Source organism: Cricetulus griseus (assembly GCF_003668045.3).
Source record: "Cricetulus griseus strain 17A/GY chromosome 1 unlocalized genomic scaffold, alternate assembly CriGri-PICRH-1.0 chr1_0, whole genome shotgun sequence".
In the NCBI taxonomy this organism is placed as follows: Eukaryota; Metazoa; Chordata; class Mammalia; order Rodentia; family Cricetidae; genus Cricetulus; species Cricetulus griseus.
In genome coordinates, this window is record NW_023276806.1 from 261,286,598 (window position 1) to 261,357,259 (window position 70,662).

Here is a 70,662-nt window from a genome sequence, read left to right on the forward strand (position 1 = left end):
GGATCTCTGAGTTCAAAGCCAGCCTGGTCCATATAGTGTGTTCCAGGGCTACACAGAGAGACTCTTGTCTCAAACAATCCAAAAACAAACAACAAAAACAAACAAAAACCAACAAGTAAACAGATTGGTGGTAGTGGTCTCTCTGGCTGGGCCAGCTTAGGGCTCAGAAACAGAATAAGAACAATGGCAGTGTTGACTAGTTGTCAAGACCTAAAGATAGCAGCAGTGGTGGTGGCATTTGACTCTGCATCGAGGAGCCAGCCAGGGCTCCCGGAGGATTATCTGGGTTATAGGATCCAAGAAATGTCAACTTTTTAGCTGACTCTTTTTCAATTTGTTTATGATAACTGTGTATTCATTTTATAATAAGTAAGGGGGTTGTTATAAATCAACTTCATTGAAGCACTCAGGCCCTGGAAACCAGCCCTACCTACTCAGTGGGCTGACCCAATGGGAAGAGAAAGAGTTGGAAGGATGGGCCCAGCCCTGCAATCGACCCTTGAGGGCAAGGGTATCAGGGCTCTCTGCTGGGGGACTCCCAGGTTCCCTGTGTCCTCAGCACTCAGCACTTCACTGAAATTGTGACATGGTTCTTCCCCTGGCCCACTTCCTCTGAACCACCCTGGGTGCTACCAACGGGTTTCTCACAGGATAGGCAGGGACACACACCCTGGAACAGCTGCTAACCCCTGCTCCCCTGGAGTGTAGATGTGTGGGGTTGGCTCAGTCTCAGGAGCCAACTGTTGGTGGAGGACCCCAGGTTGCAGGAACATCCCAGTTATGGAGATAACCTGACCACAAGCAGCACAGAAGACACAGTCAGAAGCCAAGGTCACTAGGACAGAAGTAACACCTACCCAGACTTCCTCTCTGAGTCCACAGCGCTGGGCCCCTTCCTAATTACCCCGGGTCCACAGAATCCGCAGCATCAGTACACCAGCACAGCAAAATGACACCCAAACCCGCCCTTTCTCAGCTCTCCTCTGAGTGCCACACTTCAGGGAACTGCTGGGAAGTGGCTCTGCATTTTTTGCAAGTTGACCAAGGTGGTTGGTAGGACTTAGTCCTTGATGCTCAGCAAACCCTCCCTCCCCAGGAAGGTGTGAAGGAGAGGGGACCACTTCCCTGCCCCATTGCCTAGAGCAGCTGGCCAAGCACGCAGAGCCAGGCTTAGGACTCTGCCCTGCAAGTTCAGTCCTGGGCCTCAGAAGTGCTGAGCGTTTCTGTGCCAGCCCTGAGCTTGGGTACGTGCCCTTCACAAAGCAAACACCCTATCGGGCCACGAGCCTCTTTTCCTCCCAGCCCTGGGAATCTATGAGCTCTAGCTACAAGCTTCCAGCAGGCAATTCCTTCCTCTTGCTTTACTCTTAGTTCAGAAGCACCCTATCCTACCCCCACCTCCTCATTGTAGAAACAGGGAAACTGAGGCTTGGGAAGCTCAGGCTTTGACCAAGTTACCTGAGGCAAAAGCAGACTGGGTTGGGAGGCTCAAGGGGGCCCTTCTTGCTGAGACAAGCCGGACAGAGGTTGCAGAGGGCAGTGGGACTTACAGTCATGACAACTAGTATTTAACAAGCTGACCCACCAGACATTGTTGGAGAGTCCATTGTTGGCAAAGCTGACTCACCAGGTGTAATTAGGGACCCCACTTGGCAAATGGGGGCAAATGGCCATGGGATTATTGATTGTGAATGACTGGTTGTTTTCTGTCCATAATTTTCTCAGGTAACACAGCTATGCCTCCCTAATAAGAACAGCTGTGGAATTCTTTTCACAGGTCCTTTGGTGGTGTGTTTTATACTTGGGCACACACATAGCTATGGATGGTCAGAAGATGATTTTCTACTTAAATTGTGTAATATTGATTGACAGAAACAGTACTAGGATGTTTTACATACTCAGACTGACACAATTTTCTTAGTTACAAAGACAACTAACTTCAGACTTCAGAAAAAATTCAAAGCAGTGTGGTTGCCCCTGCAGACAATGTCTGGTTGCCCCTAGAGACAAATACACAAGGTCATTTCCCCAGGTGTTGTTTACTGACTGAAAGTCAGAGCTTGAACCAACTTTAGTCTGCACTTAATCCCAGTCTCAAGGTCAAGCTAACTGTTATTGTTAAGTCTTGATTTCCAATGTTATTTTCTGTCTGGGAACCCTCACCGACTTAGATTTTCGTTCATGGGTCATTGTGACACTTCCAGCCTGAGAGAAACTATGTGACTTAACTTAGGTTTTGAGTTTGGGTAGGGCCCTGTAAAAAAACCTGTAATTGTCCAGAGTTTGGCTATGAGTAGGAAAAGACAGCACAGAAGAAGCAGAAGACAGAGAAGGACCGTGAGAAGGCAGAGTGAGAGGTAGAAGACCAGAGACAGCAGACAGCAGCAGCGATGCTGAGGAAGAAAGATAGCAGAAAAGGCGGGGCAGAAAGAGAGAGGAGAGAGCAAAAAGAAGGATGTAGAACTAATTCGGGAGAAGCTATTGAACAGAGCATTGGGAGGAGGTACAGAGCTAATTAAGAAACTGAAAAAGAGCAGGGGAGATTTTTCAGAGAGGATTTTTCAAGATAAAGTTGCCACCAGAAAGTGTCTGTGTTTAATTTTTTTACCCCCAGATAAAAAAGGTGTAACTATTAGATAAGAACTTTTCCTAACCTAGCGCCACATTCGAGGATTTTTTTCAAATACCCTGGTGCTGTCTGGCAGACCCCAATAATCAGCTTTAAAAGGTGACTTGGATTCAGGCAGGGGGGCTGGGGATGGACCGGGGAGAGCTGATCTGGACCCAGGGTACTCCGCTGATTGCTGCTGGCCAGGCAGCTGTGTGTCCCAGGCCAGGCGCTATGGTGCAGTGTTTCCCCAGTAGCTGTACCAGTGGATGGGCCTGCAGGCGGTGGTTCACACGCAGCCCCAGCCTCCAGCTCGGGATAGCAGGGTGAACCTGGAGCTTGGTCGTGGTACCGAGCCTGAAGGGCGGGGTTGGCCAGAAACAACAGTGCAGTCCTTTATCTATTCCGAAATCCAGTTTGGCAGGAGCCAGGTCGGCGGGACACGAGCGCCCTCAAGTGACAGGAAAAGGAGTCCGAAGAATTAATTAGCGCCCTCTCTCTCGTAGGCTCGCGCACTCCCACGCCCGGGAACCGGCCCTTAGCAGCTCATCCTCCCCGGAGGACAGCCCAGGACGCCGTCTACCGTAGAAAGAAGCAAGGACGAGGGCGGAAGGCCACTCCCCTGGCTGCGCCTGGGCCAGCTTTCCTTCGGCCGCACCATCAGCCTGTGTTACAGGCGTCGTCCGGTGGGCCTCACCTCTGTCTCTAGCCCTGCTTTCCCTGAGCAGCACTGTGCTGCGTGCACAGGGGCCGCTGGGCACCGAGCCGACTGTGCAGGGAGGGAGACGGAGGTCGCCAAGCCACTCCCCGCCTGGTTCCCACTCACGTGGGCGAGTAAAGCGCAACCCCCAGGACCTGTTCCGAGGACGAAACGCAACACTGCACTGCACAGAGACCCGCATGAGTAAAACCTGGCCAGGGCCCCGGCGTCAACCTGTCTCCCTACTAGGGCCCGGGCTCGCCGCGCAGAAACACGCCCGTTTCTCGTCATTTGCACCCGAGGCCCCTGTCGTTTTAATCCCCCTGGTTTCTGCAAGACCAAGGGTCGGTCCCACAGCAGCCACGTTGGCGCACTCCCGACTTGCTCCACCGGATCGTAAGCACCGAGGCCGCGCACACCAGACGGGAGGTCCTTCCGGGGAGCGGCGGGACGCGGATCCGCGCCGGGCCGGCTTCTATTTCCGCCCCGCAGGGAGCACTTCCGGGAGGCGCTTCCGCTAGTGCGGCGGCGCTGCTCCTTGGCGGAATCGTCCTGTGAAGATGGGGAAAGTGAGGGCGCTGCGAGCACGTGTGCACCGGGCGGCCGTGAGGCCCGACGCGGAGGCTGCGCCCGGCCCCGCGCCCCGCGCCCCGGAGCCGGTCCTCCCGCTAGCGTCGGCGGGCGGAGCGGGGGCAAAGGTGAGGTGTGGGGCACCCGCCTGGCCGGGGTCTCCGCAGAGCAGGGCTGGTTGTTGTCCCACACACCGGGGGTGCCACCTCCACTGTGTGTGTCCCGGCCCCTCTAGTTAGGGTCCTGACCCGGTCCCTAACTAGAAGGCACCCGTTGTGCCTTCATCGGTTGCCCTCTTGGTTGAAGTGTGCGGCTCCCTTGCAGGAGGAGGAGGAGGAGGAGAGCATCCCACCACGCTGCGGAAATGCTAGCTCTTTAAAATCGCTCCGGGCTTCGAGCAAAGGAGAGGTTCCTCAAGTTAGGTGACCCGCAAAGAAGCGCTGTGCAACCAGGAATCTGCCTTTGGCCTCTGCTGTGGACAGTCTGTGTGAATGCAGGGAGATTGTGGTCTCTTGTGTTGGGTTCTTTGACTCTTGGCGCGATGTTGTCAGGGTTCGTCAGCGTTGCGCTATGTGTCCACATATTCTTTGCCTGGTGCTTCTCCTTCAGCTGCCTTGGCAATGTTTTCTGGTTTGCATAGGAGCAGCAGAGGGGGCATCTTTGGACCGAGGGGCCAGTGGCTTCCCAACAGTATTGTTAAAGCTTTTTTTGTCAAGCGTTTACTGTGTGCCGTGTGTCACACACCTGTAAAGCTGACAGTCTCATTTGTGATTGCGGCAGATGAGATTTTTTAAAAATCTTTTATTTTGTACCTGTGTTTTGAGTGCACGTATGCATATATCACATGTGTGTCTGGTGCTGTTAGAAGCTGGCGTGTGTGGATCTCCTGGAACTAGAGTTAGGGATGGTTGTGGGCCACCATGGGTGTGCTGGGAACCAAACATAGGCCCTCTGCAAGAGCAGCAAGTGCTCTTAGTCAACGAGCCACCCATTTCTCTAGCTCCTGGATGAGATTGATTGATTGCTTGCTTGCTTGCTTGCTTGCTTGCTTGCTTCCTTCCTTCCTTCCTTCCTTCCTTCCTTCCTTCCTTCCTTCCTTCCTTCTTTCTTTCCCTCCCTCCCTCCTCCCTCCCTCCCTCCCTCCCTCCCTCCCTCCTTCGATGCCTCCCTCCCTCTGCCTCCCAAGTGCTTCGGTTAAAGCCATGCATCACCATGCCCCGATAGATAAGATTTCTTAAGAGTTAATAAATCCTGGAGGATGCCCAGATACTTAGTGAAGTTGCTGGTGTTTGCCAAAACCTGGCTCTAGAGTCCTGGCTTTAACTCAGTTTTCTCCCATTGGTCTTTATGGCAGTACCACACAGCTTGGATTAGAGTGTTTTGAGTCAGTTTTAGCTCTAGAGATGTATGTCCTCAAGCACCTTCTTTTACAGGACTGTGTGACTCTTCCGATCTCCCGATGTGTCTTTTGCATTCCCTTATGGATTTTGGTATCAATGAGTCAATTTTTGCAAAAAAAAAAAAAAAAAAAGACATCTAGTGTGGATTTTTTTGGTTTTTTTGTTTGTTTGTTTGTTTGTTTGTTTTCAAGACAAGGTTTCTCTGTATTGGTTTGGAGTCTGTCCTGGAACTCATTCTATAGCTCAGGCTGGCCCCAAACTCACAGAGATCTGCTTGCCTCTGCCTTCTGAGTGCTGGGATTAAAGGCATGCACCACCAATACCTGACTTAGTGTGGATTTTTTTTTTAATATGTTTACTGTGTCTACATATGGACACATGTATGCCCAGGCATGTCTGTGGAGGACAGAGGACAACTCATGGGAATCAGTTCTCTCCTTTTATGTGGTTCCAGGGATTGAATTCGGTGGCCAGTATCTTTACCCACTGAGCCTTCTTGGTAGACATATGATGGAGTTTTTAGCTAATATTTAGAGCAGTTTAGGAGATGTAGCCGTCTTAAGAATATTGATTTTGGGGCTGGAGAGATGGCTCAGAGGTTAAGAGCACTGGCTGCTCTTCCAGAGGACCTGAATTCAATTCCCAGCAACCACATGGTGGCTCACAACCATCCATTATGAGATCTGGTGCCCTCTTCTGGTGTGCAGATATACATGGAAGCAGAATGTTGCATACATAATAAATAAATAAAATCTTTTTAAAAAAAGAATATTGATCTTTTAGTTAATGAGAACAAGATAACTTACCATTTATCCCTTTAAATATATGTTGCAGTTTTTATGATTAAATTCTTGTACTAATTTTGTTGTTTATTCTTAAATATTACATAATTTATTTTTGTTTTGTCTGGACACAGGAATGCCATGGGGTACACATGTAGAGAGGTCAGAGAACAATTTGTAGGACTTGAGTCTCTCCCACCACATGGGTTCTGGGATTCAGCTTTGCTCATCAACCTTGATGGAGATACCTTTCCCTACTGAGTCATTTTACTGGACCTTAAATATTGTATTTTTTTGTTTTGTTTTTTGAGTCAGAGTTTCTCTGTGTAGCCCAGGCTGTCCTAGAACTCACTCTGTAGACCAGGCTGGCCCCAGACTCAAGGGATCCGCCTGCTTTTGCCTCCCAAGTGCTTGGATTAAAGGTGTGCATTCACCATTGGCTGGTAGTATTTTATTATTTTTGATGCTGTTACCAATAGAATTTTTTTTCTCTGAATTTTGGAGGTAGCTTATTCATCACTAGTGTATAGAGGTACCATCTAATTTTTCATATAGACCATTTCTGAGTTTATTTTTTTGTTGCGGGGAAACAGGTTAGTATTGTAGCAATCATTATTGATACTGTTTGCTTGGATGTCTTGTTTTTTGTTGTTGTTGTTTTTAAATTTTTTTTGTTGTGTTTTTTTGTTTTTTGTTTTTTTTTTTGTTTTTTTTTTTGTTTTTTTTGAGACAGAGTTTCTCTGTGTAGCTTTGGAGCCTGTCCTGGCACTCGCTCTGTAGACCAGGCTGACCTTGAACTCACAGAGATCTGCCTGCCTCTGCCTCCCGAGTGCTGAGATTAAAGGTGTGTGCCACCACCGCCTAGCGTCTTTTTCATTTTTAATTAGTGCATTATTTTTCTGTACTAGGAGTTGAATCTAGGTAATTGTTCTACCACTGACCTGTGTCTACCATTGTTTGGTTGTTTTTTTGGGATTTTATTTATTTCATTTCATTGTTTTATGTATTTTATTTTATTTTGGAGACAGGGTATCACTATAGATCAGGACGACTTGTCACTTTCTGCCTAGGCTGTAGCCTACTGTGCCCAGCTTTTTATTTGTCCATACGGCTAAACTATTTGAGAATTCTTCCCATCCCTTTCTCCATCTTCCCATTGCTTATTTCCCCCATTTTCCTTTTAATTTGATAACTTGGCTCAAGCTTAAGCTGTTTGTTGACAGAGATTGTTCTTAAGCCCCTTTGGCCAGTCCTATCTTTGTCTTGCTGTGTGCTTGGTATCCCTATTTTGACCCTCAGAGGTGGTGGAGGACTTAGAAGATTAAGATTCCTTCTGCTCACTCCTGGGAGGATTTAGGCATACAGTTGCAAGCAGCAGTGATGCCCTCCCTCAGAGCTGCTCTTGGACCGGCATATGTTTGCGTGGAGGCCGTGCTCAGTCTCTGTTGCTGGTGGAGCTCTACTCTGCTTTTCTGATAGACACAGCTGGCCTGATGGTTCCCAGTCTGATCGGGGATAGGAAGGAAAAGCCTGGGTACAGGCCTGATCTGGGAACAGGGACACAGCTGCCCTCCCAGGGCCTCTCTGGTTGAGAAGTAGAGGATTTTTGCCTTGCCATCTTCTCTATTTTGACTCCGAAACTGAAGGTCAACTTGATGTCGTCCTCTCTTCTCTTGTTGGGACTGCAGGACTGGACATTGGTTCACAATGACATCTTTGCCAGGACACAGATAGACCCTAGTGCCTTGGTGCAGAGGCTGGAACTGGACCAGAAGAGTGTGGTGTCCCTAAAGAGAGGTGAGTCCCCTACCTTCGGAGAGGCAAGAGGGCAGCCTAACAATTGCCTGTGGGCTAGCCTGTGCTTTTAAAACAATGTTAGGCCAGATGTGGGTGTCGAACACCTTTAATCCCAGCACTTCAGAGGCAGAGGCAGAGGCAGAGGCAGGCGGATTTCTGTGCATTCGAGTCTGGGCTGGTCTACAGAGCAAGTTCCAGGATAGTTAGGGCTATGTAGAAAGACCCTGTCTCAAAATAAAACAAAAAGATGTTACTTTTATAGAAAAGAATTTAAAATAGACTAAGTAGAAAGAATAGTGTTGAGAAGTTCCATGTGCCAAATGCCTGCCCTTAGTGCTCATACACTGAGCACTTCTGAAGCAAGTACCAGACCGCTTGGCATTTCATTCATAAATTCATGAGCACATAATAGATAAAGTTACCTACAAAGTTGATGCTATGCCTGTATATTAACAAGAAGGCAGAAAACAGGTGGGCCTTGTGACTGCCAGGTAGTTAGCCCTGACCAGTATTGTGACCCTAGGTACTCTCTTTTCTTTTCTTTTCTTTTTTTTCCAAGACAGGGTTTTTCTGTACAGACCTGGCTGTTCTGGAACTCACTCTGTAGACCAGGCTAGCCTTGAACTCACAGAGATCCGCCTGCCTCTGCCTCCCAAATGGTGCTGGTATTAAAAGCGTGTGTCACCATGCCCAGCCCAAACACTGGCATTTTTTTTTTTTTTTACTCTTATCTGTTTATCTTATGCAGAATTTATTCCTGTGCCTTTGGCCTCCTTAACTGTGTATTTCCCATGTCTGCCCCATTGAGCGGGCATAGGGTCTGGAGTTTTAGTGTGAGGTGGAGATGGGTTTTGGGGGTTTTGGGAGGGCCCCTCAGGATCATGATAGCCCTGGCCAGAGAGTAGCCTTGGTTGTCTTTGCCCATGATTCTTGCCTCAGTGCATGTGTTTGGGGCACAGGATGTCACAGGAGGAGGTGCTCCTGAATACACACACCACTTGTTCAGTTCTACAGCCAACCTTGGTCCCGGAATACCAAGCGTGGTCTCTGAGATACCTCCAGGGACTCTTCTTTGCAGTTTCCATGGTGTATATACCACGTGTCTTCTAATCAGCCCCACCTTCTTGGGGGGCCCCTCTGACTGTCCGTGTCTCTAGCTGTCACATATCTGTCCTCAGTTAACTTTAGGCTAGACATGGGGGACTGTTAGACCTCACAGAGTCCTGGTGAAATAGGGTAGACTTGGCTCCTTCTCTGCCCAGGGGCACAACAGATAAGCAGCTTGTTGGGCACAGCAATGCCTTCAGAGCTGTTGGGGGCACCCCCCCCCCCAATCCCCATGTAAATCCCAGTCCTTCATCTCATTGCCACCTGGCTGAGGCGTTCAAAACCTAGGCCTCCCAGGTCTGCATCTCAGAACCCTCTCCACATGATTCTTTTGGTTGCCTGGTACCTTTTCTGCTGGCCACTTCTGTTCCCGACTGGCTTGCTACCTGAGCCAGGCAGGTTGAGAGGGCCCTGACTTGTGTCAGAGTGGGCATGGGTCACAGAGGAAGCTGAATCTATGACTCAGTCTCTTGTGTGTCCTGCACAGCTTGGTCCTGAAAACATGACCGGGGCAAGCAGGAACAAAGAAAGGACAGACACGCATACTGGAAAGCTGGAGTAGGGTGGCCTCTGGCGGGCTGTGGTTACTTTGATGGAGGGTACCCAGCAATCTGGGAACTCAGGGATGTCTTAGGGTTTCTATTGCTATGACAAAACACCATTTCCAAAACAACTTGACTTACATATCACAGTCCATTGAGGGAAGCTAGGCAGGAGCTCACAAGAGCAGGAACCTGGAAGCAGGAGCTGATGCAGAGGCCATGGAGGGTGCTGCTTACTGACTTGCTCCTCGTGACTTACTCAGCCTGCTTTCTTCTAGAACACAGGGCTACCAGCCCAGGGATGGTACCACCCTCAATGGGCTGTGCCCTTCCACATCAATCACTAACTAAGAAAATGGCCTGCAGGCTTGCGTATAGCTCAGTCTTAAGGAGGCATTTTCTCATTTGAGGGTCCCTCTCTGATGACTCTAGTTTTCTTTTTCTTTTTTTTTGGTTTTTTTTTTTGTTTTGTTTTTTTTCAAGACAGGGTTTCCCTGTGGCTTTGGAGGCTGTACTGGAACTACCTCTTTTAGACCAGGCTGGTCTCAAACTCACAGAGATCTGCCTGCCGCTGCCTCCCGAGTGCTGGGATTAAAGGCATACATACGCCACCAACGCCTGGCCATGACTCTAGTTTTCTTTTCTTTCTTTTTTATTTTTTTTAAGATTTTATTTATTATGTATACAACATTCTGCTTCCATGTATATATATCTTCACATCAGAAGAGGGCACCAGATCTCATAAGGGATGGTTGTGAGCCACCATGTGGTTGCTGGGAGTTGAACTCAGGACCTCTGGAAGAGCAGTCGGTGCTCTCAACCTCTGAGCCATCTCTTCAGCCCCAACTCTAGTTTTCATCAAGCACCAAACTAGCCAGCACAAGGTGTCTATGTAGGGGAGCAGTCTCAGGTAGCGGTCATCTGGAGGAGGAAGCTATAGTTGGTAGTGTTTGCACACTGGTCAGTGGTAAACACTGTGCCTGGACCAGAGGAAGGCTTTGCCATTTCTATGGGTCTGAGGCCTTGGGGTCCTTGGCATGGCTGAGCCTATGTCAACAATATGCTGTCACTCAGGACTTCATTTGCTCCCCACAGTTTGCTCCATGACCTGCTAGTTTCAGAGGTATAAGCTATGCTCCTGGATGTTTTTCTGCCCGTATCATTGCAACATCTCCTGCCCCATGCCTCATCCTTGCCCAGGACTGACTCAGAAATAATTCCACACTTCAGGTTCAGGAGCTGAGGTGGCTATTGCTGGTATGGACCCAAGGACGATAGACAACTGCCATGACCCCCCATGTGCACACACAGGCTGCCCTATCGAATGCAGGCTTGTAACCCCAGGAGGTGGTAGTACCTTTGTCCTTGTGAGTGCTTGTTAGTGTCATCTCTCATCTTTCTCTTGGTGCCTTGGGGACCAGCTCCCTCCTGCTCTGCTGAGCTTGCCTTCCTGTGACAGGCAGCCTCCTGGAAGGGGCAGGGTTCTGCAGCTGGGCTGTGGGGCTCCTGACCTATGCATCTTTATCTCTTGCCCTGGGAGGAGAGGTGAGGCTGTTCCAGAGGTCTCTCCCATCCCCAGCCAATAAACCCAGCTTTGTCCTATGGGCTAGAGGGTCTTCTCTGTGGGATCCCAAACCCCCATGTGAAGTGGTTCATGGCTCCCCTGCCTGCTCTTTCGGCAGGGGTTGAAGGAGTTGTGGCAGACACCAGTGAGCACCCTTCCTCCCACCCCTTCCTGCACATGGTGTGTCACCTGCTGTAGTCGGCTTGAGCTGGTGCAGTGAACCTGGGCATGACACTGCCTAGCAGATGCTGTCTGGCATCTGCCTTTATTGAACTTGGACATGAAGCTAAACTGGTATTGTGCTGTATGGAGCATGTTTTGGAATCTTATTTCCCATTCTCTGTCCCGAACACTTGCAGAGAGTAAGCTTGATCCATTTCCAGCTGTCATCTGTCTGGATTCTAACTCAGAGATATGGGCAGGATGAGGCAAGTCCTGCCAAGGAGAGCCAGGGTGGGGCAGGGGCTCCTAGAATGGAGGCTGTGAGAAGTGTGTGAATAGCACCGTCAGTGGCCCTTGGTCAGTATGTTGCTGGGTGCCATGGCCACCAGGAGTTGTGAGGGAAAAGGGTCATTAAGAGCCTTATGCAAGGTGAGGTGGCCACAGAGCTGTGGTGCAGGAAACCCAGAATGCACACACATGGTCTTCTCAGGCGTCATGACAGGTTCCAGAGCTCAGGTGGCTGTATCTTTTTAGACCCTCAGTCTCCCCTAGGCTGAGCAGAGTGAGTGTGACTTTGCAGGGTCTGCCTTCTGTGAATGCCAGGTTCTTTGTGTACTCACTCTGGTCAGCAGGGGGCAGCAAAGCTTCATTTCCTAAGGTCCTGGTGGAGAGGACCTGCTGGAAGCCAGTTCCTCATGTGTACAGAACCCTAGGAGGAGGAGGACTTTCTTTAGGAATTTTTTTAATAGACAGCTGTGAAATCAGGCTATGACAGAACCCATAGGACACACTCTTCACTGTTTCCACTCAACCCCCAGGCTTAGCATGTGCACACGGCAGTGAGTTATGGGAACAAGCTGTAGAAGCAAGTCACAGCATGAGTTGACCTTGCCTGCGGTGCCCTGTGAATGCTGGCTGCTGGACTGTGGGAGAGCAGGAGGGACAGGCCTGTTCGTCTGAAAGCACTCCCTGTGGGGTGCTGGGCTGACTTATCGGTGCACAAATCTTGAGATACCAAACCAGGGTTGGCAGAAATGGCCCAGTGACTGCTTCTGCATGTCCCTTCCAATGACATTTCTTGGGTCCTCTATTACCTAGTTGTGGAGTGTGATGCACAAGTGTTTGTGTGTGCCAGCAGGGAGCCAACTAGGGCTAGGTTCTGGTCTACCCATTGCCACTTCCTTCCTGCAGCTTTAGTTTATATGGTGCCAGGACCTACCATTTTATCTTTTCAGAGCGTGAGTATAGAAGCTGACCTGAGCTGGTAACAAAGCAGGGCTTCACCTGTGATAGCTACTGGAACATGTTCCAAATAGCATGACAGCCGACACTTTCATCAGACCAAAGGTGCCTTTTGGGTTTGGGGCCTTAGAACCTGTCTAAGCATACAGCAGCAGAGCATGTGGTAGAAGATGGGTGTGGGCTCCCCGGACACCCTCACTGCCTGAGTGTTTCCTGTGCTCTGTGGTGGACCATATCAAGTACCCACCTCTACCTAGTAGGGATTACCCACCTGTGGTGGTGTTGAAGCCCGGGACTGTTGAGGGGACTGCATCCCTAGGCCCCAAGAATCAAGGTCTGTTGTGTAGGGCTCTTGGGGTCCTTGTATGTTCAGCCCTGATAGACCAGGGAGCATAGTTGGACATGGCTCCTCCGCCCTGTCCTGCTGGAGGTCTGCCTGTAAGTATGGAGCCAGCCTTGTGGACTGTTGCCGCCCTGTGGCAGATATTTGACCACCAGGACCCAACCTCCACCTGGAGTTGCATGAAAAGTAACTCGTAACCAAGAAGCATCTGTAGGGACAGCTGGTCAAGCTCTGAGGTGACCTGTTGAACCTGCTCCTGCGTGGGTCCTGTATTTAATGTCATGTTAACTGTTCCCCCGTGTTCACATGAGACCTGCCACATGCTCCCAGGTCTATTTGGAGCCACCTGCCCGTTTGCTTACAGGACCCACCTGGTCCTTTAGCCAGTGGGTGCTCAGATTGTCGTCACTGTACTTTGTCCCAGACCATGACACCTGGTGGCATGTCCCTTCAGTGAGGCATTGTTTCTTCCCAGTGGCTAATGAGGTGGCCTGATGGCTCTTGTTTGGGACCAGAGGACTCAGAAGCTCTTCTGTCCTTACAGATTGTCCCCAGCTGCTTCAGAACCCTCTAGGGAGGGGAACTCCGTGCCTACCACCAGTCTTATGCTGGGGTGCAATACTGGAGGCTGTTTGCCTCTTTGGGGGTGTCTAACCCCTGTTTGGGGTGTTGTTTTGGACACTCGTTTGCCTCAGGAGGACAGGCAGGAGTGGATGCAGTCTGAGCATGTGGGGCGCTGTCACTAAGCCCAGTACTGTGGACCAAGTGGCTGGGTCTGTTTTGGGTTCTTGGTGTATTTCTGCTGTTTGTGGAGCTTGACTGGCAGTGTTCGGCAGAGGCTCTCTGCTCCTCACTCACGACTTCCGTCAGCAGGTAGGCTACAGGCAGCTGTAGGTTTTGGGATCAAACCCTGGAAAGGCTTGTGTGTGCTGGGTGCAGATGTCACCCTGTGATTAGTAGCTCCTGTCCTATTACCGGGCTCTGCATTTGATCTGGCTGCCTCCCTTTGGAATACCCTTGCCCTGTGTATTCCAATTCCACACAGATGTGCCATCTTTATAGGGCCTTAGCGGCCCCCGTGACTTCGTAGGGTCACGGTCCATTGCTGCCCAGATGGCTTCTTGAGCCACTGCTTCTCTCCACAGTCAGGAAGCTGAGAGAGACGAATGTTCAACTCCCTTCCTCCTTGTATGCCCTCTAGGACTCCAGCCCACGGAACGGGACCCTGCATTTGGGGGAGTTCTTCCCACCTCAGTTAGCCTCATTCAGATGATCCCTTGCCAATAACCACCATACCCAGCCCTCCCTCCTGTTTAAGATTTAATTTACTATTATTATATGTGTACAGTGTGAGTATGTATGTGTGCACATATGCACACACACAAGCCACCTCATATGTTGGGCGATCCTATGACAACTTGAGGAAGTTGACTGTTGCTGTCTGCTTTGGGATCCAGGGTTTGAACTCAGGTCGTTGTAGTGCAAATTCTGATTGGTCTTAATAATAAAAGCCCAGAGTCAGATAGAGAGGTTAATACTGAAGGATCAGAGAAGCAGAGAAGTCAGCCACTACAGTTCTTTCCTCTACTGAATCCTCAGACCAAAGGGGCGAGCGATCCTGTCCTCAAACTGCCTCCTCAGACTGATTGCTTAGACCGCATGCCATGAGCTCCTGTCTCCTCCCACCTAATATTCCTCTCTCTGCCCAGCCATATCCCTCATGTCTCTACTTCCCTAGTGCTGGGATTAAAGGCGTGTGACCCCCCCCCCCCAAGTACTGAGATTAAAGGTGTGAGCCACCACCACCTGGGTCTGTTTCTCTTTTAGACTGGATCAATCTCACGTAGCCCAGGGTGACTTTGAACTCATAGAGATCCACCTGCCTCTGCCTTCTTCGTGCTGAGATTAGAGGTGTGCGCCACTATTTACTGCCTGGCATCTATGGCTAACTAGTGGCTAGCTCCGCACTCTGATCTTCAGGCAAGCCTTACTTGTTAAAACACAAAGTATCACCACAGACAGCAAGCACTCTTAGCCTGAGCTATCCAGCCACTCCCTTTTTAAACTGCCTCACTCTCACTAACCCTGAGCTCATGACAGTCTTCTCGCCTCAGCCTCTCCAGTGCTGCTTATCTCAGCTGCTTTCTCACAGTAATAAAAAACCGACCCATGCAGGGTGCTTGCCACTCTCCTTGGGTGCTGTGGGTCCTGAGCAGCCCAGGAGGACCGGGTGGCGACATCTCCTTCTCGCGCTAGGAAGATACTGGTACAGGGTTGACATTGCTGCTGCTCTGGCCCTTCCTGTCTGTCCAGTCATCCTGTTTTCATACTGGCCAGTGTCGATTGGTGTAGGCCTCAGCTGTGTTGCAAGTTTTATTTTAAATGTTTTGCTCGTCCTATGGGGGTAAACTGTAGATTGGGGGGTCATAGTCCTGCAGCTGGGCCTGCTCTGGACCTGCAGTCCTGCACCTGTTCAAGTTCCAGTTGTCTGGTAAAGAAGCCTGGGCTGAGGTGTCCTGCCCCAGTATGGCTGTCGCTATTGTCACTTTGTCACTCCTCAGAAATGCTTGCTGGGCTCTGTCTCCTTCCTTCCTTCGTGGTGTGAGGGCTGCAGCTGATGCTGTGACAACTGTTAGTCAGGGAGAAGCCTGGAAACAGCTACACTTGAAAGCCCTGTTGTCCCGGCCACAGCTAGGGCTGAGCTCCCGAGAGGTTCCCTGTCTGGGCAGCAGCCACGGCCCCTTCTGTGTGCGTATTCTAACCAGCACAGGCCAGCTACCATCACACCCATCCCCTTGTCCTCATCATGGAGTCTGCACCTATCTGTCTGGTTGCTGCTGGTTTCTGGGCCCGTCTTTCTGCCCATGGGGAGTTGCCGTTAGCCTGTGCAGAGTGCAGTGAAGCGAGGGCAAACATCAGTGCCAAGTGCAGTGGGACCCCGAGGGCTGGGTCAGGGCTTCAGCTTCTGCATGACCTCAGCATTCCAAACCCTTTGCATCTGCGAGAACAGCCTGTTCAGTTCTGTTTCTGGGGGGCCGGGCAGGGCTGAGAGGGTCACATTCTAGCTAGCATTCTCCGTAGCCTGCTCCAGCATCCCTCATGCCGTGTGATGCTAGGCCTGTTACTGTTTGGGCCAGTTTCCACTGACCTTGGGTGTTATTCTTACTTTGGAGTAATTGCAGCATTACAGAAAGTTGAAAGAATCATCTAGGGAGAATTACTTCCTGCCCCCTGGATGTCTTACCATTGGGCGCCCCCCCCACACACATCCCTTGGTGCTGTCTTGGCTGTGCTAAGCCCATTTTTTTCTTGTACCCTCAGATAAGCCCTCAAATCCCACCCCAGCCTGACACCTCACATGTAGGCCTTGTCACCTCACTTGTGGTCTGACATTGCACACCTAGTCTTGTGACACCTGCCTAGGTATGGTTCTAGGGCACACTGAAGCTCAGGGTAGCGCATTCGATGCTGCATCGTCAGACCTACCGGGGGAGCAATGACTGAACCCTGGGCCCTCTTACCCCCAACCCCCTCCATAGCCCCCATCTCAGTGCATTCCCAGCCCTTCCTTCTAGTGGAAAATGAGTAATTAGAGGTGGAGAGCAGGAGGGCAGGTGGGCTCCAGGCTAGAAGCAGGGACACAGGACTCCAGCACTTTGGCTGTAACTGTGGGAAGGAACTGAGTCACCAGCTGCGGAGGCTCTGTGCCTCCTGATCCCTCAGCGAAGGCTGAAGTAGCTTAACAAGGGTCTCCAGCTTCCCGAGACAGGACTTGCCTATGCCTTGTTTACCCTTAAACATGGCAGCTTCTCTATTGTACTATTCAGGAACATCCTCGTGCAGTGCGTAAGATGGCAGGAGACCGGGTTTCCTACATACATTGGGAGCATGTGTCCGCAGCTAAAGCCATGTCATCTCTAGGAAAGTCAGTTAAGGCCAAGGGCACGGACCATCCTTGTGTTGTTTTGGAGCAGACTAGCAGCCGAGACACCAGTGAACTGACCCCACTGACCCTGGCCCTAGTCCTGGTGTTTCCATCAAGTGGGGTTCCAGGTTTATTTCAGAGATGTACACATCCCACCAAGAAGCCATGCCACCAAGTTGCCCCAGGATGTGGGGCTCGGGGGGCCCAGTAACCAGTTTCCTTTTTTTTTTTTTTTTTTTTTGCCTTCTAGTGTCTCAGTTCCATGCTTAGTCCTACTTATTTGCTATAGGCAGGAGGTGCTGCACTGGCTGGTGGTGACCCTAGCTGGCTCCAGCTGTACTAAGAGTGGGCTGTGATCATTCTCAGAGAAGAGGCAGCCCTGCTGGCATTGTCCAGGCTCCTCAGAGCCAGCCCATCAGTGCTGTCTGCTTACATAGTCCATTTGTCTGTGTTCCACCGTCAGCCAACTTCTGGTTAATTGGGACAGGTCTAGCTGATGTTACCACACAGAGCATGCTGTGGTGAGCCCTGGTTTTTGCCTTTGAAAAATAGGGCCATGTTGTCTGGTTCCTGGTGGAGATATAACCTGTGTTCTTAAATGCCCCCAGGCAAGTGAGCATTCAGCCACAGAGAGGCCCTCTGCCTGCAGTCATGGCTGGCAGGGACTAGGGACTTCTGTAAGTCCTCTGCCTGGCTGGTTGCTCTTCATCATATAAGAAGATGAGTGTGCCTGGCAGTACCACAGACCCAGTGGTTTAAGTGCATATGGTCTCAGTGGCTTTGGAGGCTCAACTGTGCGACCCAGTTGTAAGAGGGAGGGCTCAATTCCATTGGTCCCTCTTGCCTGGTTGATATTGTCTTCTCTCTGTGGCCTTCCCTGTCTGTCTCATGGTCCTCATAAGAATACCAGTCAGCAAGTTCAGGGCCACCTTGATGACCTCGTTTGTAAAGGGGACCACATTTTATTTAAACTGCCTTTGTTTGTGGACCCTGTGCCTTTAAGAAAACGATTTGTTTGTTTTCATTTTATTTGTATTAGAATGTCGCCTGCATGTATGTAAGTGTACCACGTGCATGCATTGCCTGTGGAGGTCAGAAGAGGGCGTTGGATCCCTTAACACTGGAATTACAAATGGTTGTGAACTGCCATGTGGGTGCTGGGAACCGAACCTGGACTCTGTAAGAGCAGCCAGTGCTCTTAACCTCTGAGCCATCTCTCCATCCCCAAGACCTGTGTCTTAGTTTTATTTTCTGTTGCTGTGATAAAATGTGACAAAAACAACATAAGGGAGGAATGGTTTATGTGGCTCACAATTCCAGGTTATAGTCCCATCAATTCGGGGACAGAAAGGCAACAGGAACTTGAATTAGCCAGTCACATTGTATCCATGATCAAGAGCAGAGAGCAATGAGACAATGTAAGCATACTAGTGCTGAGTTTGCCCTCTGCTTTTTTGTGGGGGAGGGGAGGTTTGAGACATAGTTTCTCTGTGTAGCTTTGGAGCCTGTCCTGGAACTCTCTCTGTAGACAAGGCTGGCCTCCAACTCATAGAGATCCACCTGCCTCTGCCTCCCCAGTGCTTGGATTAAAGGTGTGCGTCACCACTGTCCAGCCTGCCCTCTGCTTTTCATTCAATCCAGAGCTTAGCCCCTGCATTGGTAGTACCCATCTTCCCAGTGGATCTTCCCACCTCAGTCCAATTAAGAAAATCCCTTATAGGCCAACATAATCTAGACGATTTCTCATTGAGACGACCCTCCCATTATGTTCAGTTGGCATTCAGAACTAACCATCTCTCCCTGTCTCCAAAGACAGTCATACTGTTTTTCCTTCTGAACAAATGTTTTGAGACAAGGTCTCACTTTGTAGCTGAAATTTTTATTGTAGCCCGAGCTGGCCTCAAACCATCTCTCTCTCTCCCTGTCTCCAAAGATAGTCATACTGCTTTTACTTCGGAACAAATGTTTTGAGACAAGGTCTCACTTTGTAGCTGAAATTTTCATTGTAGCCTGAGCTGGCCTCAAAAGTGTGGCATTTCTCCTCCCTCAGCCTCCTGAGTGCTAGGATTATAATAGGCATGAGCTCCATGCCTGGCTGCCTGCCATTCCATTCTAAAGAACCTAGAGTTAGCATTGCGGCACGTGGGTTTGGAACACAGTTCAGCCCGTACAGTAGGGATGTGCCAACACACATAGCAGGTTACCTGAGGCCAGGAGCACAAGGAAGAGAGGACAGAACCAGGCAGGTGAAGCTACCACCAGTCAAGATAGGGTAGAGAGCCAGAGATGAGAGGCTGTGGGCTGTTGTTCAGTGATGGGAGCTCTCCTGGGGACTTTGTTCTCAAGCTTTGTGTCCTAATGGCTGGCAAGCAAGGTGGAGATGTGTCATGTCCAGGACCTGGGGTTGGCACCGAGACAACCCCACATTACACTGGAGGGCCAGCAGAGCTTGGAGAGCTTTACAGCAGTGTTCCTACATAGGGACCCACTGCTGTGTGGAGCCCTGAGGCTGAAAGTGTAGGACTGTTCATCACCTGAGCATGGTCACAGCCTGCCTTGTCCTTGGCTTTAGCCTCTGCAGGGGTGGAGGGACCTGGGCTGAATAGACACAGTCTGACCTCACTGCTCACTCACTCATGTGTTCTCTCTCCTCAGGTACAGAGCCAAAGACCATTTTGCCCAAGAAGGAAAAGCTGAGGCTTCGCCATGAGCGATGGCTACAGAGTAAGTTCGTGTCCTTATCTTGTGAATTAGCCACACTTGGCCCATTCTCATCCGGACACTGGTGTCACATGGCTGGACTTCTGCCCCGTGGATGCTGGTCATGTCTTTGTCCTCAGAGGCCCTGGTGGGATCCAGGAGGAGCTCCCTGGGAAGCATTAGAGGCAGCACTCAGTGACTGGCTTCACTTGGCCACACAGAGGGAGTCAGGGCTTCATGAGGTAGTCTGTCCCCAGGGTAGACATAGACCGCCACGAGCCACCTGCAACATCCTTGCTTCCTCTTCTGTAGTAACCCATCTTGAAAGTTGTTCTCTGTCCCTTTGGGACAGCGTCTGTTTGGGGCTCCATAATGACAGCTTTAACTACAGAGGTAACATGTATATCTGTGGGGTCAGACCCCCACAAAGGTCAGCCTGTCTGCAGGTCTTTCCAGGTCTGGTTGAGGTTGGTTGTTGTTGTTTTATAATGGTGTTCTACTGCCCAGGCTGGCTTAATTCCCTGGATAGATAGCCAAACCTGACCTTGACCTCCTGATCTGTAGGATTACAGGAGTATGGCGGCTTGCCTGGCGTGTCTGAAGTTGGCTTTGGTCGTGGTCTCCAGTCAGGCATCTGGAGCAGATGGAGCAGCTCTCCCTCACTCCCTTCCCTTCTTGTATTAGGCATTTTTTGTTTTTTGTTTTTTTTTTAAATTATTTTATTTTTTTTTCCATAATGCTGATTATGTGTGACTTTTCCTAAGCATTTTCCTGTTTACTTGAAAATCGCAAAGATTTGTTTTGTAATTTTTTTTTCTTAGCGATTATCTTTTTGGTGTGATTCTGCCTACTTTGGGAGTTAATTTGGAACATTTTCATCTTTGTGTTCTTGCATGTTGAAATATGATTTGCTTTATTTTTTCTTGGAAATAAGGTCATTTTTCTCAAGTTTTTTTCTTGAAAACTTTAAAGAGTGTTTTTTTTTGAAGCAGTATTTATAGAAATTGACCAATTTCCTCAGTGATTACTAGTTTTATATTTTGTTACATTTCGGGTGTTTTTTAAAGAAATAGGCTGCTCTCTTCACTTTCTCATAATTCCTAGCAAAAGGCTGTGCGGTGTATTCTCTGTGCTGAGCAGGAAATGCGGAGGCTTCGGCTGCAGGACCTGGCCGCATCTGAGGTTTGCTTCTGATACGGAACTTTTTGTTCCTGCTGGTTGATCCATCTGAGTCAGCTTTAATTGTTCATGATCTCTTCTTAAACAGTTTAATTTCATCAGATCTCAGACATTATTAGCAAAAGGCCTTGTATTGCTTCTTCCTCCCTGTGTCCGCCACCACCCTTCTCCAGTACTGAGGGTTGAACCTAGGGTCCTTCTGATGCTAGACAAGTGTTCTACCACTGAGCTACATCTCCGGCCCTGCTTCCTCATTAGATAGATACCTTTCCTATGTTGTGTGAATGATTGGTCCACATGCCTGCCGAGGTCAGAAGAAGGCATCAGAGCTCCTGGAACTGGAGTTATAATGTGGTATGAGCCACATTGCCGGTGCTGGGAACTGAACCTGGGTCCTCAGGAAGAGCTGTTAACTGCTGAGTTTTTCTTGTCATTCTTGTCTGTGTTCTGCCATTTCTGATGAGATTCATTAAGAAGCTTCATCTCTCTAGTCTAAGAATCCTGGCTACTAATTACCAGTCCTGCTATCTTCCCCTCACGCTGTGTGACTCCCCGTTCTCAGAATATGGCGGGGGCTGTCTTCAGTTAGCACTGTACTTCTTTACCTCTCAGCTGCTCATTGGTCCATTCTGCCTACCCATCAGCATCTTCTTAGTGCATTTCGAAGCAAGTTGGGAGCATTTGTACCCTTGCACCCAAATAGGTTGGCTAGCGTTTAGCTTGTCTGTGATCCTCTCTGTTCTCTTGTGAAGAGTGTGTTTGCCTAGCACAACAGTGACTTCTGACAGCTCCATCTACCACCTGACTGCCCAGGGTGAGGTGTCATGTTGGGCATGTCTGTGGTTGGTTTGCTGTTGTCTCCTGGGAGTGCACGCACACAGGTGGTAGGTACTCTGCCTTCCTGCTAGGCTGTACTACTTGCAGCAGTGGCCAGGCCCATGGCTTAAAGGCATCACACTGCCCGTCTTTGCTGCCCTGTCTCCTGTTGATGGATATCTGTCTTTCCATCTTGTCTGGAGTGAATAAGGCTGTGTGAGCATTTGCTTCAGTCTTTCTGTGGACATGTTTTTATTCCTCTTATGTAAATAGTTAGGAATGGAATGTTGGGTCATAGGGCAGGTGTATGTTTAGTTTTATAAGCAACTGCCAGACATTCTTCTGAAGCAGTCGTTCATGTGCGCCCCTCCAGCAGCATGAGAGTTGTGGCTACACAGCCGTGCTGATCAATGGTGTGTGTGTGTGTGTGTGTGTGTGTGTGTGTGTGTGTGTGTGTGTGTGTGTGTGTGTGTCTTCAGTCATGTATCTGGTGACATGGGCTAACATCTCATGGCATGAAGGTCTTTGCTCTGTGGCAGAGTGCTGTCCTGTGTGTACATCTCCTTTGCGGTTCATCTTCAGTGAGGTTCATTTTTCTCTGTGTTTTTATTACTGAGCTTGGGGATTCTCTGTGTGTTCTGAGGACTTACTGGCCCTGGTCAGCTGTGTGTTCTGGGGACCTACTGGCCCTGGTCAGCTGTGTGTTCTGGGGACCTGCTGGTCTTGGTCAGCTGTGTGTTCTGGGGACCTACTGGCCCTGGTCAGCTGTGTGTTCTGGGGACCTGCTGGTCTTGGTCAGCTGTGTGTTCTGGGGACCTACTGGCCCTGGTCAGCTCTGTGTTCTGGGGACCTGCTGGTCTTGGTCAGCTGTGTGTTCTGGGGACCTACTGGCCCTGGTCAGCTGTGTGTTCTGGGGACCTGCTAGCCCTGGTCAGCTGTGTGTTCTGGGGACCTGCTAGCCCTGGTCAGCTGTGTGTTCTGGAGGGGACCTGCTGGTCTTGGTCAGCTGTGTGTGCTGTATTCCTTGCAGACTGTTTTGCCCATTTATTTTCTTAACTTTTGACAGGGTTTCTCTGTAGCCTTTGCTGCCCTGGAACTTGCTTTGTAGACCAGGCCTTGAACTTATAGAGATCTGCTTGCCTCTGCCGCCTGGATGCTAGGATTAAAGTCGTGTGCCACCAATGCATGGACTCTCCCCCCCTTTTTTTTTTAAACTATAAGAATTTAATTTTAAAAAAATCTAACCTATATTTATTTTTCCATATGGTTACAATGTACTTTGTTTAAGAAAGCCTTGCCTACGTTGATCTCTGAGTTTGAAGCCAGCCTGGTCTACGTAGTGAGTTCCAGGGCAGCCAGAGCTAGATAAAAGACTCTGTCTCCTAAACAAACAAAACCCCCCAAAGAGCACCTAACCCGGAGTCACGAAGATGCCTTGCCCTGTTCTTTCCCTTTTGAAAGTGCCCAGCCTGGCTAGTCCTTAGGTGTGATCCACCCTGACGTGGCGTCTGTCAGCTGTGAGTTGGTGGGTAGTCCTGCCACAGTCTGATACAGACTGTTGCTGTTTGGATTGTCGTTTTTTGAAAGTCACGTGGCTTTCCTCTGTCCCATGCTTGTGCTTTGATCATTGTAGTTCCAGCAGGGAGACAGTCACACAAGGCCTTCTCTGCTCCTTTGTCTTAGGATGCTCTGGGTATTGCCGGTTCTCAGCGTGTCCATTTAATTTTACTGTTACTTTTCCATTTTTCTTAAAGACAACAACAAAAGCTTAGAGGAATCATGATCTGTGTTGCATTAAGTCTGTAGGTCAACTTCAGGAGGGTTTGTCACCAACACTGAATCAAAATCTAGGAACAGGATTGTCTCATCATTGGTCTAGGTTTCCTTAGTTTCCATTATCAGTGTTGCAGATGTTCTCCCCCGAGTGTGTGTGTGTGTGTGTGTGTGTGTGTGTGTGTGTGTGTGTGTTGTTTTGTGCAAACTTCTAAAAGTTGTAAAAGTACAAGTGATTTTTTTTTTAAATAGGAACCTTACATTTGTGATCTTGCTAAGGTCATGTCTTACGTCTGGGGCTACACTGGATTCTCTGGGACTTTTTTTAACGGTGTCTCTCATTGCTGTCACTGTGAAGAACTGTCCCAAGCTTTACCTTTGTCCTGTCCCTCACTCCTTTTTGCCCCACTCTGCCTGTTGACTTAACCACCCCAGTGTCAGATCTCTGAGGAATGGTCTCCCTCCCTGGGACAGCATGTTTTGATGATGGCCCTTGAATGTCTGTGGCCTTATCAGGTGTAGGGAGTGAGGGGCAGCAGCAGGTGCGTGCACTTCTCTGTCTTTGTCTGCACTCCGCTCTGGACTCCATCCTTGTTTGTTTCAAGGGTTAATAGACCTGCTTTCTGCCTTTCTGCCTATTCTGTGGAAATAAGGTCTTGTTCACATTGGGACTTTTATGTTTGGAGACAGGGCCTTGAATATCCTGGACGGTCCTGGAGACCGTGAACTTCTTACCCTCCTGTCTCTAACGTTTAAGGGTTTTGGTTTTGTTTTGTTCGTTTAAGAATGGGATTTAGATTAGTTTCTGAGCTCAGCTTGGATAAAGCCCTCCCTGTTGCAGTGTGGTTAGGGGTTGAGGCAGGGCACATCTGCCTTGACTCCTACCGTTTCCCTGCTGTTTCTCCCGCCTCTGTCTCTGCCTCACTGGTAGACTCGAGTGTAAGAGACTATGGTTGGCTCTGCTATCTTGTTGAGCTCAGTAGAAACGGATGGGGTATTTGCTGTCTTAGATCTGTTTATGGTTTCATTGTAATTTTTACCACGACTAGATAATGAGTTTTACCACATCTCTTCTGGTACATCCAGTGACCAGGTTTTCCCCTTTTAGCCAGCATTGTCATGGGTCATGGTGGGTTATAACAGCTTCCAGACACCAAACTATCCCTGCACGCCCTAGGTCACCCTGTTTGGGCATATCTGGCTTAGATTTGCTTGTGTGTGACTGTACTGCATGTCTTCCTCAGCCTTGCTCTCTTTCTGCCAGGGAAGTTCAGCCCCCAGACTAGCTCAAGGAAGAGGGACTAGTTTTGATGAGGTACTAAGTGAATTGTTTGCTCTGTTCCAGCTAGAATGATCCCCCCCCCCCCACACACTAAATTGTCACTTTATGAATCCATGGAGTCTCTCAGGCTGCATTGGGCAGAGGGCTTGGAGAGCTGTCTTTGTCTCAGGGTGAAGTGATAGACCCTGCTGTGTAGGACCTGCTTTCAGGGGTGGGGGTGGGGTGCTTTTTGACCTTCCCTGTGAGGCATCTTCCCAGCTGTAGGTGGTGGCACAGTTGCTCATGCTGTGCTGAGGAGGAGGAAGCTGCTGGTTCCTTACCCCTCTGTTAGGGTCTCTGCATGCTTGAAGTTTCCCACTAAAAGTCCTTGTGTTGCTTTGTCACCCACAGAGGGTGGGACTTTGTCCCAGAACTGTATACACCCCACAGCCACATGCGGGCAAATAGCAAGTTGAAGTACTTGTAATATTAGCAATTTGGAATTGAATCCATCTTTTGAAGAAAATTGGATCCCAAGGCTGTGCCCTGCAGTGAACTTTCTCTGACTTTAGTGCTGTGCATGCCACCTGGCCACCCACCCTGCTCCCTGCTGTTCCCTGTGGCTGTCAGTTCCTTCCCATGAGGCCATTCTCCCCATCTCACAGTCTCAAGGAGGTACCACGTGGTTCTAGATTGCCCAGGATAAAAAGGACATTGTGGCTTCTCAGTAAGCGACCTATGGAAATGGAGCCTCGGGCCTGCATCTGTCAACTGTCCCTGTGCCAGGCCCCCCACTGGGTCTGTGTGCCCAGGTCCTGCACTGCAGCCTCCCTTCATGTCTGTGTGCCCAGGCTCTGCACTGTGCCCCTCATAGAGGAGGCGGTCCCCTGTGCTGCAGTTCCAAGCTTATAGTCAGCCCTGTAATTAAAATGTGCCTCTGTGATTAAGAAGAAAAAAATAACTCAGAGCTGGCCCGCCCCCCAAGTCTTTAGGGGCGCAGAGCAGGTGACAGCAGGGAAACAAAGAATACTTCTGCTCTCTGGGAACAAGCAGGCCCCAGGGTGCATTCAGCTTAGTGGGTGCCTTGGCATTGGTGGCCTCTGGTGGCAGGGGGGGGCTGGGGAATGGGGTTTAATTGGCATGTACTCCTGTCTCTCCCCTCAGAAATTGAAGCCATAAAGCTGGCTGAGCAGAAGCTCAAGGAGGCACGAAGGCGCAGGGCCACAGTGGTGGTAGGCGACCTGCACCCCCTGAGGGATGCCCTACCTGAGCTGCAGGAACTGGAGGCCAGCCGGCAGCAGCAAACCAGATGGTGAGTGTCTGGCCCGGCCATCTCTTACAGAGCTGTGGTCCGCCCTGGATCCCCACAGCCCTGCATTCAGAGGGGAAGGGGGGATCGATGGTGGTCTATGCAAGCTTCCATCTCTGCAAGGTGAACAGTCAACACTCAAGCCACACGTGGCCCAGAGAGACTCATCCTTGAATGTAGTGACTGTTGTGAAAGGAACACCCGGATTCACCCCTGGTGGCAGCCTGGCTAGCCCATCGATATGTGTTCCCTCATGCCTTTTTGCCAGTGGCCTCAGTTTCCCGCCTCCATGTGCAGTCAGGCGCAGGCCTCGTGGCCACTGCTGTGCATCCACTGACCTTCCTGCTCCCCTTGCAGACAGCTCCTGCCACCTGTGTTCCCCCCTCCCCTGGTCCCCACCAAGGGCGAGTGTCTGTACTTGGGCACTCTGGGGAGACCTCAGTGAGTGGGCATGGAACCCACACAGCCCTAAGTGTGTCTGTCCTTTTTGTGTAGTGAAAGGATGAAGGATGGGCACAGGGCAAGGGGCTCTCAAAAGTGCGGAGCTGAGCTCTGGGCCAGATGGAGGAGCTTCAGGGCTCTCTGCTCATAGTTGAGGGGCTTTCGGTATCTATTTGTCATTCCTGGTCTGTTTTCTGTCTGTCTTTTGTTGTTATTGAGGGTGGTGGCAACAAGGGTGAGGTGGCACAGTCTCGCTTTCCAAGCTGGTCTGGAACTCACTGTGTAACACAGACCAACCTTGAGCATATTGCAGTCCTCCTGCCTCAGCCTTCTAAGTGCTGGGATTACAGATGTGAGCTACCACATGAGGCTTGTGACCTCTTTTTTTTTTTTGGTTTTTCGAGACAGGGTTTCTCTGTGGCTTTGGAGGCTGTCCTGGAACTAGCTCTTGTAGACCAGGCTAGTCTCGAACTCACAGAGATCCACCTGCCTCTGCCTCCTGAGTGCTGGGATTAAAGGCGTGCGCCACCACTGCCCGGCTGACGCTTGTGACCTCTTATTTTACCTTTTTAGAAAAATAATTCTTTCTCCTACTGAATTTTCATCTGAGGATAAAGCAAAGGCTACGTGCACTTCATCTGTGAGCCCTCACCCTTACCGTGGGGCAGGTGGATGACATGCTATAGAGCCAGACGGCCAAGGGCTAGGTTCCCAAGACAGAACACCCATTCTGCTCAGGCCAGACTCGGCACTGACACAAGGTCAAGACTCAACAGTTGAGCAGAGCCAGCGATGCAGATTCCATTCCTGGTTCTTAAGTAAAAAATGTGACCCTGGACAAGGGTCCCTTCCCTCTTAATAGTTTTCTCATCTGAAAAATGTGCTTGGGGCTCCCAGAATGGCAGGGAGCTGCAAAAACAGCCTACTCTGCCAGCCCAGAGAGGAATGCGTTGGGGCTATGTGTCTGCACAGGATTGCTTCAGTTGCGGTGAGAGAAGGCTCCCATATTGTCCCAACCCTAATGCTTTCTTTCACACATGTACCCAGTGCGCTTAGTCTCACATACTAAATTTAAAGCAGTAATTAGGGGACTGAGGAGGTGTCTCAGTCTATCAGGTGTTTGCTGTGCACTTTTGCTGGCTTGAGTTGGGATCTCCAGCACCCGTGTAAAAGTCTGGACATGGCCTCTGTAACCCCAGTGCCACGTGGGTGTCGACAGCAAGGTTTCTGGAGCTCATTAGTCAGCCAGCCTAGCCAAGTTGATGAGCTCCAAGTAAAGTGAGGTAAGGCTATTGAGGAAGACGCCAGAGGTTGGCCTTCACATGGGCATGCGCACACACTCATATACGTGTACAGACTATATGAATGCACCTATGTGAATGCACCCCACAAAATAGTAATTTACAGGAGGGAACTTGAAATGTGGTCCTCCTGTTTCCTCAGGCTCTTCCTGATTCTGAGCTTTTCAGACTGAGGCAGGAGTTTTGGGGGAACTGGGGGCCGGCGTTTAGACAGGGTTTCTTTGTGTAGCCCTGGCTGTCCTGGAACTTGCTCTGTAGACCAGGCTGACCTCTAACTACAAGATCACCTACCTCTGCCTCCTGAATGCTGGGATTAAAGGTGTGTGCTACCACCACCCAGCAAGTTGAACTTTTTTTGGCACCCCCCCCCCCCCATTAAAGTATGCCCGTGCTTTCTTGAGGGTAGAAAAGACCTGGGTTGCCAGAGCTCATGCAGACTGCAGCCATCTTCATGACATTATCCAGCCACACGCCGCTAGGCTAACTCATCACTGAACCACCCAATGGAGGTGTGTTTCCCAGAATTCTCATTGTGCTGGGTTCTGTCCCCTCCCACTCTGTGCCTTTGGGATGGAAGTGGCCACACTGGGCCCAGGGTGGGGAGCTATGCTCCCTTTCCTCAGGGACAGGGTCTGCAGGGACAGGTTCTGCTGAAGAGGGAGCGTTGCCTCTTTGCTGAGTCTTTACCCATCGTTGGTTTATGTTCTCGTAGACTGAGTGACTACTTTATGCTTTGGGCTGTCATCCAATACTTCTTCATTTATTGCTGAATTATTATTATTGTTCCAGTGGTGGCCAGCAGCATTTCTTTTAGTAGTTCCCAGGTGGCTCCGATCTATCTGCCCATCTATGGGGTGGGTGTGTCTGAGTGCTTCCTCACCTCCTGATGTCAGCAGATCCTGGGAGCTCACTGTGGGCATCTTCTGCCTGGTCCTGGTACCAGGTGTTTCTCCAGGGAGCCTGGTTCCTTGCCTTGGAGATTGATGCCAGGTAGCGGATCTGAGGCTGGAGTGCTGGTCACTCCACAGTCTTACTTCTAACAGAGCACATGCTCCAGTCCACGTGCCAGCCTGAACAATTGTACTTGGGGTTAGGAGAGCGTTACAAGGCTGTCCTCACTCTGGCAACTCCGAACATGTACTCCACTTTGGTGATTCTGGAGGGATCCGGAGGTCTTAGAGAGAGCCATTACACTATGGCCGTGGTTTGTACAGTAAAGGGAAGAGACACTCGGCAGAGCATGGGAGTCCCAGAGGCAGAGCTGAAGTTGGGATGGGAGACTCACCCAGCACCGAGGACTATAGCTGGGGATGTTCACCATGCCAGTGACTCTGCCTTAGGCCCCTCTTCTCCATACCTGCACTCTGCCAGCCCCTTAACTGGCCTTTGGGAGTTCGGGCCCCAAGTATCTCTGTACTCTGTTAAACTGGCCTCGTCCAGGGCAGTGCCCTTCACAGTGGGAAGGAAGGTGCTGTGGCTAAATGGCCACACGTTCTGCCCACCACAGTCACATCCCCCTCATGTCCTAGGCTCCAAGGGACTCTCCCCCATACCACCATTACCTGGTCTACTGCAAGTCCATGGTGTGGCCTAGTACTTTTGTGTGGCAGTGGCCTAAGGGTCTTCACAGTACCCGCCAGGTACCCCCTGTAGTGGCTGCTCTCTCACTGGAGCTGGGTTGGAGGGTCCACAGGATTCCTGAGGTAGACTGTAGACCATGCTGTCACCAGCCAACCTACTTACGAGAGATGAAATTCTCTCAAATAGGCTGGCTGTTGTGTCGCACACCTTTAATCCCAGCATTTGGGATGCAGAGAAGGCAGTTCTATAAATTTGAAGCTAGCCTGGTCTTCAGAGCAAGTTTCAAGGCAGCTAGGGCTACAGAAAACCCCTGTTTTAGCTGGGCGTTGGTGGTGCATGCCTTTAATCCCGGCACTTGGGAGGCAGAAGCAGGAGGAACTCTGTGAGTTCAAGGCCAGCCTGGTCTACAGAGTGAGTGCCAGGATAGGCGCCAAAGCTACACAGAAACCCTGTCTCAAAAAATGGAAAAAACAAAACAACAACAAAAACAACCCCCAAAACAGAAAACCCCTATTTTAAAAAACAAAAACAAAACAATAAAAAGAAAGAAAATCTTTGCCACAGGGTTTATGCTTTTCCTACTCATGATCCCTTTATACCTGAGAAGGCTTTTTTGTTTGTTTGTTTGTTTGTTTTTCGAGACAGGGTTTCTATGTGCAGCTTTGGATCCTGTCCCGGGATTTGTTCTGTAGACCAGGCTGGCTTCGAACTTACAGAGGTCTGCTGGCTTCTGCCTCCCTAGTGCTGGGATTAAAGGTGTGCGCCACTATGCCCGGTTCCTTGGAAGGTTTCATATGGCTCCAAGTACTTAGGTTTATAAGGTAGCTGTAGAAATCAACCACTGACAGAATAAATCATAAGTAAGAAACTTATTTTAAAACAATCCTGTGGGATACATATAGTTTTGCCTTTGTTAAAGATGAAAGCCTATTGTATTCCGATGAGATGAATATGCTTGTTTAACATAACAAACCAAATCTTGGGCTGAAGATGTGGTTTAGTGGGTTAAGAGTGCTTGTTGCAGAGGGCCCTGGTTCAGGTCCCCAGCACCCAAGTTGGGTGATTCACAACTGCCTGTAACTCCAGCTCCAGGGTATCTGATGCCCTCTTCTGGCCTCCATGGGCACCTACACTCACGACATTCACTCACAGACACATACATGTACACAAAAGTAAAAATAAAAACAAGTCTTTTTAAAAAAGAGTAAGTCATGACTGTACATTTGATACTTAAGAATGTCAAGTATCTTTAGTGTTTTTCAGAGTTTTATTTATAATCAAAGTGCTGAGAATGACGCCTCACATAGTAGACATATATATGGCAAAAGTATGTATAGGGAGGGCTCATTCAGAAATGCTGGAAATTATGTCCTAACCCCCCCCATTTCATTTAATCATTATTATGAAGCTCAAGCCAACAACACAAACAGCATTTTTTTCTTTTAAATTTATTTGTTTATTTATTTTACATCCTGGCTGCAGTTTTTCCTCCCTCCTCTCTTCCCAGCCCCTCCTCCTTACCCCCCTCCGTTTCCACCCCCAATCCACTCCTCCTCTGTTTCTGTTTGGGGAAAGAAAGGTCTCCCATGAGTATCAACAAAACATGGCATAGCAAGTTGCAGTAAGACTAAGCACCTCCCCATGTATTAAGGCTGGACAAGGTGACCCAGTATGAATAGGGTCCCAAAAGCCAATAAAAGAGTTGGAGACAACCCCTGTTCCCACTGTAGGAGTCCTACAAGAGTACCAAGATACACAACTGTAACAGATATGCAGAGGGCCTAGGTCAGTCCCACAAGCCCAGGTTGATTCTGTGAGTTTCTTGTGGTGTCCTTGATCCCTCTGGCTCCTACAATCCTTTCCCTACCTCTTCTGCAGGATTCCCTGAGCGCCACCTAACGTTTGGCTGTGGGCCTGCATCTGTTTATCCATCAGTTGCTGGATGAAGCCTCTCTGGTGACAATTGGACTAAGCACCAATCTGGTCACAGGAGAGGCCAGTTAAGACTGCATATCCACTATTGCTAGGAATCTTAGCTGGGGTCATTCTTGTAGATTCCAGGGAGATTCCCTTGTGCCAGGTTTCTACCTCACCTCCAAATGTCCCCCCTTCCAGTGATCCCTTTTGGTAGTCTCCCTATCTGTACCCCCCAACCTATTCGCTCATGTTCCCATCCCCACCCACCCTCAGTCCACTAAAAAAAAACTCTTCTATTCTCCTTCCCAGAGAGATCCGTGTATCCTCCCTTAGGCCCTCCTTGTTATCTAGCCTCTTTGGGTCTGTGGATTGTAGCATGGTTATCCTTTATTTTATAGCAAGTACTCACTGATGAGTGAGTACACACCATGTTTGTCTTTCCCGGTCTGGGTTACCTCACTCAGGATGACTTTTTTTTCTAGTTCCATCCATTTGTCTTCAAATTTCCTGGTGTCCTTGCTTTTACTGATGAATGATACTCCATTGTGCAAATGTACCACATTTTTTTATCCATTGTTCAATTGAGGGACATCTAGGTTGTCAAACAGCAATTTTTAAGTCAAGGACTCTAAGAATGCAGTGCAAAGACACCCTGGTCTGGTACTGACCTGAAGAATGGTAAGAACAGGGTACAAGCCTTTGTTTCCACAGTTACACCTTGTGCAGGAAGAACCCTGGCACTCCTCCCATGTCTTGAATCCTAGCTGAGGAGTCAGGCGGTGCTGGCTGGCATTGCATGCTGGTTACCTTCAGGACCAAGGCTGCTTGCTATAAAGGTGCATGATGCAACTCAGGCAGACTCTGCCAGAAACATCCTGGATTCATTTTGCATTTGGTTCTGAATCTATTTTTGGCTGTTGTATGTTTGGAAATCTACTAGTTTTAAATTTTTCAGTTATGAAACACCATATGGGGCTGTGCTCTAGGAAGTCCCCCTTCTGTCTACCCATGGAAGAACTTCACAGGTTGGTTAGGTTGTGTTCTTGCTTCCAGTGTCAGGATTGCTGCATGCCCATGTATAGAGTTCTGTGAGGCCCGGGCTGCTGCCACCATACCCGGAGAAGCTCTCAACAGCATTTAGGGTGCCCTTCCCCATCGTACAGTCAGTGGGGCTGAGGGAGCTACCTAGCTAGGTCACCTGAGGCAGTGTTTCAGTCCAAGCTGGCCTGTAGTCCTTGGCCCCCACTACTTAGGTACTTCCCATACAGTTGGGCAGGTGGCAGACTAGGGGTCCAAATGTTAATGGGGGAAGTCCTTCTGTGTTTTTCTTATTGGTTGATGAATAAGACACTGTGGCTAATAGAGGTAGGGGGATAGGCAGGACTAGGAGATGAAGAGAATTCTGGGGAGTGTAGGCAGAGAGCAGACGCCATCCATGTGAGACTGGGAAGGTGGGACATGACAGACCCTTCCCCGGTAAGACCATGTGGAACTACTTAGATTAATATAGAAATGAGTTAATAATTTAGACAGAGCTAGCCAATAAGAAGCCCTAGTCATCGGCCAACCGTTCATAATTAATGTAGCATCTGTGTGTTCATTTTGGGGCTCAAGGGCCGTGGGGCCAGCTGGGCCAGAAAATCTCCATCAACACACTGTGATGTGTTTTCCTGGGGTGATGCCTTACTGTATCACATGGGAACCCTAGGGAGTAAGACAAGACCCTGGATAATGTAGTTGTCAGTTCCAGATATGGTAGCCAGGTGACACAGCTCATCTAGATCCAGTCTCTACAGCCAGTGTACTATGTGGAGCTCATGAACACCTAGTGTTACAGACACCAGGGGCACCACAGAGACAAATTGTCTAGTGAAATGTGTCAGACTGACTTGGATTCTCTGTGTCCGCAGCAGGGTGACCAGCAAGCCCAGGCCAGTGGAGCTTAGCCGGATGAGCTCAGCCCAGAGACAGCAGCTCCTGTGAGTACCCCCCTGTCCACCTGGGCCACCAGAGCCTTCTTCCTGATTTCTTCATCTTCACCCACCATCACCCCTCTCTGAGCCTCCCACTCTCTTCTCTGTCCTGGTTTGTCTTCTGACTCTAGATGGGAGACATTTTTGGGACCAAGAACTTTACTGTCCTGTAGTTAGGCCTTGGGTGCCTATCTAGAGTGTTTCCAGGAAGTGGTGACAGCATCTAGTGTGTGGACATTACCCTTCCCTCAGCCTCTGGGGTGGAGGCTGGGACATGGGTTGACCATGGGTTATACACACGCAACCCCCACACCTTGACCCATTAGCAGTATTGCTTGACTGACACTGTCCTAAGATGTGAGATTGGCTAGAAGATTCTTGGCTTTTTTAGCCTCTGCAGACTTGGCTGCTGTGGTGTGCTGGCTTCGGGGGAATAAGAGGCAGCCTGAATCTCATACCCACACAGGTTTTTTTGTTATTGTTGCTTTTTGTTTTGTTTCTGCTTCCAAAATGATTTTCCTTGTCTATATAGAACCTGTTGTTTAGTAGTGTTGTGTTCTGTGTCAATTTTTCCTGAGGCTCTTTATGCTCTTTCAATATATAGGTTAAAGCCTTTTTAATGGTTACTCTTGGTTTTGGAAATGTGTATTGAATTTTACAGCCGCAACTCTCTTCCCAGTCCTGGGAATTGTACCCAGAGCCTCACACATACTGAGCACTACTGCTGAGATACATTCTGTATCTCATGTTTGTTTAGGTTTTCGTTTTGTTTGTTTGTTTTTGTTTTTGTAGCCCTAGCTGTCCTGGAACTTGTAGACCAGGCTGGCCTTGAACTCACAAAGATCCACCTGCCTCTGCCTCCTGAGTTCTGGGATTAAAGGTGTGTGCCATCACCTCCGAGCTCTTGTTTTTGAGATAGGTTCTTGCTAAGTTACCCAGACTAGTCTTCAGCTTGCTCTCTCTGACCAAAGCAGGCCTTGAAGTTGCTGTCCTCTTGTGTCAGCTTCGGAGTAGCTAGAATTGAGGACCAGGCAGTAGGCAGAGCTGGCCTCATTCCTGTCCTACAGACGCACTCAGCCTCAGAGCACCACTGTGCATCTCAGGCTTCCTCATCACTCTTCCACACCTCTCAATCCATCTCCACCTGACTCCTTTCGGGCTTGCGTGTGTCTTTCTTGTTTCCCTCTCCTGTGAACATGCGTCTTTCTCAACAGCTAGTATAGACAGTTCCTGCTGGGCCAGCATCCTCCTGACTGTTTGGCAGTCACTCTTCCCCGAGCCTCTGCTATAGCCCAGCCTGGACCAGGGCAGCTCCCTCTGCACCATAGCTGGGATGAGCAATAGCTCTACCTGCCAGGATGTGCCTCGCCCCCACAGAGTCTTCTGTTGCTGTGAAGAGACACCACAACCAAGGCAGCTCATAATGGGGGCTTGCTTACAGCTTTAGAGGCTTAGTCCATGCTCACCAAGGTGGGGAGCAGACAGGCATGGTGCTGGGGCAGCAGCAGAGAGCTTTGCATCTTGATCCGCACACGCAGCGGCTGGCCCTGGTGTGGGTTTTTGAGACCTCAGAGCCCACCCCCAGTGACATACCTCCTCTAGCAAGGCCACACCTCCTGATCTTTCCCAGATAGTTCTACTTTCCCAGATAATGTCACCAAAAACTCAAACACGAGCCTATGGGGCCATTTTCGTTCAAACTGCCCCACACCTTCTGTGTTGACTGCCATTGCGTTCAGAAGCAGCACGGGCTGGTGTCTTCAGGCTCTGCTGAAGGTGGCCACGCAGGGTGAGAGAGAGGATGAGAGGGCCTGACAGCCAGGGCTCGTGCATATCTGAGAGATCAGGGTCACTAAGGAACCTAGGCCCCTGGAGCTGCCCCACTGCTCCAAGCTCTCCAGTGCACATCTCTTTCAGGAGTGGGCACCTCTTGTATAAATCTGTCCTCAGGACACGTGAGCTTCTGTTTGTCAGCTTCTGCCTTGGCAGCAGCCCCTAGCAAATCCCTCTTCGATCGACTGGTAGGGTGACCCCACCCCTGGATGGTGGGCACTCAGCAGCCCATGTGCCCTTGCCTCCTGCTGGAAGTCCCTGGCACTGAACCTTGTGCTTCCTCTGGGCCCCTGCTGTTATGATAAAGTGCAAGGGGAACCTTGATGGATTCCAGGGTGGGCGAGGATGACCTAGGTGGAGGGACAAACATGCCAGACAGACAGAGCTTAAGTGAGAAGTTTTATTAGAAAGGGGTGGAGGGGGAAGGAAAGAGAAAAGAGGTAAAGAGGACAGAAGAGAAGAGGGAGACAGGAAAAGTCCTTTCTGCCCCAGAGGAATAGCCAGAAAGAGAAGAGAGTGGAAAGAAGGCTGGGAAGAGAGAGCAGAGGGCATAAGTGGGTGGGGGTCTTTCTTTTAAAGGAGTCCTTTGCACCTGTGCTGACCAAGTTACTGCCTGAGTGCATTCTGCCAGGTGACAGGGGCAGGCCAGCATAATGCCTGAGTCCTTAACACCTGCTGGCTGCTCTAGTCTTGGACCTGGGTCTGTCATGTGAGTCTTTGGGGTTCTTGTTCTTCCCGGGCTGACCTCTGCTTTCCATTCTTTCAGTGAGGAAGAAAGGACCCGGTTTCGGGAGCTGCTGGCCAGCCCGTCCTACAGAGCCAGTCCCCTGCTGGCCATCGGGCGGCAGCTGGCCCACCAGATGCAGCTGGAAGGTGGCGGACAGCTCTGACCGGGACAGTGCGTGCTGTGAGATCTGGGAGACTGCCGTGTGGGTAGAGGTGCCAGCAGCTCTTGAATCCTGCCCTGTACCGGTGTGGCCGCCTGACCAGTCTTGAGACCTAGGGAAGGGGCAGGAAGAGATGCCAGTGAGGACAAATAAAGTGATTTATGGACTGGCTTCCGTGGCCCGGAGCCCTTCTGCGGCTTCACTTCCCACTTGGAGCCAGCCGCTCCTGCATTTCCAAGGCCGAGCTGACCCTGGGACAGCTGTCCTGGTCCTCTGTAGAACAAGCCCAGGGTCCCCAGCCATGGGGGCAGAGTTGGGGTGCTCATGTGAAGATTTGTAGGAGCTGCACCAGTGTAAAGCTGGGGGCCTGCCAAATAGCTCCATCCCCGAGACCTCGGCAGTCCTCCCAACTCTTTGGGATCCTGATCACAGCAGAACACCCCAACTGACCACCTTGCTCCTCACATCCTGTGCCTTTGTCCGGGCCACACCACTTGTATCTTTGGCTTCTCAGCCGAGGCTCCTCACTCCTGCCTGGAAGCAGAATGGGCCCAGCTCTGTAGTCTCTCTGGCTGGGTGGCAAGATGGACTTGTGTTAGACATTAGTGAGTCTCCGGATGTGAAAGCTGAGGGCAGCACCCACAGATCCCATCACCCAAAATGACCCATGTCCTGCCTTACATCTGGGAGATGCTGGTGTGACTTCTCATTCCCACCCCAAGGTGGTTCCTAGCCTTTACAGGGGGACCCACATGCTCAGGCCCCACCCTCACAGGCCCTCATCCCCCATGAGCCAGGACCAGCAGTAGTGGAGCCTGGACTGAGCAGATGAGGCCCTCAGTCCTGGTGTGGACATCATAGGGCACTTGGTGAATGAAAGTGAATAAGAGTGAATAGGCCTAAGCTGGGTGTGGCAGAAGTCAAGCTCAACCTGGTTTGCAGAGAAAGTTTCAGGATAGCCAGGGCTACACAGAGAAACCCTGTCTCAAAAAACCAAATAAATAAAAAGAGTTACCAGGCCTGGACACAGAGTCAAGTTCTCTTCATCAGAGGCCATTCCAGCCATCGGCTGAGACGCTGGGGCTGCCTGGCTATGGGGGAATAGATTCTCATTAAGAGAAACCATGTGTGCTGTGCCCACCTGTGGTGCAAGTACCATCCAGTGTGGCCGGTACAACCTACCTGTCCTCATCACGCTCTGGGTACTGGGGTTTCTGTGATGTGACTTCCAGTCTGGCCATGGCTGCTAGCACCTTTTCATGGTGCCTGCTGGGGAACCTTGGGCCACCCTTCAGGGTCCTACTTGGGAGAGTATTCTGCAGGCCAACTTCATATACAGGGCAGTTGCAGCAGGTCTGGGCCAGCCCAGTGGAGGGAACTTAACATGGACCGAGCAGGAAAAGAGTCAAGCCGGGGGTCACTGGGACTGCCTCAGAATCGCTGCAAGAGAGTGGCCTGAGAGGCCCCAGCTGGCTAGAGGATGGACATCGTAGGCAGGCAGGGGTCTATCAGCTGTGGCCACCCTATTTCAGACAAAGCATGTGCTTTCCTCATTTGTATGGACATGGGAGGCAGATCCCACGAAAGCAGCTCTCTGCATGGATGATGGATTTTTGTGTTTCCTAATCTTTATAGAATGAATTTCATGGCAATACATTTCTGTGGAACATAACAGTTCCCTGGTTTTGGTGCCGATTTGAAAGTTACATAGCGGATGAAGTGACCTTGGGGCACAGCAGTGCCTTGGTCTTTCCCTCCCTGAGGTGGAGCCTGGCTTCTCCAGCCACACTCTGCTTAGGATACACTGGCCACCAAGGAAGGGTCAGGGTAGTCAGACAGTGGGGACAAGGGACAGCAGGAGGCAGCCTGGGTACATTTGTCTCTGAGAGTGAATGTCTGCTGAGCAGGGACGGCCAGCTGTGGGGATGCTACTGTGACTGTCCCCGGAGACCCTCTGTTGAAACTGGTAGCTAAATTTGGAGGAAGCGGGGCCCAGTGAGGTTAGCTCTTTGGGAGTGTGTCCATGTAGGGGACATTGGGACCCTCTTTGATTTTCAATCACATGAACTGAGCAGGCCTGCTGTGATGTCACCACTGTGGAGCCAAGCCACCAGGGACAGACAGACCTTTCCTCCTACACCCATTCTCAAGTACTTTGTTAGCAAAACATGCCCAACAAAGGAAGAGAAGTCAGTGGCCCCGGAGTAAGGGACTCCCAGCTAACAGTGTCCCCCTTGAGCCCAGACCCTGACCATGGAGTTTCTTCTATCCTAAGCAAGACTGGGCCTGCCCGCCCCATCCTTACTGGGGTGTGTATGGTAGTTGGAATGGAAGCCATCGTGAGACCTGGTGATTGGGACACTGAGGGACCTAAACTCTCAGCAGCCAGCCAGACCTGAGCCATACTACAGTATGGCCTGGACTTGTTCCCCTGTCGTGTGCCCTCTCCTCGGCCCCCTTTTACATTTCTACTGTGGTGTTCCTTCCTGGCTGCCAGTCTGCTGAAGCAGGACCCCCAATCCCGGGCAGGACCACATAGCTTACCCTTGTGTGCTGAGATAAATTATAACTGGCCTTCAATGTGGACGAAAATACCATAAGTCAATACGTGGAGCACCCCGAAGCTGCTGAGCACCCAGCCTAGTCTCCCTTGATCCAACAGGCTTGGACAGTTGGGTGACTAGGTCATCTCACAGGACTTGGTACTGCTCTGAGGATAAGTTTAGGATCATGTTGGCGTGGCCACACAGTGGGGTGGTGGCAGCCTTGTACCAACTGGGTGGCATAATGAAACAGTGGAGGCCAAATGCTCACAGCCCTGCCCCACACTGCTCTGGTCCCAGGATTTGGGGGTCATGGGGGAGGGGAAGAGAGTATGGGAGCTTGTATGCATGTGCTCAGAACAGTCACACTAGACTTAGGGCCCTCTGCTCTGACCATATTTGTTGCTGAGACAGGGTCTTGCTGTGTAGCCCAGGCTGGCCTCAAACTTGTGGCAAACCTCCTGCCCCAGTCTGCCAATAGTTGGCATCACAAGTGTGTCCCACCCGACTGCATATACAGTCTACACATACAAGCTACATCTGCAATGTCTCCCATTTCCAAATCTGCCCACTCTTGACTCTTCTGGGAATATGAAGTTCCTCAGAATAGGAAATTGGTCTTGGCATCTTGCTTGGCACTTGGGTTTTTAGCATTTCTTTTTCTGAGATGAGCAGTCTGTGGAACCCCACTGGATTGGGAGGCGAGGTGACAGTGATGTTGGAGAGCCAGAGGCCTGGGGGAATGATAAAGCAGCCTGAGGGCACAGCTGTGGCCACATTCTCCAGCCGCTGTGTGCTGTACACACACGTGTGCAGCATGCCCTTTGTTCTATACGAGCTATTTCTTTTCCCACAGGCTGGAAGCTGTGGACAGTGGGTAGAGGGTGCTTCCTGTGCCCTGTCATTGGATGAATGAATGATGGAGTAAATAGGTGGACCTTCACCTTTCACATTGCCCACAGCCTCCCTCCGCTGCCCTGGCTGTGGGCACCCTAGACTTCACTTGGTTACGATAGGTGAAGGACGAGACTCCAGGATGCCCGAACTGAATGGAGGGTGCTGGGGTGTGTGAGACACAGGCATAAGCCTGGCTCCCAGGCTGTGCAGCAGCCCAGGCCGACACTCCACAGGCTTCTGTGCTGCTTAGAAGCCAAATGTTGAATAAACACCAGGCGCGTTTCTTCTGGAATGTTCCCTGAACAGCGATAACATCACCCTGAGACACTGGGAAGTGCTGGCTGCTGCCCAGGCCTTGTCTATATGTGGCTCCTGAACGTGGCCCGGCAGCTGTGGGCGGGGAGGGCCCCAGCCTCCCGGTTCTCAGCCACCCCCATGGCCTGTTTCCAGGGAGCACTATCAGTGTGCGCTTCCAGGATGTCGTAGAGCCAGCTGGCTGTGGCGATAGCGGCCTGGCCTCCACATCCTCTTTGAAGTCACTCTTGAGTGTCTGGCCTGAGCCCTGACCTGGAGACCACCTACCTAATTATTTTAAACATATATGTGGATGAGTGTTTTGCTTGCATGTATATCTGTGCATCACATGTGTGCTTGGTGGCTATGGAGTTCAGAAGAGGGTGTCGGATCCCCTGGGAACTAGAGTTATGGACGGTCGTGAGCCACCATGTGGGTGCTGGGAATTGAACAGGTCCTCTGTGAGAGCAGCCAGTGCTCTTCACTGAGCCATCTCTCCCGTCCCACATCCACCTTCTTTCAAGTAGAGCCCCAGTTCAGGTGTGTTTTGTTTGTTTGTTTGTTTTTTATTAGAAAGAAAATTATTTTACATGTCAATCCCAGGTCCCTCTCATTCCCCTCCTCCCTCTCCCCCAACTAACACCCTACCCATCCCATACCCTTTTTGCTCCCCAGGAAGGGTGAGGCTTTCCATAGGGGTCTTCAACGTCTGTCATATCCTTTGGGATAGGGCCTATGCCAACCCCCTTGTGCCTAGGCTCAGGGAGTATCCCTCTATGTGAGATGGGCTCCTAAAGTCCATTCCTATAGTAGCGATAAGTACTGATCCACTCCAAGAGGCCCCATAGATTTCCAAGGTCTCCTCACTGACACCCACATTCAGGCCGTCTATATCAGTTCCATGCTGGTTTCCCAGCTATCAGTCTAGGGACCAATCAGGTGTGTTTTTCTTCCGAATCTAATGTGGACTAGAACAGTTACAGGGCCATTGTGGTATGGCTTCAATCTGTCTCAAGGTTAAAAATGCTACAACATTGAAAGAGTTAACCATTCCTAGTAAACTATTTTTTTTTTAAATTGACAGTTGTATTTCCGAATCTAAATGTTTTTTCATAGTCTCATAGACCCAGATGCCAAGGAGTGTCTGTCATGCCTCTGAAGTTCAAGTGGCCTCCTCGTCTGTTTAGTCCAGACTCTCTGAAGGAGAAGGCTGCGGCGGGGGGAAACTGAGGTCTGTGGGGGAGCGCCTCCCTCCTGACCCTCCCAGCCTGAGTGCTGAGCCCCCTTACTCTTGGCCAGGTGCTGCCTTCACCTTCAGCTCTCCAACCCCTTACTTGACCTGATACCCAAGGTCCAGGCCCGTGATGCCACAGGGTAACCTGTCCTCTACAGCAGCTCAGCCTACTGCAGGGTCAGGGATTGGACAGTTCCACACACTAGTGCACTTGCACCACACACTGGCTACACACATGCAGACTCACACCGTACACACACTGGGTACAGACATGCAGGCTCACACCGTACACACACTGGCTACACACTCATGAGTATAGATGGGCAAGCGTACAGGCTCCAGGAGACGTGTCGATGTCTAAGGCAGTCCTAGGGACCTTGTTCTAGTCTAGTGGGGAGGAGGTTACTAACAGTTTTCCTCTCGGAAGTGATGGGTGAGCGTCCGTTGGAAGTTGGCTAACGAATCAGGAGCATCAGGCCCCTGCTTTTCCCTCTTCTGAATCTATAGACAGGCTATTGGTCTGGAGGTGATGTGGACTCTGTCCCCCAGTTGCAATAGCCAAGGACTGGGTAAATAGTGAATTTCTAGGCTGCCACAAAGCCCTGCTGCCACAGGGCTCTCTGAGTTCTCTCTTGGGTGTTTTGAAGCAGTGCTCAACCTTGAGGCCTTGGGTTCAATGATTGGATTCACTGGCCACACAGGTCTCATCTGGAAGGAGTTGCATACAGAGACCCGCAGCCCCTGTCCTTCCCGTTTACATGGCTGTAAGCTGCGTGATAGCGGGGTAACTGGAAGGGGCCACTTCTCAGAACAAGGAAACCTCAGGAGACATCCCTGGGTGAAGTTTCTGGCTAGCAGAGCCCTCCACACCTGGGTCCTCACTGCTCCCCTTGGCTTCTGCTTTCCCATCAGGAACACAAGCACAGGTTGGGCCTGCAGGGAGGAGGAGCTCCCATCTTCGGAGCGATTCCTCACATGCTCTGCAGTTGAGTCACCAGCTCCTGCACATTCTGCCTGTCCTCGGGGCCTGTTCCTCCTCCGCAGACTCACCTCACATTCGTCCCACCATCCACCTGGCCTCCCCTGTGAACATTTCCATGATTTCTGGGTTCCTGAGGCAGAAGAACACAGGGCAGTTTGGAATATACGGAGGAAGGCTTGAAGTCAGAGACTGGGCAGCCTCTGAGACCCCAGTCAGGAGGGCAGGCAATGGACCAGAGCCTGGACCCTGTGCTCTGCTTTCCAGAGGGTCAGGGACAGGCTATAGAGCTGCCTAGGGACAGGACACTGGCCTATGGTATTCGAACTGCAAGCTCGAATCAAGGCTGAGATGAAGTCTATCCAGGAATTCCAAGGAAGCAGGAGATTCCATTGGCCACCTACCAGCCTTTGCTACAAGCTGCTTGAAGCCCACACATAAATCTGGTGCCCCAAAGGCAGTGTGGTCTCCTGTCAATGAGAAACTTGGAGGGTTGCCCATTGTCACCTGTTGTGTTTTTTTTTTTTTTTTTATTTATTTTTACTCTTGGCTTTTTGAGGGACCACCACCACCTCCCAAATAAATCACACATGGAGACTTATTCTTAATTATGAATGCCCAGCCTTAGCTTGGCTTGTTTTTGCCAGCTTTTCTTAACTTATCCACAGCCCCCCCCCCCACTACTTTTTGCCTTTGGGCTTTTTCCTTATCTTACTTCTGTATATCCCACTTTCACTCTTACTCTGGGGCTGGCTGGCTAGCTAGGTGGCTGGCTAGGTGGCTGGCCCCTAGAGCCCTACTCTCTTTGTTCTCTTCCTGCTTCCGCCTCTTGTTTTTCCTATTTATTCTCTCTCCCTGTCAGCCCCGCCTATCCTTGCTCCTGCCTTGCTATTGGCCGTTCAGGACTTTATTAGACCATCAGGTGCTTTACACAGGCACAGTAACACAGCTTCACGGAGTTAAACAAATGCAGCATAAACAAAAGTCACACACCTTAAAATAATATTCCCTAACGGTCACCTGCAGCCTAGTTGCCAGTCCCTTTCTTGTCATGCTAAAGCAGATGCAAGAGCCCTGGCTACCATATTCATATTCTCTCTAGGCAGGAAGGAACTGGACAGAGGAAAAATGGTAAGGGGAATAGAAAATACTACAATGTTCCCTTATAATGGCTTTCTCAAAGATCCACCAGCAATGTCCACCTGCACTGCACTGGCCAAGGCTGGGCTAAATATGCTTCCCAGATTGAGGGAGGCTGGGTAACTGGGAGAGCCAAGGACAAGGAATAACTACTCACAGAGACTACCCTATCCTCCACTTTGGTGAGAAGGCACCCAGCCGTCATATGACTTGTCCTTGGCCACAGACAACTAGGAGACTGTGGGCCTGGACCTGCCGGTGCTCAGGGGACTCTAGTCTTCATCCCAAAGGTAAGTCACACTCTAGATGCCAGGAAGGGACTGTTCCTTTGAGACAAGGGCACTGGTCGTCCCAACCCATAGATCAGAAGATAGATGAGGCGACACTGGCCAGGTCCCTGTCCACCGTAGGAACCTGATTTCCTGACTTGTGGGTTTTAAAAAGCATTCGGGGACACCCCACCTGACTCCTGTGCTTGCTGATGTCATGGGAAATGAGGGGGTGGGATGAAAGATGCCTCAGGTACAGTGCAGTAGAGACAGCTGGAAGAAGAAACCACATCTGGGAGTGGGGAGCTCAGGGGACTCTGGGTAGAGGGTGAAGTTAGGGGTCCAGGGTGCCTGGTCTTGACTAGCCAGGCCTATGTCTTGTGTTTCCCAACTTGGGACCACAGCCCCAAGTCTCACTTGGTGGCCACAACCTATCTAAACGTGGGACATTCTCAGAAGCTGTTCACACCCACTGTCCTTGAACTACCCGACTACAAGCCCCAGTCTCTGGTTTAACTAGCTCTAGTGAGGGAGCGGGCTTGATTTACATCTGCTGAGCTCACAGACTGGCTGGGCAATTGGGCAGGAAGTGTCCAGCAGGAGCAGTGACTGTCACTGGGCTGTCCTAGGAGCTCTGGGGAGAATTTCCATCTATCTGTGGAACTATGTCCCATCATGGCCCAGACTAAAGGGCAGATGTTCAAAATTTGCTCTAGCGACAAAAGAGGGTAGCTGAGTATGGCCAAAGCTGTTCTTGTCCAGGTCAAAGGTCACATGGCAGACATACCAGCTCCAAGGCAGCACAAGCAATGTCCAAGGGACTAAGGGATGAATGGAGCTGAACCCTTCTGAACCTTGAGACCTGGTGCTGTGGGGCTCTTGTCTCTGGAATGGGGGTGTCTTAGTAGTTGTTCCAGATCAGCCCTGCCCCATGAGATGCCTGCCAGTCTGGAGGAACAAGTGGCCCTTCATGGGGGTCAAGGGTGACCTTCTGGACACAGAGGTGGCATTTGTGAAAACTGGCCCAGGCCTGACTTCTGGTACCCCTTAGCAGAAGTTTCTCTCTTCTCATGGTGTCTGTTTTCAGGTAGCTCCGGGGTTTCCATACTCCTAATGAGGAAAAGAGGAAGTTCTGTGTTTGTCCTGTATTAGGGTTCTGGAGCTCAAAGCAGGCTGTGGGCCTGAGCAGGGCACAGCAAGTCAGGATTGCTAGATTGGGGTAAGCCGTGCTGGAGGAGGTGCTATGGGCTCCCTGAGACCCCAGTGTCTTCTCCATCTGCTAACTTCTAGCTGTAGAGACACCCTGAGTAAGGCACATAGAAGATGGTTCCATTTAAACCTCCCAGCCTCCAGTAAGGACTCAGTTGTTCACTGGCCCTGCTGCTCATCCAGAGACCACTGGGCTTTCTCTGACTCTCAGGCTCCTAGAGGTGGGGTGAGGATGCCATCTTAGGGCTGCAGGAGGAGGCTTTTGTGGGAGGGGCCATGGAAGCTCGATCACTTCCATTGATCATTGCTGCTGGTCAGTATAGGCCACTCTGAGTCCTGGTGTCTCCAGGGCCCAAATGTCCACCTCTGTAGTGCAGACATGAGAATCGCCAGCACCCAGTGTAGGTCCATCGCTCAGTTCTCTGGGCCCCAGGGATACCAGGCATAGTTGTGCTCACCAGGCTGTCGGGGTAGCAAAGAACCAACCCAGTGAGCAGTAACTTCTGGGCCCCTGCTGGGACCACCCAGACCCCAATACTGCATAGTCTCACCAGAGATGAATGTCCAGATTGAGACATTGATTCAGAAGGGAATGAGGATGGTGATTGTGTCCAGCAGTTGGGTGACTTGGGTTGTGAGCCCTCTGTTCTCAGCCCTGAGAGAGGTCAGTATCTACCCAGGCCTGGTTCCTGAAGAGCCAGACAGGGATGGATCTGCAATGGGGCATCCTGGGCCTGGGCCTCTCCTCAGCAATGTTCAGGTGGCTCCCCAATTCTCAAAGGCCTGCAGCCTGATTCTAGGCCTCTTCAAATGCCAGGTCCCCGTGTATTGCTGAGGTGTGTCCCTGTGAGGGCCTGTTAGGCCATCCCTTTGACTACAGGGACACTGCTTCCTTAGCCTCCTGAAGTCCTCCAAGGCTACCTCATCCTGGGAGCTTTTCCTGCCGCCTGACCATAGATCTGTGTGTCCCTTTCTGGCTATGTGGGTCCCTTGTTCTCCCTCCCTAAGAGTGTTCCTGAACCCAAGAGGACAGAGACACCTTTCAAGACAGGTGCCTCTACCTCCTTGACCTGCATTTCTAGGGGACAAGGGCTCTCGGTGGTGAAATGTCTTTTTACAGTAAACTTGGCCCAAAGTTCCTGGGCTGTGACCATATGGGCATGAAGTATAGGCAGGTCACCTGTGAGGCACACTCTCCCACATTCTAGCAGTGGACACTGGACAGACAGACGGAACAGAGTCACCAGGATGTCCAAGAGGGTCTCGTGTCTGTCAGATCCCTCTAAGTCACTGTTCATTACTATGACTACTGCTAACAGTGTCACTATGTTTAGGGCTGGCTATGGGAAAACAGCCAGCCAGTGTTCTTCATGGAGTCCAAGCCGGGACAACGCTGGCTGTTCACACAAAGGCCATGTGCACTGTCTGGGGTTTCCTGACCCAGGGCCAGGCTTGCTTGACTTTCCACTTTTCCCCTTCAGACATTCATGCTTCGTCAGCATGTTGGACCTTAATTCCAACATGAAGTCTTAAGGCCTGGAATCCTCAGGGTGATAACCTGTCAAACAGCAACCACATAAATGAAGGTGTGTGTGTGTGTGTGTGTGTGTGTGTGTGTGTGTGTGTGTGTGTGTGTGCGCGTGCATGTGCACACACATGCACCTTTTGTGTGTGTAGCACACCATCCTCAGGACAGAGCCATGTGGTATGTGCAGCCCATGTGGTGCGTGTGAATGTGTGTTCTTAGGGCAAACCGGCACACTCTCCCAGGTACCTTGTGGGTGTTTGCTTTTAAACAGGTCCTCCATCAGAAGAGCGATGAAACCTGCTATTCCTAATTGCAGAGCATTTTTATCACACGGAGACGTGGACTTTCGTTGAATTCTGCTCTGGGCCTGTTGAGAAAATCATGTGTTATGTTATTATTTCTCCTCTTGGCAGGGTGAGAGGGTTATTAATTTTCCCCGATGCTGCAGGGTTTTGTGTTCCCAGAGTCTCCAGCTGAGCACGGGGAATTCCCTCCCACCTGTGTCTTTTGCTGGCACTCCTCGGGATCTTCCCCACTCATGTGTGACCTGATCTGCATCCTCTTGTTCCTGTTGGACATTTCTGGGGTGCAGAGACCCCTCTGGGGTTTGTGCCTGGTCAAGGCTGAGCAGAGAGGTGGTATGCATGAATGCATGGCTTCGTACTATATTCCAGCCTCAGCCTGGGGGGTCCCCTGAAGCTGGACTCTACCTTTGCCAGGTGCCACCAGGTACTGGGGGAAGCCACGAGGATCTGTCTTCTTACCCCAGAAACTGCAAACCCTGTCCTAACTGCTCACAGCCTGATCGTACCCAGTCCCACTCTGAACCGCCCAGACCCCTGGGTTCTGCAGAGCCCAGCTTCTCATTTATGCATAGGCCACACAATCCTAACAGAACCGCACCAGCCAGACCTGCACATGTCTTATTCTGGGCCACCATTCTGGTCCTGACTTCACAGAAGCCTGATTAACTGTTTCTTAGTCTTTTTACTTTTCTGTGCTTTCAAAAATGAATTTTTTATGCTACTGTTTTTCTTGCTTCTACCTAATATTCTTTAAATATTTTTAATTGAATTTTTTTTAGCTTCTATTCTCTTCCTCACATCCATTTTCCCCCTCGAGCTGAATAGCAGCATGCATTCACCTCACTGCTTCTTACTGTAGGACCATCTACTGTAAGCTTCTGCATCCTTGCTGATGGACCAGACGCTGAAAATGTGAGCCAAAGGAAGCCCATCCTCCTTGAAGTTGGTTTTGTCAGCATTATTATCATAACAATAGGAATAGAAACAAACCAAGTACCAAGATGTTTTTATTATTATGGGGCTGTTGTGTAATTTGAGATCAGTTATTGTGTTGCCTTCAGCCATCTTTCTACTAAGGTTGCTAAACCTGTGTAGAGCCTCTTTTGCTTCCATATGGAATATAGAATTGGCTGGGCAGTGGTGGCGCATGTCTTTAGTCCCACCCTTGGGAGGCAGAGGCTGGGGGATCTCTGTGAGTTTGAGGCCAGCCTGGTCTCCAGAGCGAGTTCCAGGACAGGCTCCAAAGCAACACAGAGAAACCCTATCATGAAAGAAGAAAACAAGAAATGTAGAATTGTTTTTTATGTAGCTCCGGCTGGCCTCAAACTCACAGAGATCCACCTGCCTCTGCCTCCTGAGTGCTAGGATTAAAGGTGTGCGCCACCACCACCGACTGGACTGGTCTTCTTTTTTTAGGACCTTGAACTGCATCATTGGGTTATTTATTGGAGATTATTTTTTTTAATCATTCTGATTCAATTTTTTTTAAAGATTCTATTTATTATGTATACAACATTCTGCTTCCATGTATGTCTGCACACCAGAAGAGGGCACCAGATCTCATAACGGATGGTTGTGAGCCACCATGTGGTTGCTGGGAATTGAACTCAGGACCTCTGGAAGAGCAGCCATTGCTCTTAACCTCTGAGCCATCTCTCCAGCCCCCTGATTCAAAAATTTTTAAGTCATTCATAGCTACAAACTTCCTCTTAGAACATCCTCATTGTACCCCAGAGGTTCTGGGAAATTGTGCTTTTGTTTTCATTTGATTCTACGAACTTTTAACCCCACCGGTCCCCCCCCCTCCTGTTTTCTCCAGTGGTCCATCGTTTGCTCAGGAGTGTATTAGTCAGTCTCCATGTGTTTCTGTCATCTCTGTTGTTTTTCTTGCTGTTGATTTCTGTTTTTATTGCACTGTGAGCTGATGAAACACAAGTGATTATTTAAATTCTTTTGTTTTTGGTAAGAATCAATCTGTGGCACCTGGAATGTGGCCAACTTTAGTTTTATGGATGGCTGACGGGAATGTGTGTTGTTTCTCTTGAGTAGGGCCTTCTATGGACATCTGTTAAGTCCATTTCATCTATTGTAGTTTAACTCCAAGGATCCTTTGATGACTCTCAGTTTGTATAATCTATCTAAGATGACAATGGGTATTGTATTAGGACCAATCGGATCCTTTAAGTCCACGAGTATTTGTTTTATGATATAGGAAGCGCCAGCATTTGGTACATATGTATTTACAATTGTTATATCTTACATGAATTATTTTCTTTATTAATATATGGTGGTCTTCTTTATCTCAGTTTACTAATTTTGGTTTGAAATCTACTTTATCAGATTTCAGGAGAGCTAAGCCAGCTTGTCTCCAGTTTCTGTTCACTTGGTAGAGTGTTTTCATCCTTTGACTCCCAGCCTGTGGGTATCTTTTGTTTCCTGGAGACAAGAAAGCTGGCTCAACATCCTTCATGATAAAAGCCCCGAAGGAACTAGGACTAGAAATAGCACTCTTCAACCTGATAAAGACTATATACAGTGTTAAAGATAAAGACTATATACTATATTCAGGCATCTGTACTGGCCTGTCCTTGGGGTTCTGACAGGATGCGCCCTCAGCTGTAGCCACTAAGAGCACCACCTGTGCACATTCATTCTCTCTCTCTCCCTCTCTCTCTCTGCCTCTCTCTTCTCTTCTGCTGCTCCTATCCCCAAAGGTCGGTCTCCCCTCTCTCCTTCCCCTTTTCCTACTCATTTTCCCCCAAGGGGAAAACAAAACCTTCCCACCCAAGCTCTGCCCTATGGCATCTCTCTCTCATGAGCTGCTTTTTAAAATTACAACAGAAGCTGGAGAGATGCCTTAGTTGTTAAGAGCACATACTGCTCTTACAGAGGACACGTTCAACTCCCAGAACCCACACTGGGCAACTCACAAATGCCTGCAACTCCAACTCTAAGGGATCTGATACTCTCTTCTGGATTCCGTGAGCATCTGTGCTCACACATGCATAGATCTCCTGACACACACATACAGTTGAATAATTTAATATTTAAAAAACCTAAACCCACCTATAAAAACAAAAAAGAGCGAAAGATGTTAATAATTAAAGCTATAAAACATGGGACAGAGAAATTGGTGAAACCACTGGAAGATGGAAAGCTCTCCCATGCTCATGAACTGGCAAAATAACATTCTTCACAAAAGATCCCATTGATGTACAATGAATGGAACCCAGACAGCTACAGCCACCTAACTCTCTACAAAAATTCCCAAACATCCTGTAGAAGAGACAGCCTCATCAGCAGATAGTGTCAGGAAAACTGGTTGTCCACATGTAGAAGACAGAAACTGGATCCCCACTTCATATCAATGAAACTGTATCAATGAAACTGCTAAAGGAAACACAGAGAAAACTCTTCAAGGTAGAGGCATAACGGAACAGCATTCGGAAGAGGACTGTGCTAGCCCAGGAATAACAGTGAGAGCCGGCAGATGGGAACACATGAAACTCAAGTGTGCACAGCAAAGGAAGCGGTCACCAGAGTGAAGAGACAGCCCATGGGAAAGGAGGAAATGTATCCATCCTTCAGGGGACTCAAAATTGTATGTATGTATGTACGTACGTACGTACATGAAAGTTTCAAACACTAAAGAGTGATGTAATTAACCAATGGAAAATGAACCAAACAGAGTGTTTGAAAGATGTAGTGCAAGTGATAGATAGTTCATGAAGAGTGTTTGTCATCCTCAGTGGGCAGGGTTCCATCTGTGTGTCCCTGTGGTGAGCATCAAGAAAATGTGACCTGGGATGTAGGTCAGTGACATAGTACTAGCATAGCATGCCTGCAGCCCTGGGTTCAAGACCCCATACTGCAAGACAAACATGCATGCAGGGGAAGATGTCTAGCCACCATGGAAGTCTGTTGTAAATTCCTCAAAACAAACAAACAAAAACCCTAAATAAAAGTAGAGTGTCGGGAGACACTGTAGCCCCACCTCTTAGTAGCCGGGACAGGTGTGCCGGGACACGCCCATGAGGGCGTGGTCAGGGGAGGTCTAAAGGTGACTCGGGGAGGATTCCTAAGGGACAGAGGACACATGGATAGCCCCTTCTCCCCTCTCCTCTCTCTGGCCTGGCTGCCTTGCTGCCCCTGGTGTGCTCTGGCTTGTGCTTAGCTGGTGTTTATCTGAATAAAGAAATCTTAGCCTTACGGACTGCAGATCGATCTCTTCAGTAGAGTCAGAAGATCCAGCTATGCCACTTCTGGGCGAATAGCTAAAGGAAGAAACCACCCGTGCAAATGTGCTGGTTTGTTTTGTGTCAACTTGATACACACTACTTACTGTCCTCTGAGATGAGGAAACTTCAGTTGAGAAACTGTCTCTGTAAGATTGGCCCATGGGAAAGCCTGTGGTACATTTTCTCGATTAATGATTGATGTGGGAGGGGAAAGTACACTGTGGACAGTGCTGCCTTGAGTCTGGTGGTCCTGGGAGCTACAAGAAAGAAGACTGAGAAAGCCACGAGGAACAAGCCAGTAAGCGACACTTGTCCATGGCTGCTGTATTAGCTCCTGTCTCCAGGTTCCTGTCCCTCAGTGATGGACTGTGATGTAGAACTGTAAGCTGAAATAAACCCTTTCCTACCCAGGTTGCTTTTGGTCATGGTTTTATTACAGCACTAGAAACACAACTTAGCAGCAATGCTTACTTAGTGCCCCAGTATTCACAATAGCCACAGTCAAGAAAATGTGGACGCTGGGCTGGACATGCTCAGTCACTGAAGTGCTTGCCACACAAGCACAAGGACCTGAGTTTGAACCCCAGAACCCATTTAAAAAACTGGATTGCAGGGGGAGGAAGGATTGTAGGAGCCTGAGGGGTCAAGGACACCACAAGAAAACCCACAGAATCAACTAACCTGAGCTCACAGGGGCTCACAGAGACTGGACCGACAACCAGGGAGCCTACGTGGGACTGACCTAGGAACTCTGTATATATGTGACAGTTGTGTGGCTTGGTCTCCTCGTGGGACTCCTAACAGTGGGAACAGGGGCTGTCTCTGATTCTTTTGTCTGCTTTTGGGACCCTTTCCCTCATATTGGGTTGCCTCATCCAACGAGGGGAGGTGCCTAGTCTTACTGCAATTTGATACGCCATGTTTGGTTCATATCCATGGGAGGCCTGCCCTTTTCTGAAGGGAAACGGAAGATGAGTGAATTTGGGTAGGGACTGGGAGGAGAGGAGGAAGGGGAAATAGTAGTCCCGATGTAATATATGAGAGAAGAATAAATTTAAAACAAAACCAAACCCTGGGTGTGCATTTGTAATCTCCATGCTGGGGAGGCTGGAGTTCACTGGCCACAGGACCTAACTTAGTTTGTGAGCCTCAGATCTTGGTGAAAGACACTGTCTCTTCAGATAAGATAGCCAGCTCCTGAGGAACAAAACTGAGGCCAGCAATAGCTTCTAGGATGGTCACTGGTGCTAGCTGTTAGCAGAGGGGTGCCTCTGGGAGGCACTGGGAGGGGTGGGTTATGACAGTCACATCAAGTGTGATGTAACAGGGGTTTGAGCTGTCGTTGTAGCTGAGTACATTCACCCAGTACAATGTACCACCAGCCTGGGCTGTCTCTTGTGTACTCCACACTTGCTGGCCAAGTCTCCCCAAAGATCCCACTGGCCCTCCCACCTTTTTCCTGAAGCTCTTTGCTTTCTCTGAGCCATGTGACATTTTGGTGTTTCTACTGTTGCCAAGAGTGCTTCTTTCAAGGTAGGATGGGAGGTGGTGTTAGCCTGGGAAACCGGCTTCAAGTTGGTTGTGGATCTGTGTCTGTCAGCACCTGTCAGTCACTGGGCCTGTGAGCTTAGCGCCTACACACAGATGGCTGCCTGTTTCTCACCTCTTTCTAGGCTGAGTTCCTGGGAGGGTGACTGTGCTGTAGAGCACTGCCATTGCTGTCCCCAGAGCAGCATCTCCTGGCCAGGAGGTTTCCCAGGGATTTAGGAAGAAGTTTGTAGCTCAGAACCCAAGTGTCTGAGGGGCTGAGTTGGTTTAGTGAGACCTGTGGATAAAAGTCACTACTGTCGGTGTTCAGGGAGGCTGATGCTGGGGCTACGCTATGGAGATTCAGGAGCCCCTGTTTCTTGCTGTAGCTTGGAAAGGGGACCATAGCCATCAAGAATTCAGAGGCCAGAGCACCCTTGGGCCCTACTGCAACCCTGGGCACATGGAGACTCTAAGAGTGACAGACCTAGCTTGGGTTTTTTCCATACCTAGCTATGCCAGGGGGAAGCAGAGCTTGGGGTTCCTGGACATTGTTGGGTGATCTGTTGTTGAGGGCATTCTGTCTTCTGGATGTCAGCTGAACAGGTTATCTTTGGAGCCCCAGGGGACAGTGGGCAGGAAGCTGGCAGTGGCTGGGAGTGCAGGGAAAGCTGTTTAGACAGAGTCAAACAAGTACCGCCATAGATCACTGCAGCTGTAAAACAAACTTAGCCTTGTGCTAATATTTTAGTTTTGTTTCCACTATACACACCTAGAAAAATGTGCGCGTCATCTTGACTCATGATGGCAGTGTGCCTCCGAGTCCTGTGCCAGCGCTGTGCCCACAGCTGAAAGGAAGGAAATCCACAGTGGGCTGTGCACTTGACAACGGTGCTGTAAAGTCAGTGCAGGCACAAGGCCAGCACCCTTGCTGATGGCCAGGCTGACCTCATACTCTCCCTCTTTCCCCAGTACCACTGCCAGGTGCCCAAGTTGTCTGCTTTGAACAATGGGGAAATCGAGGCACAAAAAGGTCAGTCACTCTTCTATCTGTCCAGAGCCATGGGGTCACATGTGCATAGCTGGCATGGAGTTGGCTACCCACCTCCATCTGCCCCTGTAGGGCACTGCCCACCCATTCCTGCTAGAGGCCACCAAGGCTCTTGTCACAAGTTTCTCCCCAGTGAGTAAGTAGCTCTGCCATGAGGATGCAGGTGTTTCTCTCCATCCCTCTTCTTAAGGCCCCAGGGAGTGGCCCAGGAAAGGACACAAGCCCATTCCTGAGGGTCATGGCCTGTGGTCAAGAGTCATAGTCTCTGAGTGACTGATCAAGAAGGTTGAGGCTTCATTCCTTGATCTACTGGAACAAGACCTTAGGGACCCAGCAGTGGACAAAGCTGAGCATAGCTGTCCTCCAAGATAGCTCTTCATTCTTCTGCCACTCACCCCCGTGGAACACTTAAGTGAGGTCCCCATTTGGCCAAATGTGTCTATGACCAATGGCAGGTCCCTGCAACTGCCACTTCCAAGATGAGGTTGTGAAACTCCAGCCTGGAGTCTAGGGCAGCATTAGGGGCAGATGGCAGGGTGAGGCCTTCCTGCCAGCCTTGGCAGGGAGCCATCCTTCAGCCTGCCAGCCTATTGGGCCTCTGGCTGAGGTTACCTGGGTGTCTGGCAAGCAGCTAAGCTGAACACACTGGCCTTAGAACTTGTGGAAAAGTTCACTCACTGTTTTGAAGGGTATCTGTTTGGGGCAGTATCTGGTGAAGTAACATGGTTCCAGTTGGTGCCAGGCAGTAGGGAGTGAGAATTCCTGAATGAGTGTTTTTGACATGAACATGGGCATGTCAAGGACCCTGTCTCAGTCCCTACTCTATTGCTGTGAAGAGACACCATAACCAAGGCAACTTATAATAGAAAGTATTTACTTGGGAGTTTGCTTATAGTTTCAGAGGGCAAGTGTAATGACCATCACGGCCTGGTGTTGGACCTATAGCTGATTGCTTACATCTGACCCATAAGCAAGAGGCAGAGAGAGAGAGACAGACAGAAGACAGACAGACAGACAGACAGACAGACAGAGACAGAGACACACTCACATACACATGGGGAGGTGGGTAGACTGGGTCTTGCTTGGGCTTTTGAAATCTTTAGGTCCGCTCCAGTAACATGCCTCCTCCAACACCTCCTAAATCTTCCTAAACAGTCCACCAATTGGGAGCCAAACATTCATATATATGAGCCTATGGGGGCTATTCTCATTTAAACCTTGCCAGACCCCTATGCCCCACACCTATGGGTGTGGCAAAGCCTTCAATGAGCAAAGCTCAGAGACATGGCCAAGCCTTCCTCTGGTCTGTGTACAGAAAATGTCCACACATTTTCACTGTAGCTTTCTCCCCACAGATATTTGCAGCCTGAAGACTGCTCTCCTGTAGAGCCCGCTCCTACTAATGTTAGCTGAACCTGCCTCCTTATTCAGCTGTATGTAATAACCTGCCTCCTGCCTCCTGCCCCCTCCCCCCGGGCCCTGCTTGCCTGTCAGCAGTCACAGCTCTTTGATGACCATGGACTGTGAGGGATGAGGAGAGCTAACTAGAGAAAAAAACATTTGGGGACAGCTGTCATGCACAAGAGCTTCAGCTATAAGAAGGTTGTGTGTGTTTATAAGCAGGAGTCCTAGGGGGAGACTTCATCAAAAATGACATTTCTGTTCAATATTTCTATAAACGTGCAATGGTGCTGAGTTGGGGCCTGCCCTTGAATGCATGTGTGAGACAGCGTGGGAGTGTTTGGTGAGTGGGTGTGTGTGTGATTTGCCTCTGGGTGTTTCGGATGGGTCTGTTCTTTGAGACAGGGTCTCACTCATCCTTTTGCATCAGCCTCCCAAGTGCTGGGATTGCAGATATGTGCCATCATGCCTGGATTGCCTGTCTCCTTGAATTTTACCAACTGGGTTACATGTGTATTTGCTTAGGGCCAGCCTATGCTTCTGCAGTGAGTCTGCCCTGTGAGGACCTTTTCCAGATTCCAGCCTGAGAGTGGGGCTAGAGAAGCCAGTGTTTCCTCGTCAGTGGCACAGCTCTGGGACTCAGGCTGACCCAGCAGAGCCTGCATGGGCAGACAGTTTTAGAGGCCAGGCCACAATTCATTTTCTGGAAACACCCAGTGTGAGCAGCCTGTCTCACAAAGGAGAACAAGATGTTGCTGGGGCCATACTCAGGACCCCAGCTGAGGGAGGGGACTGGCTGGGCATTCAGCATGTAGGAGGTAACTTTGCCTGTAGGGACTTCAGGAACTGCATCCTGCACACGCTGTCTGCACATGGGGGCCTCAGGCTCTGCTGAGCTTCCATAGGTAGGGGCTAGAAGCAAGTCAGTTTTCCAAGGTTCAGAGGAAAGGGTGAACAGGGGTGTATTGTGAGCCCAAGAATGACTAACCCTTAATTACTGCTTTAGCCTGAGCATTTAGCAATGTCTTGAGGGATACCATGAGACCAGCAGGGTCCAGTAGAGGCCTGGGCAATGAATTGGGACCACGGGCATCGCTGCAGAAACAGTTGGATAAAGGGAAACCTGTCTCCATTGTTCCTCCAAGCCAGGCTCTGGTGTGGGAGTAGGGGACTCTACCCTAGAGAAGGTTCTCTGGCCTCCTCTCCAGCCCACCCCACTGGGAGCATGCTGGTAGACCCTGGAGGAGGGTAATAGCTCAGAAGTACAGAAGGGTTCTTGGGATTGCCTGCAGCAAAGTGGATTGTCTTGTGAACTTCAGCCTGGCTGCAGAGACCTGGGGGAACCACTCTGCGCAGTGGTACTGAGTTTGATTTTTCCCTCTGCTTTGCCCATGACCAGCTGACCCAAACAAGCTGCTTGAGGTTCCTGGTCTATGTCTGCTGAGGCTTGCAGCCCCTGGTAGATAAGGGATGAGGAACAGGAGTTGACAGGATCCAGTCCTGCTCTGTAAAAGGGTATCCCCATGAAGAAGCTGAGTATAAGGTTCAAACTCAGCTATGTGGATGCAAGTTCTCATTTTAAGGCTGAGTAAGAATCCTGGGAGGGGCTCTCTGGAGGGTGAGGTTGTCTATACACGGTGCCCCCTCGATTCCTGTCCCTGAGGGGCATCCTGACTGGAAAGCTGTCATGATGGAAGGTGGGAGCAGTGCTGGCCCAGACCTCAGCTGGCCTGAGCTACCCTGAACCCACAACCCCAGCTCTGGGCCTCCTGGTCTTTTGCCGAGTCACATACTCCAGGGGCCTCAAGGAGCTGTGAGTATGTGGAGACCCTAATATAATCACAGGGTGGGAAGAGAAACAGCCCCTCTGAGGTTCATGAAGTAAGATTGTGTGTGTGTGTGTGTGTGTGTGTGTGTGTGTGTGTGTGTGTGTGTGTGTGTGTGTGTGAGATAGCTGCAGCCTCTGGCCACTAGACAGAGTTTCAAGCAGTCTTTGCTAGCCTGTGAGATCTGAGATGCAGGGACAGCTGGCTCTGCAGCCCTAAGCCTCTTGCCGTACAGGAGGGGTGAGGGGGTGTCAGTGCAAGCCTGACTCTGTCGCCTCTAGGAGAAACACCTGTTATTTTTAGTCTGCATTGTCAGCTTTGTTGGTGCACAGAGGGTGAGGTGCCGCTGCAGTTCCATTTTTAACACACCTTGGAGGAGGCTGTGAGCGGCCCTGGTGCCTCTTATGTCCCTGAATATGAGTGTGTGTGTGTGTGTGTGTGTGTGTGTGTATATATATATATATATATATATATATATATATATATATATATATCTTCTTTCCAGCACAGTGTAGGAGCCCGGGCTGGCCTCAGGGGCTCTGGGGCCATAGGTATCCAGATGTGCCTTCCTGAAGGCTGCTGCGCTCCCATTCCACAGGGCAGGTGGAACAGGCTGTGAGTGCCCTTGAGTGGGAGTCAACAGTGAGCAAGAACACTGTGGAAAAGATGCTCCGGTGAGGTTATCCCTGCTAGCAGATAGGGTGTGTTGGATGCTGTTATGAGATTCAGCAGGGCCCAAGATCATCCCAACCCCTAAACATAGGCTGACATGCTCCCCCTGGATGCCCTGTACCCCAGCTCCTGGGAGGCAGAAGGGGCACTAGGCTCAGAATCACTGAATCACTCATGACTGGGTAGAGCAGGATGGGCAGGCAGGATCCAGGCCCAGGCAGGAGGATGCATCCAGCCAGGAGCACTCAACGGTCAATGCTCAGGAACTAATAAGATGGGATCAGTCAGACCAGTGAAGGATGCTTACATAAGGCCCCACAAAGATCAAGCTGAGGTGGCTTAGATGGCCGAGAGCGTTCCAGCTGGGCCTTCCTTGCTGCCGCCCCCGCTTATGTGTCCTTCATTCACCCCGTGTAGAGCAAGCTTAGATTCTGTCACCACACGTCCCAGAGGAAGGTTGCATATAGGTCTCGCCTGAGCCAGAAGTTCCTCCACCCATTCCAGAGAAATCTCAGGGCTGCAGCATATGACTTCAGCCTCGGCAGTAGTAACCTAGGAGCTCAGTGCCTCAGGCTGCATAGCAGAGTCAGCTGGTCTCCATGCTCCATGCAGCTAGCTACCCAGGGACCTATGCCTACCCTGAATCTGCAGAGGAGGGACCCAGCCCTGCCAGGCTCTGGAAGTGGGCAGATAAGTGCCAGTGCCTGTGGAAGCAGAATCTGGTCTGGCAGCAGGGAGGCTGTGGGTGGGGGTGTCCCCATGCTGTAGGGTGTCAGGAGAGGAGTGCAGCGTACGCCACAAGGCAGTCACAGCCCTTTCCTCTGAAGTCCCCAGGCCTGTGAGGCCCAGCATCACTCTGCCCAGTTAGCCTGTGGTTATCTCGTAGTACTCCTGGTGGAGGCTTAGTGGGAACTGACTTCATGTTCACACATAGGGAAGTTGGCCTTTGGCTTGCCCAGACTTCTTACCCTGATTATTAATTTTGGCTGGGGGGGGGTGGAGGGGGCAAAACAACTTAAAGCAAGTTCTCAAGACAGTATAGAAACCTACCCAGAGCTGTGAGCTCACATCAGTCAACAGTCAAGCCCAAATGCATCAGTCAGAACTAGCCCCAGAGACCTGTGGTCCCATCACCAGTGACTGTTTGCTGATGGAGACACCATCTCCCACCTGGATGCTGAGAGGTTGGCTGGGAACATGTGAGGACTGGCACAGAGAAGAATGATCTCACTGTCTAGGCTCTAAAGTCAACTGTGCCCTGCACAGCCGAGCAATCCACCCAGGAGCGAGAGATGCTCCCTGCCTACCCGAGAGGTCTCCTTACATATCTTCTGTTCCTTTTGTCTTGGTACATAGCGCAGGCTGGCCTTGTTCTCATGATCTTCCTGCATCCTATGTGCTTGGGATTGCAGCCCTCCTGAGTGGAAGAAGCCAGACTCCCCAGGCTACACAAACACAGTCCTATTGATGGGAATCACCGGAAAAGACATGATGCAAATCGACTCTGTTGGTTTCTACAGCATCTCAGCTTAAGCTTTTGTGTGAACTGAAACCCAGCGCCGTACAGCTTTTCTGACCCAGGGTTTTCAGCGACTCCAATATCAGTCCCAGAGTCTCCCCTGGACACAGTGGAACTGGCCTGTGAGTGGCCAGGGTAGAGGGTCCATCCCTTTAGGTGGCTTCATCTCACTGTCAACTACAGCCCAGCTGCCTGGGCATCCTGAGAAGCTGAGGCCAACATGAAAACCTGGGGCCCCGTTGCCATCTCAATCTCATGATATCCACTTCATTTCCTGGATGGGTGGTGGCCCTGGGTGTCTCATGTAGAGAGGTGACTGTGTAGGCAGCCCCAGGGAGCAGTCTCACTGTGGGGAGAAGCTCCTGTGGCCCTGTCAGCTGGTGGAGACCAAAGCAGAGGAGAGGCTTAGACACTGGTGGCTTAGCTGAGCCCCACCTGGATGGGCCAGCCCAGTGTGGCTCCTATGTAGATGAGAATAGGCACAGCAGCAGGAGCCAGGGCATGGGAAAAGACAGGCTCTGAGATCATCGCATTCAATAGTCACGTGGACAGCCCACTTGCCAGGAAAAGGCTGGTTCTGGGCTGGCCTAGGATTAGGATTCTGGGTCTCCTGGATTCCAACAATGCTGTCCCAGGTCCTTTCAAGGTTCTGAATAGACACTAGTGGGCAATGTGTTGACCCATCTCCTAAGAGTGGGGGTCCAGAGGCCGTGGGTGGTCTACAGGGTGTCTCCACCACCATATGCCCAGACTTTAAGCAGTCAGTCACAGCAGATACCGAGCTAAGGGTCAGGCCAGCTACTGTTCTGTATCAAAACTTCAGTCTTTGGCCCCAAGCTTGGTAGGGCAGCCAGCGTGAGTGCTGAGGGGGCACAGCTGGCTGAGGCTAGAGGCCCCCATGATAGCTGTTGAATCAGCCCCATCAGGCAGGGGAAGGGCTGGGCGCTTCGCTAGTCCTCCAGCCCTCCCCACATCCTTCTTGAGTCTTATGTCTCTGCTCATTAAATCCCTGCAGGCCGCCCCAGAGGGTGAATCCATCTCACTACACCATAAACACTGTCCAGAATCGATGGCAGCTGGGGTAGATGGGGCCTTGGAGGGCTCAGGAGCTGTTGGGAGCCAGCCAGAGTCTGTGTTGTCCTGGCAGGATGCCGGGGCACTTGGCTCAAGGGTATCCCTGAGATGTGCTGGGTCAGACCTCTCCAAGAGCCGTGGTGGACGGCAGTGTTTGGGGCCCCTTCCTCCTGGGGTTCATGGCCAATTGCTCTGAACACTGGTACCAGTGCCTTCCTCTGGGCCATGGAACAAAGAGGTGTGGCCAGTGTGGGTGTGTCCCATTAATCAAAGTTTCCATTGTTTTAATCTTGTACAGAATTTGAAGAGTAAGGAACTAACCGTTCATATCCTGGGATTCTGGCTGTTACAGACATAGCAGCGCCGTGGACAGCTGATACCCGCTGTGTGGTATGGCCATCTGAGTAGTTGCTGAATTCAAATGGAAGCTCCAGGACCCACTAGCTGCCCCTTTCTTTCTCCTTCCTCCCTGAGCAACCACTGCACTAGTCAGCCTCTCTGGTGCTATGACAATACCCGGCCCAGGCGACCTGGGAGAGAACTTGCTTTAATCGCTATTATAGAGGGAGCAGTGCATCCAGGTAGTGGGGAGGGCGAGACAGAACAGAGCAGCTGGCTCACACCATGGAGGCCAGCAGGCAGACAGAGAGAATGCCTGCCTACCACATTTTCCTCACATTTGCCTTTTGTCTTACCCATGCCCCCCAGCTAGTATGGGACAGTCCCCCTCCCGTTGGGTTACTTGCCCTTTAGACGGTTGTCCCTGGAAATGCCCGCACAGCACACCCAAACAATTGAGACTGAGTGCCACAGTCACTAATCCACTTTCTGTCTCTGCATTTGTCTCTTCTAGACGAAATACCCCAGACAATCAAGATACTAAGAGAAAATGTTTACTTGGGCTCATGGGTTCAAAGACTTCCATTGCTGGTAGCTTGGCCATGTTGCTTTGAGTCTATGGTTCAGTGGGAGTGGAAAGTCTCACTTAACTCATGGCAGACAGGAAGCAAAGAGAGAGGCCGGAAAGGCAAGGGTACCAAAGTCCTCAGTGACATGTTCCCAGTGACATCACTTCTTCCCAGGAGCTCACTCCCACCACCTCCCAATAGTGATGATGCTGTCAACCAAGCCTTCACTATAGGGCCTTTTCAGAGATGCTTTTGCTTTTTTGGTAGTGTCACTATGTAGCCCAGGCTAGCCTTGAACTTGGACTGATCTGGCCTTAGCTTTCTGTTTTAAAAGTGTGTGTGTGTGTGTGTGTGTGTGTGTGTGTGTGTGTGTGTGTGTGTAGGGGCATGGAATGGATGGATGCCTCATTGTGCAGGCGTGGAGGTCAATAAATAACTTTAAGGAGAAAATTCTCACCCACCACCTTGAGTCAGGGTCCCTCTTGTTTCTGCTATGTTCTCCAGGCTAGCCCACAAGCTTTTGGGTGATTCTGCTATCTGCTTCCCCCCTTGCTGTGGGAATCCTGGAATTGCAGATATGAACTATCACATTCAGATTTCTATGGGACTTGGGTGTGAATGGAACTCAGGCTTTCAGGCTTTCATAGCAAGTGCTTTTGCCACCATGTCACCGTGTCCTCTCCCAGGCCCCTGCCTCAGCCTTCCGAGTGCTGGGATTGCAAACATGTATCCACCCCCAGCCCTGGGATACATTGCAAATCCAAATGACAGCTGGAAAGGACCAGCAGGTCTCTGCAATCAAAGCATCCCTGGTTCAGCCAGGCCTGCATGCCCCCCCCCATCCCAGCTCCCCAGGGAGCCAGCAGCTGTCCTAGTGCAGTGGCCAGCTTCAGAGATATCATTGGTGACACCTGGAACATATTGTTGATGGCACTGGAGGGGTTGTGGGGCCAGGTAGTGCCAACAACAAAGAAAGGGGATGGAGAAAAAGAGAGAGAGGAAACTTCACTCATTGGAGGGTTAGGAGCAGAAGGCTGGACTTCTTGCCCCACAGCACCTGTCTTGGTAGACCCCCAATCATGTGAGCACCTCAGTGTCACTGAAGGCACCTCAGGCCTGTTTACAGCTCAGTCTGCCCTAAATAATGCTGACCTGGAGACCCTGTCACGCTGGGAGGGGATCCCCCTCTGATGACTGAGAGGAATAGCCAGAAGTGGTAGAGGAGTCCATCCCACAGGCACCTACAGAAACCAGTTTGGGTGGTGTCAAAGGGTGGGGCAGGTTTGTGGTTACTGTCCTGTGACTGCATACTGTATGAAGCTGGGTGGGTGTCCCTAGCATGGCTCTGTCTCTTGCACAGCACTAAGGTTCCAAAGCTCCCTTTTTCTCTGCCATTCCCAGTCCACATTCCAATGGTCACTGGGCCAGCTATTCAGGGACCCTGCCTAAGCCCCAGGAAGGCTCAGGCCTGGCATCCTGCAGGGATAGCCCCTTCCCTGGGTACCCTGTCTAGGAAGAAGCCGAGTGACCTGGTGCAGGGGGTGGTGGGGTGGGAGTGGGGCTGGCAACCCTGGTGCCAGCACATGTTCTCTGTCAAATTAAATAGTCCTTTCCATTTGCTTGCTGGGCATTAGGCTGGAGAAAGTCAGACTTAAATGCAAGTGCCGAGCCCATCCAGGAGTGAATTATTCATCAGGAAACATCTCAGGAGATCCATATGGCTTTGGAGCTTTGATTTTCCCATGAATCACTAGATGCCAGCAGGTGACCTGGTAGCTTCCAGCTACAGCGTGCCCAGCCAGGTTTGGGGATGACTGTATCCTTTAGGTGGTGGACCCCAGGCAAGTGTGACAGATATCACATTTCTCTGTGGGACAGTCTTCTTTCTTTCCCCCAGATGCCCCTCCCATTCTCTCCTTTTCTCCCCCCTCCCCCTTCTTCCAGAGTGGAGAGTAAATCCAGAGTCCCATACCTGCCAGGCAAGAACTTCCACTGAGCCATATCCCCAGCCTGGGGACATGGGACCCTGCTGAGACATCGTGGCAACTGAGGGGACCTGAGTGAATCTAGAATCATTTGGGAGCTAAACCTCTGGGCATATCTGTGGGGAACTGTCATTGTCTTGTTAATTGATGTGTGATGACCCATCTTAACTGTGGGTGGGGCCATTCCCTGGTAGGAGATCCTGGACTGCATAGAGAATGTGAGCAGAGTAATAACATGCATTGTTCATTACTGTCTGTTACCAGTTGTGGATGTGTGGTAGTTTGAATGTAATTGGCCCCTATAAGCTCATAGGGAGTGGCACTATTAGGTCTGGCTTTGTTGGGGTAGGTATGGCCTTGTTGGAAGAAGTGTGTCATTGTGGGAGCAGGCTTTGAGGTTTCCTATGCTCAAGATACCACCCAGTGTTACAGTCCACTTCCTGCTGCCTGAAAGATGTAGCACTCCTAAGTTCTAGCACCATGTCTGCCTGCTTGCCTCCATCTCTGATAATGGACTAAACCTCTGAAACTGTAAGCTGCCGCCTCAGTTAAATGTTTTCCTTTGTATGAGTTGCTGCTATCATGGTGTCTCTTCTCAGCAATAGAAACCCTGAGACAGGATGTCACATGACCAGTTGATGAACTATAACTTGGAATTAGGAGTAAAACCCTTTTCCCTTCAGTTGCCTTTGCCAGGGTATTTTTGTTTGTTTGTTTGTTTTGTTTTGTTTTGTTTTTGAGACAGGGTTTCTCTGTGTAGCTTTGGAGCCTATCCTGGCACTCGCTCTGGAGACCAGTCTGGCCTCGTGCGCCACCAACGCCCGGCTGCCAGGGTATTTTATCACAGCAACGGGAAAAAAAACTGAGGCAGAAATTGGTACTGAGATGAGGGACCATTTGGATAAAATGGTCTGTATGGTTCTTATGCCATAGGACTGTTTTGTGACTGGAATGTGGAAGAGTTAGGAACTTGGTTTAGACAAGCTGTTGAATGCTGTGGGCAGAGCTGAGTGGGCCACTCTGATAGGAGCTTGGAAGACAGTAATGTTAAAAGGAACACATACAGCAGAAGCCTGGCTCAGGAGGTTTCAGGGTTGGTCCAGGACTCTATCAGGCACTGAACAAGGGGTCATTCCTGAGATATGTGGGCCAAAACTTTGGCTTGGTTCCGCCTGGGACTGGAGAACCCGAGTGAAGCAGAATTTAAAAATAATGGATTGATTTGTTTAGTAGAGGAAATTTCAGGGTAGCAGAACTTTCAGGCTGGTGCTGAGAAAGCAGCTGTGATTGCGAGAGATCAGCACCATTAACAGAGACGTCTCCTGTGCAGCGCTGGCACCGTGGGAAACCCACCACAGGCTCCGTCCTGGTTAGCTCCAGATGTATTTAAAGGAAAAAAAAAAAAAAAAACCCAAGCTGAAAGGTTCCCTGTCCCTCAAAAGAAACCACCTAGGAAAATGTTTCCCTAGGGTCAGCACACACAAACTGATAGAGTTTGGGGCAGGGGCAGGGCAGGGGTACCTCCATCTTGAGGTGGTGGCCAAGCTTGCAGCAGCATCTATGCAGTGCTGGTTTTGGAGGCATGAAGGATGGAATATTGAGGTGGTCATGGGAAGTAACTGAGGCCAATGTGTGGCAGGGCTGGAGCGCTTGCAAAGATGCCCAGAGAGGCTGTTGTATGATGCTGTAAAGGTAAAGCCGAGGTTGCAGTGGGGTTCTAGGATGTTGGAGGTGCCAGGATCATGGGGCATTTACTGAGGAGAGCTACAGAAGAACCAGTGTGTGCTGAGTATAGCAGAGCTGGAGGGTGATGGCTGGGGCTATCTAAACGTTTTGTTGCCCATGAGTCCAGCTGATTATATTACAATGGCCAGATGCTGGACATGGAGCTACAGAATTTGATGTTTGCCCTGCTGTAGTTTGGCCTTGTTTTGGCCTATCTGTTCTCTCTCTCTCTCTCTCTCTCTCTCTCTCTCTCTCTCTCTCTCGTCTTACTATTTAGTCATGCTGGCCTTGAACTTGCTCTGTAGAGCAGTCTAGTCTTGAACTCAGAGGTCTACCTGCCTCACCTCTCCAATCATGAAATTAAAGGGTTTAATTATTCCTACTAAGTCTTCACTCTTTCCTCTGGGAATAGTATTGTTTACTCTGTAGTATGTGTTGAAAGTAGGTAATCCAATTTTATTTTTATAGGAACTCACGGGAGAATTTGGATTTTTAAGGTCTTGAAATTGTTAAAGGCTCTGGGGACCTTTGAAGTTGGGCTGAATGCATTACAATTTGCGAGCTTATGGGGAGTAGAAGGTTAATTACAGCTTAAAAGTGATGTGTCTGGATGTTGTTTTAGTTATGGTTTCTATTGCTGTGGAGAGACACCATGACCACAGCAACTCTTACAAAGGAAAGCATTTTGTCAGGCAGATTTTTAGCAAGAGTAGTAGCCATATTTTGTCACCAGTTTCGACTTAGCTTTTTTAGCTTGAGCACCCAGGGAAGCCTGGCCCTATAGCTCAAAGCCTGGGCATAAAAATAAGCCAGCACCTGCATGACTGGATGACTACTTTATCTAGCCGGTAGAACCTTCCAGAGCACGCATGACTCGTAAGGAGGGACAGCACCAGACCACAGGGCTCATCTCTCTATGGCATGAAGGTGGCTTTGTCCTGAGAGTAGCCACCCATGCCGCTGGGCAGTGAGGACCCAGGCACCGTGCTGCAAGGAGCAGAGGTACAGATTGCCAAAGCCTTCCTTTCTATAGAGGAATCCTCTACCCAGCTAGGCGGAACTGTGAAGAGACCTGGAAGGCATCTCTTTGAGCTTACTGGGGAAGATGGACAAGCCTGAGGCTTGGGGATGACTTGGATGGTGTCTTCTGCAGGTTGGGAGAATGGGCATCAACACCCCTAGAAACTCTCAGTTGTGATATGGGAACCAGGGATTGAGGATGCTAACCTTTCCCCTATCAAAAGAGCAGGATCCTTCTAGAAGGGACCATAGGTACTGGCACTCTCTTTAGCCAGGGACAGTGGGACAAGTAATTGGGGTGTTTGGAGAAGAGCCAAAGCCCTGAGCCCCACCCTTCAAGTCAGACACACAAACTCTTGGACAGGTGGAGTGTGGGTCACAGTCTAATTAGCCAGAGAGCTGATGGGATACCTCCCAACACACACATATCCAGTGCTGCCCCTGTAACACAGCTAGGTGTGGGAGGTGTCTACACACAGTGACATGGATCCCAGAGTTCAGAGGCATTACAAGATTCCTGGGGAAGGATATCCCAGGACCATCAGACTGGTGGACCACAAATAGATGTTCCAAGCTTTCCTGGTTACCATCTCAAAGATAGTTCCCTGGAGCAAAAAGATGAGGATCCTGGCTGGGTGATGGCACATGCTTTTAATCCCAGCACTCGGGAGGCAGAGGCAGAGGCAGGTGGATCTCTGAGAGTTCAAAGCCAGCCTGGTCTACAGAGCAAGTTTCAGTACAGCAAGGGCTACACAGACAAACCCTGTCTTGAAAATAAAAAAAAAAACAAACAAAAAAGAAGAAGAAGGAGAAGGAGGAGGAGAAGAAGAGGAAAGAAACAAAGAAAGAAAAGAGGAGGGCCGGAGAGATGGCTCAGGGGTTAAGAGAACGGACTGTTCTTCCAGAGGTCCTGAGTTCAATTCTCAGCAACCACATGGTGGCTCACAACCACCTTGAATAAGATCTGGTGCCCCCCTGCTAGATGCAGGCAGAAGACTGTATACATAATAAATAAATAAAATCTTAAAAAAAAAAGAAGAAAAGAGGAGCCTGCTATGCTAGAGCAGAGGTCCTGTTCCAGACACATGTATGCCTTTTCCATTAAGAAACATGTCCCATGGAGCCAGCTGAGACACGGCTCAGATGGTAAAGTGAGATAAAGTGGTTGCCACTCAAGCATGAGGACCCAAGTTTGAAACCCCAGTACCCATGTAAAAAGTCAGGCACAGTGGTCCATGCCTGTAATCCCAGCTGAGGTGGAGACAGGAGCATCCTTGGGCATGCTAGCCTGAAAGTCTTGTCTATCAGTGAGCTGCAGGTTCAGTGTCAGACCCTGTTCAAAACATAAGGCAGTTAGCAATGGAGGAAGATACCAGCTGCAGACCCCTGGCCTCTCCATGAGCATGTATGTGTATGTACACTCCAAAAGAAAAAGAAGTCGTGTGTCCCCTCCCCGTGCCAAGCAAAGCTCATGAGAGCCTGTAGCCCCGGCTCCACTCTGAGGCTTAACCCTGGCCTCCTTGTACACCAGGAGCACCTCCTTTGTGTGGCTGTCCCACAGCAGGACCCATTTAACTTGTTGACACTGGATGCTCCAAGAGCAGGATGAACACGCTTGGGACAGATGGAAGTTCATATTAGCATCCTATGATGTCAGCTGACCTCAGCAATGGCATTTCCAGTTCCTGTCTGACCTGGCCTTCATTCTGTCTTTTACTTCCTTAGGATTTATAGCTGGATTTAAGGTGTCCTGGTCCCAAGACTGGGAACTCAATTCTATCTGTGAACACCAATTTCCTAATGAGGTGACAATAAGCTCCAGGGTGGGGATGTGGGCCCATTTCTTGGGACATCAGACCATGCCCTGCAGAAGGGGCTCAGGAGTGTGTGTGTGTGTGTGTGTGTGTGTGTGTGTGTGTGTGTGTGTGTGTGTGTCTAGGGCGGTGGCATGATGGGGAGTGTGCTTCTGTGACCCTTGGAGGCCAGGCTGGGTCTGTCTGGTCCTCATCAGAGTACATCTCCAGCCAAGCTCCTCTTCTGGGAGCCTGGCCTGGCTCCTCCCCTCCAGGGAGCTTTGTGTGAGGCTAATGAAGCACTTGACAGCTCAAGAGCTGGAACTAATATGACAAGGGGTGCTGAGGACAAATGACAAAGGGGTCTTTAGTGATGTCCTCACCATAATGGCCATTGCTGGGACTCAACCCTGCGTCAGCTACACAAGGATGAATCTCACCTCTCCCGGACGTGAGAAAATTGCTGCCCTTGCACAGCTTGTACAGCCCTGCATCGACTCACCACGACAGGACCCTGTTTTGACAGCAACAGGCTGGTGAGCTCAGCTCACTGTCACGCCAGGGGTCCCCTGGCCCCACCAACCTGCCTCCCTTGGCACTGCCAACTTGGCCAGGCTGCTCTGTGGTCTTGTCTTTCCTCCAAACTGGGCAATGTCCGACCCTGAGGGCGCCATCAGAAACAGCTTTACTGAACCCGGAGTCATCTAATGGGCAGGGCACAAATGTCAGGGTCTAGTAGTTCCCAGGAAGGTTGTATGCAGGTACAAGTTCACAGTTGCAAAGCCATGTCCCTCATCACAGGAACCGCTTCCACCGGCCATGTTCCTTTCCTTTTCCTCCCGTGGGTCGACCCGTGATCTGCATGCAAGTCATGGAGTCAGCTCAAACTGTGGTCCTTGTGGCACTGTGGCATTATCGTGATCCTATCTGATGTAATCCCTGAAGCTGGCTCCCCTGACCCATGGGGAGGGGGTTTGGGTAAGATGAAGAAGCCCGGGCTAGGATAGCTGCTACCACTAGAGACCAGAGGGACAGCCTCAGCAGGCACCAGCCTAAGTCACTGGGACCCAAGCAGGGGCAGCAGTGGACAGGAAGAAGCTTCCCATGAGGCCCTGGTACATGGCCTCTGACATCAAGAAATTTTTCTAGAAGTCTAAGAAAGTGGTGCTCCTGCCTCCTAGAACCATGAAAGTATAGAGTAGTCACCTTAGAGGCCAGAGAGCAGATGTTAAGGTCTCTGCTAAACCTGGAGGAACGGGTGTGGGGGAGAGCTATTCCTAGTGGGCAGGGTCTCTGGAACCAGCCCGCTTCAGCCAATGGGGGCGGAGCGTCCACCCAGCCAGCGGGGCGGGGCGTCCTCCAATGAGGCTACAGCAACTTTAGGGGAGGTGGGAAGGGGTGGGGTGGGCATTTGTCTCCCTCCCGCCCATCCAACCTGCCTTTGTTAAGTGTGCCCGGCTTGAAAAGTAGGCCGCTCTGGGCTGGTCGGGGAGGGCTTGGACCCCACGCCATGGAGCTGCTGGGCAGACTGGCTGCCTGGCTGGAGGCATTTGATTTTCTGACTCACATGTGTATTTATAGCAGACAGCCGCTCCAAGGACGCACTCTCCTCTGTGGCGGGAGCTCTGCGGGAGCATCAGACGGTGCTGTCCTTTCCCTGCTGTGCTGAGAAGATGCCTGCCCAAGAGGACAGACGGAGGGCTTGGAAACAGGGCCGCTCGGGCCACAGAGGGACAGCCCAGGCGCCGTGACCCACGGCATATGTCCTATGTGGGCAGCAGGATGCTGCCTCTCTGAGCACCTGCCTGCTGTCCCTCTATCTGCAAGCCAGTCCTTCCCTTCATGGGCCCCACAGTGGGTGTCTGAAGACCGCGTTGCCCTGTGTAGACGAGGCCGGTCCCTCCGTGAGGCCGGTGTGTCAGATGCCGACTGTTGTCTGGGACAGTACCGGTGTCACTTTGTGTTTGTTCCCCTTGTGAGGGTCCTGCTCTTCCTGATGGGAGATGGATGGGAACGGGCAAGGTTACAGAAGTGCTTGTCTGGGCTCAGTTCCTCAGCTTTAGTGTAACCTCATGGAGGATCCTTCCTCTTTGTCCCCCCTCCCCATTGTCCCTCTATGGCCACATAGGCAGAGGAGGCAGCTGGAGGAGGATTGATGAGCCCCTAGGTGACAGACATTGGCAGGGTAAGGCAATAGTTTCAGTGTCTTGAAGCCTGAGTGTGGGGACAGAAAGTTCATTCCTCCTAGCCCCAGGCTCTAGCCAGCTGTGTTCAGGGAGAAACACCCCACCCCAGGATGATGGGGTATGACTGTGCCACTGACTCCTAACTTAAGAGGGCATGCCCAAGCACCTGGTTCTGTTCCCCACACCTTGCCCTTACTCTGGCCAGGGCACATCACTGTGGGCTGAGTCACAGAGAAGCAGAGCTGAGGCCTTAGGTTTCTCAGAGTCTCTGTTGTTCGGCTTTGTCAGAGGAACGGAAGCCACAGTTCTGTTTTCAGGTCATGGGAGGTTTTCGAATCCTCTCACCCAGAGAGGCCTGAGCTCTCAAGAAGTGGGGTACATAGGATGTCTTGGTATAAGCCCGTGCTGCCTGTGTCTGGGGAACACCACAGCTCCATGGAGATGACAGAACCAGGACAAGGCAGTCTGCAAGAGCCTTGTAGCCACAGCCCTTCCTGAGTAGCTGTCAGACAGCCCCTTCACAGAGGGACTTGCAGCCACAGTGTTCTTGGCCAAGACCTTCATGTCTTAGGAAATGTCGGGTTTTGTGCTTATTTTTAGCTTCAGGAATGTGACGTTTGATAGTATTTGGGTTTTTAAGAGGGGCCAACTTTAAGATAGAGTTGTGTCCCTTGACCCCATGCCAGCCCTGGAGCAGTCATGACTAAAAGCAAGGGTGGAAGTCCCCCCTCTAGGAAATGCAAGCAATCTTGATCTGTCCTCAAAAAAGAAGTTGTGTGGGAGCCCCACATCTCTGACTTCCTGGGTTCTGCTGCCTCGAAACAAGCAATGCTTCAAGCTGCTTCTGTGAGTTGCCCACTGGAGGGTCCCCTCTCCCCACCCTGGGAGCTGCTGCCAAATGCCTACGGTCTGGTGACTTCCAGTGGTGCTCTGGATGGTAGCATAAAGACAGGCACCAAGCAGCAACTTTAGATGTTTGAGGAAGAAAAAACAGAATCTGTAACTGTGTGGCCGAAAGGACTCCAGGGGAGGTTTGCAGGACAGCTGGCACATCTGAGAGCTCCCCCGGGGCACTGAAAGTCCATCCGTCTTATAACTGTCCCCTCAGGGGACCTTAAGCCCTTTACTCTGGCATGTTTTATTTGTGACACCGGGTGCAGCCCCTCTGGACCTTACACCACCCATCTGTCATGCACCTGGCTACCACATTGGTTGACAGCTTGCCTCAGGCCTTCCATTCTATAAGATCAGCATTTCTTGACCTGGCACCCATCACAGACACAGGTTCCTAAGAGCTGAACCAAAAATAAGGTAGTAAGGAGCTAAAAAAAAAATTAAATGCCAAGTGATCAAATAATATAATCAATAAATGGGCAAATGAATTGAACAGACCATGCTTAAAAGAAGAAACACCAATAGCTAAGAAATACACCAAAAAGCTTTCATCCTTAGCCACCAGGGAAATGCAAATCAAAACCACTCAACCACTCAACCTCACCCATCAGAATGGCTGCTGTTCAGAAAAGTAAGGACACCAGAAGAGGTGGAGAGCCCCGCACACGGCTTCGGGAAGTGTAAAAGATGCAGCCACTATAGAAATCTGCAGGGAAGTTCTCCAAAAATAGA

At 50.4% G+C, this 70,662-nt stretch overlaps 1 protein-coding gene across 1 annotated transcript; it reads left to right on the top strand.

Annotated features, from left to right (window-relative positions):
• Positions 1-3,833: 3,833 nt before the first annotated feature.
• Fam207a (family with sequence similarity 207 member A) lies at positions 3,834-36,738 on the top strand. Its single transcript, XM_027394299.2, has 6 exons — positions 3,834-4,006; positions 7,749-7,857; positions 19,398-19,466; positions 25,636-25,783; positions 32,931-32,999; positions 35,593-36,738. The coding sequence occupies exons 1-6, from the start codon at positions 3,869-3,871 to the stop codon at positions 35,714-35,716; spliced, it is 657 nt and encodes a 218-aa protein (XP_027250100.1). The 5' UTR covers positions 3,834-3,868; the 3' UTR covers positions 35,717-36,738.
• Positions 36,739-70,662: the final 33,924 nt, after the last annotated feature.

Bases quoted from the DNA above. Each gene is read 5' to 3' on its own strand.
- Fam207a (XM_027394299.2), top strand. From the start codon at position 3,869: ATGGGGAAAGTGAGGGCGCTGCGAGCACGTGTGCACCGGGCGGCCGTG. The intron at 4,007-7,748 runs GTGAGGTGTGGG...TTGGGACTGCAG, and splicing joins CGGGCGGAGCGGGGGCAAAG to GACTGGACATTGGTTCACAA. The intron at 7,858-19,397 runs GTGAGTCCCCTA...CTCTCTCCTCAG, and splicing joins TGTGGTGTCCCTAAAGAGAG to GTACAGAGCCAAAGACCATT.